Here is a 72,089-nt window from a genome sequence, read left to right as displayed (position 1 = left end):
GGTTCACTAGGTGAGACGCTATGAGTGGACAAACAAAAAAAAAACATACATACGGTATGAACTGATAACCGCCTCCTTTTTGAAGTCGGTTAAAAAAACGAGGATGCTTCAAGGTTTTACGCCGCCCAAGGCTAAAGTTGAAAACCCATAGCTCCATTTCAATGCCATTGCACTATAGAGTCTTGCTTGAATGGAATGATTATTATTAAAGCTACTAAATATTATTTTAGTCTGTGTCCCATGTATTTTAGTGGTTTTTTTTTTAAATTTATTTTTTTGTTTGCAAAATTAATTCCCCCCTTCTAGGAACATGTTTGTCCTACATTAAGTTCTTAATGTATACTAATGATTAAATCTCTATTTACACATAGAACTTATGGTTAAATAACCAAACAGCATACATCACTTAGATACAACAAATACTACATCACCAAAACCTTCAACACTGTATGTTAGTTCTAACATATTTTAATTACAGTAGACATTTGGGAAACTATTACACACTTCATTTGGATTACTTTTTTCCTTGAAAAGTAGAAACTCATTAGTTTAAGAAAATTTTTAAATCTAGCCAATGTAGATAGATAGCATAGTCTATGTCCATGCACGGCTTTTTTGCATCAGCATGGAAGAATTTCAAAGATAATTCATTAAATATCCCAGTCAGAGTTGCTATTTTGTTGTTTTTTACGTGAAAAAGTCGTGGTCTAAGTTACTTCTCCGTAAATCTCATCAAATTTCCGATGACTTTATCTGTTATCCCCAAAATCACTTCAGTTGAAAGTTTAGCTTGATGATGAATAATTAAATCCCACCAAAAAACATTCTGTAAAAAACTAGCCCAAGTCTCGATGGAGCTGCTTGTTTATTTCTAAAAAGTAATGAAATCTAGACAAAGTCATGACAAGTCTAAGGTTCCTTACTGCAATTTCTTTATTATTATAGTTAATGTTGAGAAACTTGGCCGTTTAAACGTTCTTTATACGTTCGTGGGTACAAGTCAATTTTGTTAACCACGTTTTCCAAGCGGCATTAACTATAATAATAAAGAAATCGCAGTAAGGAACCTTAGACTTGTCATGACTTTGTCTAGATTTCATTACTTTTTAGAGATAAACAAGCAGCTCCATCGAGACTTGGCTAGTTTTTTTACAGAATGTTTTTGGTGGGATTTCACTTCTTTTTGTAGAAACATTTAATTTGTGTAATGTTCGAGTAGACAAAAGTTATGCTAGATTAAATTAGAAGATGTGTCCCACTACGCTGGACTTTTGCAATGACAGTCGATTTTTTGATGTACCAATAGTAGAACGGGGCATTACCATATCTCTAATACAGCTAAGGGTTCTTCATTAAATACTTCAGACTTTCAATTTCTCACATCAAATGAAGCGGTCCACCAAGTTGAATATTTTTTGTAAAGGCTGTATATCATCTCTAATAGTTTGGTTGGGCTCTTATGTTTTCTAATCAGGGTCACTCCAGATCTTCGATTAGCCTAGTTTTTATAGTTTTCCCTTTATGTAGTCATCAAACCCTAACTCTGTACCAAATTTCACCTCTCTGAGTTTATGGGAAGTACTAGTTCTATTTTGATGATCATGAGTGAGTGAGTGAGTGAGTGTCATAAATGCGAAACTTTGCTTTCGCTTAACTTTGGAACTAAATGACCTACAGACTTGAAATTTCGGATTTTAAGTATGTGATTATAGTTTACTGGATGACGAAAATTTCTGTGTTCTAGTCTTATCAGAAGGTTCTCAAATAAGGGTCTGAAAATGCGGCGAAATGGTTCCAGTAAAGGATGGTACGGCAGTGTTTGCTTCGCGCTCGACTTGGCGGGGGGCACTGCCGTGCCCCCAGATTAGTGCCTGACAGGCACAATTTTTTTTATTAAGATTTTAAATGCTCTTTGTGATGATCTGATTAGTTAATTTAAATGAATTTAAAACTAATATTAGATTTGAATGGAAAATGCTCATTTTTGTAGAATTGTTAGGCAGAAGACGTTTCTCTCAGTAAGCACTGTAGGTATTTATTAAATCACTCCACTGCTGTTTCATGCTGGAAAGAATTCAAAATCGTATTCTTTTTATTCTCTCGTCAATTTTCCGTACTCATATTGCTCTCTGAGTGCTGAGGAGCTCGAGCACAACTCAAAACATTTGTGGGGTGCTGAGCATTCCCACTGCCAGTAAACAGAAAAAAAGGAGGAAATAAAGTAAATGATCAGTTTTCCAAATAATAATGAGTTTTCCCCTTGCCTCCCCCCCACGCCTAGAGAATTTTGGTTACGTTTTGATACTCTGGCATCGAAGCCAAATATGCTCACGCCGGGGGATGTAGAAATTTCTACACTGTGATGCATCACCAACCTTACATTGTGGTGTTGCAATGCATCACAATGTTTTTTTTTTTTTTTTGAGCAATCACGATTGCTTATTGCTTTCATTTGACTGTTTTGATGTGCTACCATTTTATTTTCCCACCAGCACCCTCTGCAGCATCACCGTCGACCGACTCCTCACGATGCTGCTCCTCTAGCGAAAACCGTCTCCAGGTTGCATCCATGTCCTACACACACACGCACACATACACAACTACACACACGCGCATACATACACAACTACACACATGCACACATACACAAACACATACACACACAAACACATACACACACGCATACATACAGGCACCTACACATACACACAACTACCCACACATTCATGCCTGCACACAGACACACACAAACACATACCCCGCCCCCACGCACACAAACACTCATACACACAATTACCAACACTCATGCCTGCACACAGACATGCCCACATACACATACCCCCTACACACAAACACACATATCCCCCCCCCACACACGCCTACATACACACACTCATGATTGCGAAAAACATAATTTGAATTTGAGATGACAAAATTCAAATTAATTTTTTGTTTTCTTTTTTTATCTTAAACTTGCTTGTTTAAATTTTACAAAATATATTACCACATATAAAAATTGAATATCATGCCAGATACTTATTAATAGATTTCAGAACATGAAAGACATTTGTTTTTTTAAATAATAGCAGTGTTAAAAGTGCAAAATATATTGTAGACATGTTTTGAGATTACAATGAGCCTATTTTTCTATGCGAAAAGCTATAAGCATATTGAAGCAATATATTCACAAGCTCACATCTTCTTGCATTAAAAAGAGGTTCTCTGCACAGTGGTGGATTTACTAGAGGGGCAGTGGGGGTGACCGCCCTCTCCATGGCAGTTATTTTCTGAAATCAATAGCAAGGAATTGAAGAAATTACTAGCAATTGCTACTATTTTTTCTCAAGAAAATTCTACAAATTTGTTTCAAAGTAATTTTAGACAGTTAAATTAATTTTACATTATTTTTAATCGAGGACCACTTTTCGTTACCCACTTTTTAACTTGAACCGAAGCTCGCTCTCTCTCGCTTTTTTGAACTTTAATATTTTTTAAATTTTTATGTATACTGTGTCTTTTGAGCTTTTTCTTCCAGGACTACACTATACTTTGGCACTTCAAGGAGCACCTTCTTTTTAATAGCTCTGCAAGATAATTTTCGTAGGAAAGTTGCTGATATGCTAAGTTTCCCATTTCGTGTGAACAGGCCCGTGTCCAGATTTTTATAGAGGGAGGGGTTTTAATCGTACCGGGGGGGGGGGGGATTCAACCCCACACAACCTTTAGTTTTACGAAAAATTGTCGATCCCAGTATGGCGTTTATGCACCTGTAAGTACTGCGGTACCCCCCCTAACCCCTCCAATGTATTCCTAAATTTTATAAGTTCACCTTAATCAAATCTTTGTTTCTTTTAATTAAATCTGTTTACTATGCAGTTTATTGCAACAAGTATTAAAAATTCTCCACAAATTCTTTTATTATGTAGAGAATGTATATCAGATTTTATGTTTTGAAATAATGCTTAATGCGTAATTACTCGTAAACTTAACAAGAACGAGCTTATTGTAGATGCAAATTACATTAATTAACACAATCACTAATACATCTTCATAGCTGCAACACATGCCAAATTTATCATTACCTCCTTACAATAAGCAATATTAATGCTTTGTATTGGTAGATCATTCAGCGGTTCTACCATCAGTTTCTAAAATATTATTTCAGTTGGTAAAGCTTTAACAATTGTAAATTGTATAACATATGAATGTTATGTAAATTTTTTTTAAGTTAAAAAAGAAGAAAGAAATGAAGCGTTAAGGTTCAATTGAGCTGAATTAGAGAAAAAAATTTATTATTGAGAATTATTGAGTTAAATTACAGAAAAACTTCAGAGAAAGTAAAAAACAACAACAACAACAAAAAAAGTTAATTTAAGTCAATCATTTTCTTTATTTGACATTTTTTGCCCCCCCCCCCATTGGACACGGCTCTGCTTGACAAGACAGCCAATTCTATCAACACAACACCACATATTTGTCCATAATGTAACAAAAAATATGATGATGCTGAGTACGATTGCACTCTGTAATGACCTCCTTGACCTTGTATGAGCTCATTTGTGTTTGGGATATGGGCTGAAAACAAAAAAAAAAAATTATCGGCACTTCCCAAATAACAGGTGTTGGCGAAGCAAATCAGTTTTTTCTATCCCTGTTTTAACAAATGAATTAGTTTGTTATCCCTCGCACATCGGAAGAAAGAAATCTTATCACAGATAGATAGCTTGCTCATTTTAAGTTTTACAAAAAAAGTCAATTATCACAAACTAAGGTAAACACACAAGTAGTGGCCAGTGCTCATTAGTGCTTCAGTAGTGACCACTTCAAGGTCCTATTTGAAAAAATAGGATTCCATGTATCCCAATAGATTCAAACTTGTAGGAGGTGATACCTCCTGCACATTTGATGGTCCCTTTTTGATTGAGCACTGAGAAGCCCAACATCTGGGCAATTACTGGATTGGTCTATTGCCCCCCCCCCCTTCCCTACAAGATATTGGAAGCAATACAAGTCTAAAGTTTTTGCTGAATTAACCAAACTAAACACTGTGTGTTAAACTTTTCTGCTAACTTTCCATTTTTAATAGGCTCGAAAGTTGTATTCACTTTCGAACTCTGACAAATTGACTATTGTTAAACTCATTGATAAATTTAGAAATTGAAGCAACCGCCAATTTAAAGTTTTTTTTTTGTTTTATTTCAAATTATTTTTTATTTAGGAGGGGGGGGGGGGCAGCTGCCCTCCCTTGCCCCTCTCTGGATACGCCTATGGGCTGCACCATCAGTCAGGAAAAACGTCTAAAACATTTTGACATTTGTACAATAACAGCATTTCTTAGCATTTTTCCCAAAACATTCACTCTCCTTCCCAGTTGGTTTTTTAAATACTTCACAGTCATTCTATCAGTTTAAAAAATGCATGAAAAAAGTGTAAGCTTCAGTATTTCTGTACATACAGCCACAAAAAGAATGAAAAAGGAAAAGTTTTTTTCATTGAATGGATTGCCTGCATTTTTTCCCCTGTGTTTCCAACTGCTCTTAAATTGTTTCTGTTAAAACTATTTTTTGTAGCTTCAAAATAATCGCATTTGTCAGATGGAAATTACTGCATTTGTTCATTATTTAGAAAATACAAACATGATATTCTAAATAAAAACGTACTTGGTTTTATTAGTGCAAAGTCAACGAATTTGTTGATGAATCCAATGCAAAACCAATGTTACTCTCAGCAAAAGTTCACAATCTAATCAGGCTGTGGGTTGGTATGCGGGAAATCAGAAGATCCTATTAATTCATAAAGCAATAATCAAGCCATGAAACATGTGATTAAGTAAAGTCACAAAGGTATTTATTTATCTTATGTGATTAAGTGTTTGATAATTTTGAACAAAATGCGGAAAGGCCTTTGTTTATTTCGGTTTACTTAACATCAGATTAAAAATGTAAGCAGCTAGCGACAGTAATTTTCTAAGAATCGACTTTATTCACGGTAGACCGGTAGACGTAAATTTAGTCGACTTAGCCTCCCATAAACTTATTCATATCTGCCTTTCTGTTGCGTAGAGATTCAGGATTTAGACGCATTTACTTGTTTCCCAAATGGGTGAAGGGGATGTGATTGACAGAAACTGATGACGTGCAACTCTGAAGCAATGCTATTGGTTCGCGATAACCACGCCTAACATGAAGAAGCAAAGAACAGCTTTTCGCTCTTAATTAAAAAAAAAAAAATCTTCGCGGTAAAATGAATGGAATATTGGCGGAAACTTACTTTAGTTTTCGTAATGAAGAGGAAATAAAAACATTCATAGTAAAAGAAATAAATGATAATGATTCTGCAGGATTAACTTTATTTTTTTTGCTCTTTATTATTTCGTTGAATAGATAAATTTTCAGTATATGGTGAGCATACTAGGGCGCCAATACGCAAAAATTTTAAGGAGGGGGGGGGGGGACTCAGATCTGTATTTAAAAAAAAAAAAAACGTTTTATTCAACATAAAATACTGCTATGATGCACAAATCAATGGGAAAGAAAGACATAAAATAAACCAATACCGTACGTACAGCAGGTAGTAAGGAAAACAAATGCCCTATTAGTTGTACTGTACAGTTGATTCAGTAATAATGATATTTGTAACTTAAAAAAGTGAAAATGATGATTAATTATGCTACCTGATCAAACCGTTATTCTAATATATTTTTAAATACCGTTGATTCATTGGTTCTTTTATAAAGTTTCCATCTAGGGAATTACCCCTCTTCCTGGTTTCTTTAATTTACAATAAAGAGCAGCTTCTATTTTCATTATTTTTGCATTTTGCTTGGATACTATTACTCGGTGAACTTTTATGGATTTCCTTTTCTTGACTTTTAATTGTACGTACGGAAGATTCACTTATACCGTCATACCAAATTGTTGTGCTACCCTTTGAAGCATTTTCAATCATTTCACTCATCATTGAAGCTTTCAGCTTCATCTTTTCGAGAAGCTTTACCTTTTCTTTAATTGTCAGAAGCGTTCTCTTTTTCTTTCTATCTTTACTAACTTTAAATGAAACAGCACCCTTATGTGTTGTTATATTTCGTTACCTTTCGCATTTAGAAGGAAAAAAAATTAATGGAAAATGAGAAGTAGTTATTTGTATAAACAATAAAAGACTAGTACGGTGTGGGTACTTCTGCTCTCAGTGTTACTAAAGGGATGAAGGTCTATTCACGAAAAAAACTTACACATTGCGGTTCCCTTTCGAAAATTTTCATGTTGCGGGCGAGGAATTTGCATTAGCTCAAAAATTCTTTACTGTTGAAAAGATCGCATTATAACCATTGCACGTAAGTTGGATCGAGTTGTAGCGGGAGTCGACTGTACAGTCATTATCATTAAATACAGTTGCAATATTTTTTTGACTTTCGTTGAATTTCAAATATTGCTCACCACATTACCCGTGCACTTCCTAACTCGCAATTTTTCCTATGTCTCAAATATTGAATAAGTGGTGTAATTGTGTGTTGTTTTATACAGTTGCATATTAATGTGTGGCTGTAAAACTGTGCGCTTAAAACATACTTTATTCTATGCACCGTTTTTTTCTGAAATGCAATTTATAAATGGAGAGAAATGTTTAATATAAAAGTTTAGTTAATTCTTTCTTCAAAATTCAGTGCTTTTACTTGAACGTACAATACAGTGCAGAATATGTAGGAAATGAAACACGAAAATCAGTAGATAAAAACCACTTTTAAATTTAGCTTTCATAAATGTCTTAGGCTAAATATATTTTTTAATTTTTCGTAGAATAACACACCCAACACTTCTGTAACTTCAAATAATATTTCTGCATTTTAGATTCTTAAAAAAAACCTCAACACTTTTAGCGCTTAAAAGGATTCTATACATAATTAAATAAAATATATTAAATAAATTACTGCAATGTCTTCAAAAGACAGTATTTGCAAGTAATAAAAATTTTTGGATCACAATGCAATTCCATCGAGTTGTCGTTGATTGAGGGAACCATTGTGATTTAACTGCTTCTATACTTACCATTGCGCACCGCTACCAATCAAGAACTGGACGAATTTCTTTTCTAGCTGTTTTAAATTTTGACAACTTACTGTTTTAAACTCATAATAAAGACAACTATGATGCATTTTAGTTTTTTCATGCTTTTATTTTAAGACACAATGCAAAACATTTCAATATTTTAAAAACATACATATATTCACATACTCACAAGAAATTGGAAATTGATTAAATAATTATATTTACACAGAAAAACCAAGAAGGCAGTCAACGATATGGTTAAATTCCAAATTGAAACTACATGATATGACAAAGATTTAATGAAAACAAAACATAATTTGTATTGCAAATTTCTTGTTTTAATTTTCACTTGCATTTCTAACAGCAACAACCTTAGTTCTAACATAAAATTAATTATTAAAAATTAAAAAAAAAAAGTACTGTACATTAATTTTCATAATTATTAATTTTAAAAATAAAAACTTCTTTGAACACATAAATAATTTTCACATGCATTTTTAAATATGAAGCACTAGAAAATATCACAAAATAAAGTCATTAAAGTATATTTTGCTAGAATAAATTTTTATACTTCTTAAGTTTGTAGCTCAAGAAAACGCTTATCACATAAAATCATAGGATTATCAATTTTTGTTTGTAACGAATTACCACATCTTCGCAAATAAAAAGCAAAAGAAAATTCAAAATAAATAAATAAATAATAATATTTTTTTATTTTTTATTATTATTCTCCGCAAAGGAAGTGGTAACTCCACTAGTAGTGGACACTTGTAAAGAAAAAATAAATTAACAAAAGAAACACAGGCGCCAAAAGATTAGCCAAAACCCCAATGCAGAATATTTCCTGATGTTCTACAACGTAAAATCATTTAACAAAACTGTTCAGTAAGAAAAATTCATACATTCAGAACACTGTCAAATACAACAATTAAAAGAAACTAACGGTATACAGAAAAATGTGGCCTTTTTCAAAAACAATTACATCTAAAATCAGAGCCGTTTCATACTGGAGTTTGGAGCATGAAAGGAATATTTTATTTATTCCTTTAGTGTACAGTAAACAGTCGTTTTACGCGGGGGTTACGTTCCACGGAAATGCCGCGTAAATCGAAACCGCGTAAATTGAGACCTAATAGTAGTGTTAAAATAGGGGTTTGGTTCCGTAGATAAAAAAAAACTTCATTCTAACGATGACTAATTGTATAATAAGTTTAATGTGTACTTATATCGATTTTTATGTGCAACTTGCCTAAAGAAAACAAACTAATTTCGTGTTCTGTTTATAAAGAAGAGTTGGCTATGATAGTCTTTTGGAAGTCATTAAGAATTTTTCTCTGTAATTCTTTGTAGAGCATTAACGCATCCATGATCACTTGCGTCATTTCCATGATAGAATCTTCCTTTACTAACAAATCGGAATGATCATTTCTATTGTGTAGGAATGGCTCAATCAATGTGAACATTTTTGGTTGTATGTCACTGAAGTCAGTGTCCTTGTTGGTTTCGGCCTCATTTGTCACTCCTAAAAGCTCTTCTTCCAGTGAGTTTTGAACTGTGTAAGTTTTAACTACTCTACTTCTAGAAAGAGCTCTGGAACCAATCGCATAAAACGTGTCCAGGGGCCCCAAGTTCAGTTTTTAGCACGGCAAAATGCAGTTTATTACGTGTAATCTGCAATCTTTTCGAGTTTGGATTTTGAAAGAAAGAAAAATTCTATCTGTTTGTATTGCCGCATCCACGTAAAATCGAAACTCATCCGTGTAAAATAAAATAAACGTGTCAAATCTTAAACCGCGTATAAAGTAAAATAAACCCGCGTAAAACGAGGGTTTACTGTGCTCAGTTTTATTCAGAGAAAGCTCGAAATTAAAATTTCAGAAACATTCTTGAATGAAAATGCAAAGTCCGGTGCTATATATCTACACTCTCGGCACCTTAAAGCGTCGTCTCTGTTCTGAGCGCTTTCACACCGTAGCAAGTATCTCAATGCATTAGAAGCCATTTTTCTTAGTCAGCACCTGGCCAATAGTGCGACAAAAAGATGACTACACAAAGATGTTGAAATGGAAATTTTTTGCCTTATACACCCAGTTATTGATAGATTGATCTTCCAGGGCACTTAAGGGGCATAAAAGCAGGGGAAAGCAATTAAAGATGATCTTTTGCAAGTACCTAACTAAAAATGCAATTTTGCAGAATTTCCTCAAATGGAAGTAAATCCAAAGTTCCAGCAAATGATGCATAAAACTCAATTTTTTACAAAAGTTTTCAGCCTGAACAAGCGTAATTTGAGGAATTTTGGATTTACTTTTACTTCTAAATTAAAAAAATCTGTAGAAATTGTGCAGAAGATATGCAAAATCACACCTTTAGTTAGAAAATATTTGTAGATAATCTGCAGAAATCTGTGGAAATCCTGCAGAAAATTTGGCAGAGTTTCTCCACGACATTTGAACGGAATTGTTCTGCAGTTCAGGTATCAGTCCGTAGTAGTACTCTTTGGGGGCTAAGAATAAGCGGAAAGGCAAGCATTGCAAACTTAAGCACAATTTTACAATTTTTGAATTATTTTATAATTCTTCCTGTTCATTTATCTCTTCTTTAAAACTTTCAACTACAAGTAAAGTGTCATCGACTGGTAACCTGGGCATGAGTTCGCAGATTTGCTCACGGGTTTCGTGTGGGTGGGGGCTGCAAATCATCGAGGGTTCCATCTCAGATGAAGTCACGACGCCGACAGGTACTGTGGGCCCTTGAGGACTAATGTCACCTTCTGGTTCTTTGACCTTACTATGAGTTTTAACATGTCTTCTTAAATTTGACGGACATTTAAATGCCTTTGAACAAACATGGCAAACAAGAGGTTTAACATCACTATGGATCCGCATATGGATTCTGAGATTTCCTTGATCAGAAAATGCCTTGGTACATACTTCGCACGAGGAACGGCTTCTCGCCAGTATGAATCCTGGCATGCCTTATCAGAAGTGAAGCCATTGAGAATGCCTTCAAGCATACTTCGCACGAGTATGGCTTTTCGCCAGTATGGCTCCTTAAATGCACCTTCAGTGACCCGTTTTCCGAAAACGTCTTCGAGCAAAACTTACAACAGAATGGCTTTTCGCCAGTATGGATTCTGACATGCCTGTCCAGGCTTCCTTGCTGATTGAAAAACTTTGGACAGTATTTGCAAGAGTATGGCTTTTCACCGGTATGGATTCTTAAATGCTTTCTCAGCGTCGAGCTCACGGAAAATGTCTTGCGGCAAAATTCGCAAGAAAACGGTTTCTCGCCAGTATGAACTTTGATGTGCGAGATCAAGTTTTTTGCGAGCAGGAATGTTTTAGAGCAGATTCCGCACGTATGGCCTTGTTCGGTAGTGTGGACTCTCCGATGCTTCTCCAGCTTTTCTTGCTGTGCAAACGCCGCGGGGCAAAATTCGCAGCAGTGTGGTTTTTCTTCAGTATGGATGCTCATATGAGCAGTCAGTCGCTCCATCAGCAAAAATGACTTAGTACAAAATTTACACTGAAAAAAGGGCTGGAAAGTACGATCTTGCAAATCATGTGCCATTGCTGAAGTTTGATGAAAAAACCACGTTAGTTTATATAATTCAAGGGATTATATTAATCACAGACCAAGAAAATAGGTCTTGAAATTTATGACTGAAGAATCCAACCGATATGAAGAAGAGTGCGCTACAGTACGTACTTCGAGGTTTAGTTCTTACACTGGAAAAAAGATGGTATTCATACGCGTGCTTCTATTACTTTCAAATCAATGCTTCCTAATTAAAAACATTCCCCTCACAAAATTTACAACCACGCACTTTAACACGAACAAGAATTGCCGAGCAGAACAAATCAACTGGTCTCGAAAATCCAAGATGTGGCAAGATTTTTTATTTCTTCTTTGCTGACTTTTCTTTTCGGTCAAGGCTCTTTGATTATTTGGAAACAGAATGAATACTGGGGTTAATGATCTACATTTAACAAAGAACAGAGGAATGAAATTTTTCAATCCCTGACATCAAAGAATCCTTTTTAACCAAGATCGATGTAATAATTAAGAAGATAATAAAGTTATACATTTTCCCACAATTTTTGTAGCGAAATGATCACGTGTTTATATAGTTTACAAATGCGAAAAAAGAGGAATATGCCTTTGAAATTCAATTAACGTTCGAAATCACTTACATGCTAGTTTTGATGCTGGGGAAAGCACAATGCTTTTAAATTCTGGATAAAAAAACAACTTCAAACTGTTTTGCTTGGACCTATGATAACAAAGTTCAGAAAATAATTTTAAAATATAAGGGTAACAAGAAACCAAGTTTATCAGGAGAGTTTCATTTTCGTTGATTCTGTGTGCTTCCTTTCACAACTGCATCGTTCAGGAAACTTATAATTGAGAAAGTAGTAAGAATCAATCAGTTTCTGGGATTGACGTAGCCTGTGCTTCATTGGTCTTTATAAAAATCAGTGGCTTAAACAGACTGAAATGGTAAAAAAAAGCGCAGCTGTTTGTTTTAATTTAAAATGCACTATGTTTCATGCATTTAAGTTACACGCACTCAAATATGTTAAAAACATCTTTCTTTGAAGAACGTCTGCTTGGCAATGTCGATGCAACACTATGAAATTCCATCACGAAAATAGTTGATAAAATCACACATCATTTAATCCCAGATGATTGCTGGAAAAAAAAGAAAGCAATTAAAAAACCTAATTCATGTAAAATACTTTAAAAATTTAACACATAATCACATCAGACAAAGAAAAATAACAGATTTAAAAATAAAAAAAATACTAAGCACTTTTCAAAATGCACTCAAAAGGACAAAACAACTTTTCAGGGTCAGAAAGACTATTTAAGTATTCCTTTAGTTTTCGAAAATTCCAAGAAAATGACCCCACAAACGAATAAAAGTGTGGCTCAAGTCATGAAGAGAATTTCTTTTCATCATCTAGCTTCAAATTATAACTTTGAGTGTTGAAACATGCATATTTTTCTTATTGGGGAAAGTTTGGTTTAAAATGACTACAACCACACTTTTCTTTGTTTGTGGGGTCATTTTCTTGGAATTTTCGAAAACAAAAGGACTACTTAAATAGTCTTTCTGACCCTAAAAAGTTATTTTGTCCTTTAGGGTGCATTTTGGAAAGTGCATGGTATTTTTTAAAAAAATTCTGTTACTTCATTCTTTTTAGCGTAAATGTATTTCAGAAATAGAATAATTTTACCATCACGAAACTTCACCAAATATAAATGCTTGGTACTAAAAGGGAAAAAAACCTATATACGTGTCTAAAACTTTAAGCAGTTGGCACTACAATTTGATCCTTGTTCCTCTCTAGGATTTATGCTTGCTAATTTCAAGCTCGTTTCAGAGAAGCCTTTATTCAAAATTTTCATTATGGTTGGTTTTTAACATTACTGTTGCAAGGCAACGAAATTTGTAACTGGGTTTTATATTTAAATATTTAATGGGGAAATTACATGAAATTTGCTATTTTCCATCCTAACCGAAATAATAATTTTATTTCAGAATTTTAATTTTTCAGTGTTAAGTTGTACCTTAAGGTTAAGCAAATCATTTAGCGAAATCCAGAAGTCTCTAAGTGATCTAGTTGCTGAAATATAAGCAAAACCAGGCCTCGGATTACTCTGTGACAATCAGGCCAAGTATGATGAAAGTACTTAATAAAGGCCTTGAATTAAAAAAAAAAAAATGGAAAAAGCAATTTATTCAGAACAGAAATAATACATCTAACCTGGAAACCATATGTTAGAGATATGTTAGAGTAGCAATGAAAAAAATACTGAAGTGAATGAGGAGAGCGTACCCTCAAAATCCCTCCCCCCCTTTTCAAAAGACCATTTTGTGCTCGTTTCTAACTGTGTGCAGATCCCCCTGTCATGAATAACTTTATAAATAATTTTTAAATACAAAAAGAATCGACTTAAAAAAACAAAGAGGAACTAAAAAGTAAAAAATAATGGGTCATACCTACATACGATTTTTTACCCAAACCTATAAATTAAATTTATTTTACAATTCCAGTACAAAAATCAACTAAACTAAACACCCAATTATAAAATAAACACAGATTTTAATTACTATACGATGAATTATTTTAAAACCTAACTAATTATATATGATCCCTCCAACTAACACGATTGAAATGTGAATCGAAATCAGTTGATCTGTATACAATTTACACTCGCCTACCATACTGCAAAACGCTATTTGTTTTTCATAAATTAGACCAATGCAAAGTCATTAAGGCTTATGTATCGTAATAGAAAAAAGGAGTAATGTGTGAAATGACAGAATTCCTAGTATATATCCATTTATCACCTTTCATTTAGCAAGCTTATTTAGTAAAAAGGAGAGAGAGAGAGAGAAAAAAAAAAAAACTCTGAAATGTGCAAAAACACACATAATCCTTTCTAAATGCATCCACCATTTTATGAAGCAATTGTTAAGAGTAAAATCCCAGAACTTAATATGACAATTAATCTAATCAGGCAAATAACATAAAATATATTTTTCTAACTCATTTTTTTTTCCACTGAAAGTTGCAAGGGATTAGTGTGGTAGTGTGGACATGTGTCCACAGTAACTTCATCACCACATGTCCACTCTAACCCCATGGAACAATTTTTTCTTTAAAATCTTTTAATTATTAATGAAACCTATACACAGCAGAAATAGTCTAATGTAATAATTCAAAGAAAATCCAAAAATTTTTTTCCCCAACATGAAAACCTTCTTTTTACTTTCTTCTATATCTAATATGTAGAAGAAAGTATTGGATTCGTGCAAATTTTCGAATTTCGAATTTTGACAGATTCGAACGTTTTGAGGTGTGCTGAGTCCATTTCGACCATTTTTGGAAAATGTCTGTCTGTCTGTCTGTGTGTGTGTATGTATGTGTGTGTGTGTATGTGCGTCACGTCTGTGTGTGACCAGTTTTTTGTGGCCGCTCTACAGCAAAAACTACCGCATGAAATCGAACGAAATTTGGTACACATCATAGGCGGATTTAGGACTGAGTTCCTGGGGGGGCAGGATTTTTTTTTTTTTTTTTTTTTGTGCAACATTTTTATTGCCCCCACTCTCATGTTTTTGTCTGTTTCCTGTGATGCATAAATCCATGCTTTACTTTTTTGTGTGTCGTTTTCATTAATGTGTGTTTTCATGCTGTCCTTTTTGAATTGACCTTAAGAGAGGGAGCTGGTATCGAGAGTGATGCAGGGCTCCCTTTTAAGTGGGAAATAGAATATCTCCAATTTCAGGGGGCCGGGGGTTTCTCCCCCGAAGGAAATTTTGTAAAATGGATATAAAATTCTGCATTTTGAAACCTTATAAAGATTAATTGGATAGACATAGAAATTAATAACTAGATTATACAGTTGTACAGCATTGTTCAAACTTTGTAAGAAACAGCCATTTTAAGTTTGAAAGAAAAAGTAAACTATAGATTTCTCATTACAACCTTTTTTTAATTATAAGTAGTGCAGAAAACGAAAAGGAATAGAGGTAGTGTATAATTTTTTTTCCTGGCTAAACAGATTAATAATATGGTGTAGAAGTAATTGGAGCCCACTTTGCTTAGGATTTTCAAAGACTTATCTAATTATTTTCAAGGACTCTAGAATAAATGAAATTATTCAACGCACTTCATTTGTACTTTCCAGTCTGATGTTTTAGTACTTGATTGTAAATTTTTACAGTCCTGTTCTAACTTTGTAAGAAATAGCTATTTTAAATTTAAAAGAAACCATAGATTTCTCATGACAACAACTTTTCTTCAGTTGCAAGTAGGGCAGAAAACGAAAAGAAGTAGAAGTAGTGTGTATTTTTTTCTGTGCTAAACAGATAGACAATATGCAGAAGAAGTAAGATAAAAGCAATCAATACAAAAATTTTTCCAAAAATACTGCATTCGGGATTGAATAAATAGCAAGATATGAAACATGTGAGTCACAAAAATTTATTTCAAATAATATGTTACAAACGTGAGAAACATGATTTTTACATTTTTAATATAGGATGTTGCAAGGAGCTGAATTTGACATATTTTGGCATTCCTCTCCCTCTACCATTTGTTAGAAAATTTAAAACTTAAGGTTTGTAGCCACACGTTTTCAAATATTCAAGGTTTTCAAGCACTTAAAAATGAAATTAGTTTTTTCAAGCAATTTCCATTTTTTAAGTAACGAATCATGATTTTTTTTTGGAAGTTAGGGACCCACTTCAAAGAAAGGGCCCTAAGCAATAGTTTGTTTATCTTATAGGCAAATTCGGCCCTGTTTGTAATTTACTCTTACCTGCAGATTTTTTGTAATTTTCACGAAAATTCGTCAGTTTTTACGGTTAAAGGATTTTTACGATTTTACCAATCTTTGTTAGGTTTTTATAGACTTTTATAAAATTTCAGCAAATTTTTCCAAAACTTTTGATGACTCAATTATTTAGTTTTCAATAATGACAAGGATTTACTCAATTAGACTTAGATGATTATGACTTACCTTACTTTTTAAACAGTATTTATAAAGTAAGTAAAATTGTACACTCCCTCTAATTAAAAAGATTCATTTAATCAGAACACTCAGATAACTGAAATTTATTCAGTTTGCGACAGTATTTGTTTTCTCTTTCTCTCTCTCTCTTTAAAACGAGAGAGAGAGAGAGAGAAAAGGAAAAGTAAAAACTATGTTTCTTAGAATTTCTCAAAAGGCCAATTAATCTACTAAGAACATAAATATTATGCACGAATATACTTTAAATGTGGACACAAATCATAACGAGTAGATCGTTCTGTTAGCGCGAATGAGGGGGAGGGAGATTTTTGCCCTTTGCTTTAAGTTTTAATTTGTTAAAATAATAGTCAATTATTATACGTGTCGCAGCTTAATGTATAGCTCGTTTAGCCTATATTTTCATTCATATACTTGCCCAAATGATTTTCAGTCCAAAATAGTGAATTTCGACACATTTTCAGCACCCCAGTGACAGCTGTACTATTTGTATTTAATGTTCGTTTTTTCCCCCATTTTCTTTCCTTCCATCAGAAAACGACATTCGCTTTTCTCTTCATTTTCATTAAACTATTCAAAAAAGAAAAAGTTATGATTTTTTTGTTTTAAGATTTTGGAAGATGTGTTGTTACTGCATAAAGTCGTCCCAAAACTGGGGGAGCACTGCCCCCTATGCCCCCTCCTTATAAATCCACCCATGCCCTTCTGAACTATTGAAAAAAGAAAGAATAATAAAACTTTTTTTTTTCTTAATTTTTGGAAGATGTGTTCTTACTACATTGATCTACCCAAAACTGGGGGGGCATTGCCCCCCTCTGACCCCCATAAATCCGCCCATGGTACACATATGTGCCCGTATGTGAACTTGTGCCCATTAGTTTTTGGCGCGAATTCCTCCAAGGGGGGTGGAGCAATGGGACGTTTTTCGAGTTACGCGTGCTTGCTATTCCTCAGGAAGTAACTGGCGGAATCAAACAAAATTTGGTCCATATGTTGGTATTAACAGGAACAGGTGCTGATTCAATTTTGGTGTCAATAACTCAAACGGGGGTTGAGCTATAGAACGTTTTTTGTCGTCAATTGTGACTGCTGTATCTCAAGAAATAATGAACGGAATGAAAGAAAAATTTATCGGCAAGTAGCCCTTAGTGGGTATAAGAACTGATTTTATTTTTGTGTCAACAGCTAAAAAGGGGGTAGCGCAATCACCCGTTCTTTTTTTCCATTTTGAGTGCCCTATCTCAAGAAGTAATGCTACGTTCTGGTTGAAATTTGGAATATATGTGAATCCATATGTAAACAGGCTTTGGTTCTATTTTGACGCCGATCGCTCCAAGAGGTGTTGATTTTTTTTTTTTTTTTTTTGCGAATAAAAATATTTTTATTAATGCAACAATAAGAAAGATAAATCGTAATAGATTGTCGTCTGCGTATTTCTCGTGATTTTAATTGTATGGAAATGATAGGAAATATTATCCCAATGATTTAAAATTTTTAACTGTTGCCATCTTATGTTTGTTAACAAATAAAATATTTGTAATTCATTCAAGCAAGGCTTTTAAAATAACTTTCAATTTTCGCTCTTTGCTTTGCTTTTGCAATAATTCAGACATTGGGATAGTCGTCAAGTTTTTGCATGTGTAATTTTGTTTTTGTTGGGAATATTGCTTCCTCGTCAAGCATGGGGAGGGATCAGAAAAAAAAAAAGAAAAATATAGAAGAAAGTTTCGTGATGGCCACAACATACTAGTTTAATTTGCTACTGAACTATCAAGTGAGTTGTCAGGAAAGTAAACATGAAAGTGCATGTTGGTGTTGTCATTATGCATAAATGTTTTATTTATTTATTAGCTAAACAGCTTCACGCACATAAGAGGACTGCGTACTAAGTGCCTTGCCTCCGGACACACACAGGAAATATTTACAGCACAAGAGAAGGAAATAACACTCAAGGCACCGGCGGGAATCAAACCCACGACCTCCGGTTTAGAAGACAAAGATTCTACCACAGAGCCACAGAGACCCTATTATGCATAAATTAACAGATAAATTTTGAAAAATAATTAACAGAATTATTCCAGGTGTCCACATTAGCTTCCTTCTTCTACTTGAAGAAAGAGAATAGAACTAAATGGAAAATGGTTATTTCCCAGGGTTCGAAAATATCATGATATTTTCGAAAATATCGATATTTTGATATATATTGGATATTTTGATATCTATCTGATATTTTCAATTAGCACAAACTCAAGTCTTTAAAATAGTAAATGCATCCTCAAATCACTCTTTATTATCTTGTATTATAATTACAATATGTAGACTTAACATTATGGTTTCTTTTATTATTTATATCTAATATTTTGTTTTGCATTTCTATCAATTTTAATGGAGTTAATTTAGCATTAGCTGTTTTACTCATTTTCCTTTTGTTAAATACTTTTACACAGTTATATGATTCAACGTAAACAAAAATAATATGCATTAGTCAGTGCAGTCATAAAACATTTCTTCTTTACTGAGCAATGTTTAACTTTGAATTAGGCACTTTTAATATGAATTAAAATTGTTACATTGCTAATAATTTTATGGATACAAAATACAAGTAAAAAAGGAATATTGTATTGCTTAGTTACATTATTGATGTATTAATACATCATAAAAATATAGTACCAAACTTTCTGGATGTTTTTAATAATAAATGAACAATATTACTATGATTAATGTACTTTTTATATTGAAAATACCGTAGTTGAAAAAATAAATATCGAAAATATCAAAATATCATGATATTTTCAAACTAAATATGGGATATATATCGTGATATATATCGGCAAACCCTGTTATTTCCATGCCTTAAGAAACATTTAAATTATATATTTTTTATTTCCATGCATGGCAAACAGGCTAATGACAGGGTGAAAGAAAAAGTAAAATCTTAGGCTAGGCAGAAAAGTATGAGCAAATTGAGAAACATAAAAGTTCAGTAAATCAGCTGCTTTCTTTAATACAACAAAAAATCCTATGTAGTATTCAACAAACGTATTTTTATTCAATCGAGTTGATATTGACTCGGAAGTTACACAAGATAACCTTTGAACAAACTTATAAGATATTCTACGTAGGTATCTAAGTAATGAATGTTATGTCAGCTATGAGGGGCAATATTATGGTAGGCAGATGTAGATGTTCTGGACCAGATTTGACAAGTGATTTTTGATGATCGATCAAATAAAACAAAGCTGTTACTGAACTACAAGTAGGTGACTAGTGTTTAGTTTCATAGATAGGAAAAATCCGAACCCCATAACTTTGAGGACTAGAAATAGAAATTTCAGTTATGGTCCTTTCAGAGAAAGTGAAATGGCCAGACAATTTGTTAAGTCATTAACTGCAGTTACCAAAGGTTAACATACCTCCAAAGGAGATGCCCCCCCCCCCCCCCGGGCATTCCCGTTAACAATCTTGGACACTTTTGGTTCATAAGACTTGAAATTGAATTAAATAAATCATATTTCAGTATTAAGATCATTTTTAAGTCAAACATTATATTTCACATATGGAGCTTCAGGACAAAAATATGGCATGGCATATTCACTTAATAAATGTAGACTTAAGTGAAAAAAAAAACATTTAGAATTATCCTGCAATAAAAATATTGCCATTAAAATAATCGTAGATATACTCAGTTATCACACTAAAGAAAAAAATATATTTCAATAACATGTAGCATTGAAATTTTTATTGTTGTTTGCAAGAAATAGTGTCAAAAAGTCAGACTTAACTGTGGAATGGTCCGGCAGCTGCTTCATTAGTTAAAAATAAATTAGTTTCCATCAGTTGTAATATTCACACAGGATAATGCATGTAAGAACCCAATTTCACAAAGTTAAAAAAATATTCCAGCATAAAAAATTTCAAAAGAATCCCCAAATGTATCTCTTCACATGCATCTCTTCATGAGCAAAAAAAAAAAAAAAAAAAAAAAAAAACTGATTTTACTCATGTATATTTCACAGAACTAAATGTATATATTATACAAAGTTTAAAACGTCTAGCTTTATAAAAGGTCACACTCGTAATGAAATTTCAGAATTTTTTTACCACGAAAACTTAATACAATCGGATCCCGATTTAACAAATTTCGCGATGTAGCGAATTTTTCTCGATGTAGCAGAAAAAGACTTCTTTTGAAATCAGCAATTTTTGACGGGCACGGGAAGGGGGGGGGGGGGCTACCGATGAAAAGTGATTATGATGCAGAAAGTGAAGATGAAACTCACATTAAAACTTACTTTTTCTAACGCTTTACATGGCTTGGAAACTAAAATCATGTCTTATGCAGCAGGCTGTAAATGACACAGTATTTTTTTCTCTCCATAGAGTTGAGAGAGAACTATTTCGAGTGAATTATCAAGGAAATTGTCAAACACCTATATTACTCTTGTACCTCAAAATTTCGAATTAACTAGTGTCAAATTAATAAGTCATGGAATGCTGAATAAAAAGTGTACACTCTCTAATTATGGCTATTTTTATGCAGCTGCTTATCAGATAAGACAAGTGAAATTTTTTTCTCACCCTGATATTACGAATAACCCGATTTAACACATAAAAGTTATGGTCCCTATGGTTTTGTTAAATCAAGGTCCGACTGTATGAATCTTCAATTTTTTCTTTTGTATACTTAAAACACATGTTAATTTAACACTAATTAAAAAAATATATAAAACGCATTTAACAAGTTTGTTATAAAGGGCATTAAAGTTGAGAAATGTTGCTCAAAAGGAACACACATAACAATAGGATCTCATTTTAGTCATCAAATTTAGCATCTATTGTTGCAAATCTAGGCATCATAACAATATTTTGGTTGCAAAATGTGACTAAAAGCAGCTTATTTTTAACACTGGAACAAATTATACTTCTAAGAAAAGCAAAATTGAAAACATTCAACAAAAAAAAAAGTTAAATTCACTGGGATATTTCTGAAATTTATGGATTGCAATGGCAAAAAAATTGATATTCTCCAGAGCAGACACCTAGGTAAACAGTCGCTTGCAAGGTCCGATTACCCAAAAGGCTTGGGAAGCTTGAGCTTCCCTTCAAAATTTTTAGGGGTTGCTTGTTTTTGTTTTGAGGCTTTTCCTGTAATCAGGGGATTTAAAATGTTTACTTTTTGGGTTTTTTTCCGCAATCTGCCGCAAAATTTCACTGACTTTTTTGTTTTGTTTTGGTTAAAACCTGGGTGCTGAAGAACTTGCGTCACTTGACATAACTTTTATTTTCGAGGTGGACCGTGCAAAGCCGGGCGATGCAGCTGGTATGACTATAAAGCCTTGCTTAACAATTCCAGTTTCTGCTCTTATCTGCATTTTTTAAAGAGATTGCAAACATTTGAACTTGCAAAAAAAAGTGTTTGAAAGAATTAAATGATTGAAAGTGATTGAACATTTGATAAAAAATATACCTACAAGCTAGATTTCTAAATGTGGGATTTGATTCAACTCCATTACAATCAGGGTTGGCTTTTTGCCGGCAGAAACTGGTTTTTGCCCTGCCAGTGGCAGAAACTGGTTATAACTGGTAAAAACCGGCAGAAACTGGTAGAAACTGGCAAAAACTAGAAAACGTTTTCAATAACTCTAGTAATTACTTAATGACAGGCAATTAAGTAAAATGAAAAATATAACTCCATTTCGTCATTGCAAAAACTTAATATAATAGTTATTTAATAATTAGTGTAAAAATATGTTAAATGACAAGACTGACATTCCCAAAGCAAAGTAAAATTTATCATAGTTGAAATTGCTATGTGTTAGAAATTTTAGCCTTGTAATGTTGTAAGTAACAACTTTTTCAGTTTGTTGTTTATAATTATTTTGTTTGCGTTTAATATAAAGTGTAATATATATATCAAATATTTAAATAAATACAGATTTATTTCATTAAACTCTAAAATACAAGAACTTGTCATTTTACACTTAATATAACTGAATAAAGCTATTCTCAAAGAGCTTAATCAAGCAGTTACTGATAATCATTTACTCGCCTATATGCTCCATCCTAAGTATTTGGGAGTAAATTTATCATGTAATCAAGAAGAAAGTGCCCGCACTTTACTCACAAATATTAACCCTGATTATGTACCTTATACCATTGCTTTACAAAACAAATCGACCCCTTTTCCCAAAACCTATATTTCCAATCACGTTGTAACAAATACTCCAAATACCGCATGGTGGTCCAGTTTGAAAAAATGTGCTATAGATGAAAGTTTTGTGAATCTTGCTTGTTCTTGGAGGATAATGCCAGCTAGTTCTGCTGGGATTGAAAGAATCTTCTCAAATTTCTCTGTTGTGCAAAACAAATTGGGAAATTGGTTAGGTTTAGAAACAGTGTCAAAACTTTTATTTTGTTACAGGCTGCTGCAGTGTAAAAACAATGTAAAATTTGATTTTGAATGGTGATAGTGTTGTAAATAAATTGCATTTGGGTTAATATTTAATTATTTTTCTTATACATTTTCTATTGTGTGTCAGGAATTGCATTTATGTCACTTTTTGAGTTTCTGCCAGTTTCTGCCATAAATGTGGCAGAAAGGGGTTTTTGCCATGCCGGTTTTAACCGGTTTCTACCAGTGGTTTTTACCGCCTCGGCAGAAACCTGCCAACCCTGATTACAATGTACTTTTATGACATTTACTTTCCTTTGTGAAGTGTCAAATATTATTCAAAATGTTGCTACCCAAATTTGCTGAGATTCAAATGCAACATGTGTGATAAGCAAAATTTCAGTCAGTTGGTAAGGTGAAATAAACTTAACTCTGAATTCTAATGGGTCCCTTAGCAATAGTCACTGTTGTATCAATGCACATATAGTCTGTAAAAAATTTCCAAAGAAAAAGTGGGGGGCCCCAAAATGAGGCTGAGCTTCCCCTAACTTCAGAGGTTAATCGGGCCCTGGTCGCTTGGCCTTTATTTTGCAATCAAATACAGTTGAATCCGGTTTATAGGACCACACTGAGATGGGACCACTGTGGTTCTAATAACCGACTAGTCTGATTAAGCAAACAGGACCTGTGCAGCTTACCGAACATGCTATACACAAAACATTTAAATTCCCTTATGATTTTTGTGAGCCCCATGTGCGTGGTCAGCATACAAAGATGACAAATTGCTGTTCAAGAAATTTTTTCAATAAAAACAAATTAAAGTGAAGCGAACCTTTTTATACTTGTTCAACAACTTGTTCAGACCAATATGTTTTAGTTATTCCTTCCAGTTAGTATGGATTCAATTCCAGAGGTAACTAAAAACACGAGAATGAAAAAATAAATGCTAAAAAGTACCAATCGGTCATTAAAAATCTCAATGGAATGTAAATTATGTATTTTGAAACTAAACCCCCCCCCCCTTTAAAAAAAAATTATATATAACTAAATGCGCTTACTTGAAATCTAACTGAAATTTTGATCTCTGCTAGAACAGGGCTGATATACAATGGGAGTATCGTTAACTTTTTTCCAGTAAATATTGCTGGGTTTAATGAAAAGTTACAGGGAACAATTATTAATTTTTATTGTGTACTAACTATTAAGTTGGTTGACTTACTTAAAACTCGCTTCAAGTGGGCAATTTTTAATTTTTATTCAATTTGTTCTCATATTTCTTGGTCCGATTAAACAGATTTTTGGTAAAAATAAGCAAATAATATTAGGCTTGTGTATTGGGACTTGTTTTGGTTCTTTTGGATTTGGTTAGAAAAAGTGGCTGGTCCGATTAACTGGTGGTCCAATTAAGCAGATTCCATTGTATATGATTTTGGGACCTAAATTTTCAAACCAAGGTGCCAAACTGAAAGGGAGACAGACGCGGTTTGGTTTGCCAAAGTAACAAGGTCGTCTTTTTTCAACCACATCTAAGACACATCGTAATATGATTCATAAACCGTTGTTGAATATATATTGTCAGTACATGAACTCATTGCTCTGCCAGTCAGTGGCGGCTCGTGCCTTAATTTAGCGGTAGGGCTCGCTGTATAAAATTTTCACAATCATATTTATACAGATAAAATGGAGAGAAGTGCAGTTAGTAATGCTGGAATTGCAGTTTCTTTATTTCGAACTTCTCTTCTAGCGTCAAAGTTGAAATTGTTTAGAAAAATATCCACTTCAGCATTTTTATTATTTCAAGGTAAACAACCAAAATTTAAAGACACCCACCCCATGCAACTAGTAATATACAACACACAGCATTAATCATACTACATTACACTTTTAATGCCAACACGATCATATGATCACGCAGCAGCATTAACTTTTGTTTTAGCATGCTTCCTTTATGTCAAATTACGAAATTGGTAACTATTTTCTTCTAGAAGCACAAACAGTTTCCTCAATCGCCAGCATATTCTTTATATATCAAAATTAGAGTTACCTTCCATTTTTATTGTGTGAAACTACATCACAATACCTAGGGGTTACATCATATTCATAACAGCAGGGTTGGGTTTTGGACTGTCCAAAACTGGTTTAGGACAGGACAGGTGGTTTTTACCGTCCAAAACTGTCCAAAAGTGTCCGAAACTGTCCAAAACTATGCTAAAGCTAAAGCAGTGTAATCTAATCAATTATTATTTCCTGCACTATTCGTAATGCATAAATATAGATATTAATGAGGTTTAATGAGTATTTGATAATATCTTTCTCAAACGATTTTACTGAAAAAAATTGCCAGTAACTATTACATAAAAACTTCCTTATGTAACAGTTGGTAGAGTTATGAAAGGGAATTTCACAACACTACCAAAACAACTAATTTCAGTTTTATTTATAACTCAAAGGAATGTTATTAAATGTGCAGTATTTAGGTGCAAAAAAAAAAAAAAAAAAAAAAAAAAAAGCTTAATTTTTTTAATGGTTTTTACAAATACGTTTTACAATATGCTTTAACGAAAATTATTTTTTTAAATCATAGATTAAAGAACAAGAAATTGATGATTAAACACTTCTGTTATAAAACTTATGAATTAAAAAAAGAATAGCACATTTTTAATATAATACATTCTGTAACTATAAAAAATTGTAATTTATTGCATTTAAGTCAATTGTTTTAAGTAATTATTGCACTATATTTTGAACACTTTCTTTTGCACACATGCATAAATGTCAAAACATTTGGTTTATAGAAAAAAAAAAAAAAAAAAAAACTCCTGAATACATATTGAAATTTTTAAGGAAGAATTTAATTTCTATGTAACGAGATTAAAATCAGCCACATAAATAAGTACATGTATATTCATACTTGAATGTTCACATTGAATAAATATATTAAATAGTCCAAATAGAAAGAAAAAAAAAAAATGACACATTTTTTTCTGTTTCTGATATTTTCTTACAGAATATAGTTTCTCAAAAAGTAGTGTTGGACACTTTTGGGCACAAAGGTTTTGAACAGAACTTGTTTACCCTGCTTTCATTGGATGCATGCATAAACATAAAGAAATTTGATTACTAATGTTGAATGAAAAAAAAAACTAAATTAACTCATGCATACCAATTGAAATTTTAGTCAAGAATTCAACTTCTATATAACTAGATTAAAATCAGCTGCATAAATAAGTTGAATGTTCTCATTGAATAAATGTTCAATATAAAACATTACTTTGATACATTTTATTCTGTTTTTTTATGTTTTATAACAGAATTCAATTTTTCTAAAAATATAGTTTTGGACACTTTCGGACAGTTTTGGACACAAGGGTTTTGGACAGGATGGTAAAAACCAGGGTTTTTACCATGGTTTTTACCGTAGTGTCCAAAACCTTGCCAACCCTGCTTTTTAAAACATTTAAATAAAATATGTAATTCCTTGGAATATTTGTATGTGCTTATTTATCAGCCAATAATTAATTTTCATAAACTTTAAACAAAAATCAAAAAACTGAAGAATATTTCAATTTTTTAAAAGTAGAAAATTTGAGACCTTGAGTTCAAATTATGGTTTTCACTATCGTGGGTGGCGATTGGAGGAGTTTCTTTTTTCTACTAATGGCTTTTATCGCAACCATAGTTTGAATTCATGACATCAAAAATTCAAATGAATGCAAGGAGCTGGATGTTATGTGCTGGATACTATTTTCGCATAAAAAGGATTGTGTAAAGTTGTGAAGGTCGATAATAAATAATTTGATTCAAAGGCACACGGACTCCTGCATTTTATAAGAATAAAAAAATAAAATCAAAGGCAGACGTCATTCAACGGTCAAGTGAAAACTATAAGCAATTCGTGATTGCTCAAAAACAGTTCGAAATCGAGAAAAGGCGCACCTAGTGTGAGTGACCTAAAGCTAATAACTTTTTGAATAATTAAACTAGAGCATTGAAACTCTCTTTATGAAGTTTGAAACAATCTGAAGTTTTAAAATAAACAATTAAAAAAAATCGAATAGTTTGGTCAGTTTTGAGGTTATGTGGCCCTACGCCTTTAAGGATTTAAAGCGATGTACTGGATCAAATTGAAATAATTTAGGTTCGTTCCGCCTTAGAGTACTACAGAACAGAAAACACATATCGATAAGACCTATTATACGATTAATACTTATTTAGCCAAATATCAGAACAAAAACGAAAATTGAATAGATCTCGCCCAAGTGAAGTTTTTTTGTAAAAGTTTCCGACCAATTCAGAACTTTTCACACTCAAAACCAACTATTCGAAAACAAACTCTTCATTCAGAAATTCCGATCATATTAGTTCCAAACAGAAAAATAAATAAATAGCCCATGCAGTAGGAATCAGGGTGGCACGGACTTGATGTTTTGGTGTCTGGTTGAATCGTCGTGATTGGTTAGGAGCGGAGGTGTGGCAGGGGTAGTCCTGGGGCAAACCAGTCGAAGCCCCAAGAATCATTCTCAGAGCTTGCAAGCACAAACGCTAACAGATGAAAATTTTTTCACACTTTAGAAGTGACTAGCAAAAATACCCGGCGTTGCCTGGGTTAGTAATAATTATGAGAAACAATCGTTTACTTGCATTTGTTTTCTGTTTTAAGTGAAAGAACTTAAAACACATTTTTTTGATGTGATTTAAAATCCAGCTTCTTCCTTACTCATAAAACTAAAGTAGCAGTAAGTAAAAAGAGCAAAATAGTATTTATTTAGAAACGAAATTTACGAAAGCTTATACAAATTTGAAGAATTTCCGAAATATGAAATTAAACTTCACATGTTTAAAAAGATTTATCAGTTAATACTTTTTTTTTTTTTTTACATGGAGTCTTACCTTCTCTGTATGTCTATTGACGAACGAACTGTTTAAAAAAATGTAGCCGCGCGTCCGTCATCCCCTTAAACTCGCTTTAGTTATTTTGGAAAATTTCAATTATTGTGGGTTCTTGGTGCGATTTAAAATGTTACCGAATTTGCGGGAACCGTTTTGGGATACCTTGGATAATGCTCCCCCTCCTTACTTTGTAAAACGGTATGTTACTAATTTTTGTTAAAGAGATATTGTCGCCATATGCTAAAATACTTTTGGTCAGCATAAAATGGCGCTAGACAATTTCATCCGAAATGTTCCCAAAATAAGTAGTAAAATTTGGCGATGGTTTGAATTTGTGCACAAAGTCACATTAATGGAAGTTTTTCTGCTGTTTATTGATTTGCCTAATTTAGTCGCTGAATTATTTTACAGTAAAAAAAGTTTTTAAAGATTCTTTGATTGGCGATATTTTGTTTACATTCTGAAAGCTGACAAACATTATTACATAGTCTTTGGCTTCAAAAACCACGACAGTTGAAAAAAATGCCAAATGCATCCGCTACTGAAATCTTTCTACATAAATTTTGGCGAGGTTTCTGCTGTTAGATTGGATAATGATTAAAAAATCCAATCAGCAAATAATTTTAAAAAACCCATTAATTACACTAAAGCTCCGTTTAAATGGAAAATAATCAACCAAATCTAGTTATTATTAGCCAACCTTGGGGGGAAAAACGTTACTTTAAGATTTGACTTGAGAAAAGCCTCAAACAGTCAGACAAAACACAAAAACATTCAACAATTCTAACTATGAACTGGGAGTTGAGATGATACACTAAATAATGAATTATGGGTTGAGGAAAGCCTTCGAACATGGAACAAAAAAAGCTCATAACTCGTTTTTCATGCAACTTAGAACTTTCTAACAGATGCCATCTTCAGCAGAAAAATAAGCGCTTTCGATGGACACATAATTTTAATATGTGCGTGTATTTTTTCACCGTCATTTTGGGGCATTTATGCGAAAATTTGGACAAATTAGAATAAAAAAGGAACTATCAATCGGATGTTTTTCGAACTAGTCTACAAACCTCCCCAGTACCAAAAAGAACAAACGGTGAAAGTTTCAGCCAAATCTGCCGGGTAGTTTCTGAGATCTTAGGGAACAAATTTACCAAACTCCGTTTTTATATATATAGATATGCAGAGTGTTAGAGACTCAAAATGTTTCATGTCCCCAATCGGTTGTTTGTTTGTTGTTTTTTAAATTTTTTTTAGTGAAATACTAATCGTTATTTTTACATGATCAATTTAGTTGTGTACAATTTTTCTGGGTGGGCCTGGCCCACCCGGCCCATAGTGACGAGCCGCCCCTGCTGCCAGTCCAAAGAGGAATACAAAGAAGGGGAGATCCCCCCTCTCTTGAGAGACCCTGCAATTTTTCGGAGTTGAAGTCCTAAAACACAAGTGCAGGTAATCTTTGATGACATTAAGAGAGAAACAGGATTCAGATCTCCCTCTCAGAGACTTTTTAGAATTAAAGTTTCAGCAAGGCAATTTCATATGATCTTTGGTGATGTAAGGAAGAGAGGTCTGGAGGCTTTTCCCCCAGGCATTTTGCAAAATGTAAGTCTTACAGATGAGATTGTAAACATCTCAGGTAGTCAGGGAGAGAAATGGGTTCAGTGAATTAATTGCCATAATTTTTGAAACTTCCAAAAAGCAATTTTAAACGACCTTCGATGTTGCTTGCTACGGAGTTGTTTTCCAAACATTCTCCGGAACAATTACGAAGTTATAAATTCAATTTAAAAATGCCTCTTTCAACAGAAAAGGGAGGGAATTTAGAATTTAGAAAAAATGATACGACAAATACCCTTTAAGCATGTGTAAAGCAGATATGTAAGAGGCAAGTTAAAAATCAACCGCCTTGTTGAAAAATTTCTGCATCCGCCATACGCCAGTCTGAGAAGACTAAAAATGATTTGGACCAACACAAAATATAACGCATTAATTCGAGAATCAATGACTATTTTCCATCATTAAATCCTTTTAACTATAGAACAATCAAATGTTGTTAATGCAAAATTGCTGGAATTGAAGTTTCACTTTCTCTTGATCATTTGTTCCTATGAGTTAACAATTAAAAATAATTAATCACACAAGATTAAATTCAGTTACAAGAAGTAATTATCCTGATCCTGTGAATTTTGCATTAATAAGATGTGACTGTATAAGTTATAATTATTAACGTACATTTTACTATAGACAGGGGTGCCCACCTATGAGGGGGGAAAGTCATGGCGTGGACTGTGCCATTGAAATTTTTAGGAGGGAGTGTTTTGAGGCATATTTTTCTCATTTAGGAGGGTGCGCCCTTGCCCTTAGGGAGGACACCCGCTGCTATGGAACTCAATCAAACCTTGTGAATGCCAAATCGCTTACTTCAAGTTTCATTTCTCATGAAATTTTTGTTTGGACCACATGAGTTAATAATCACTTCATTTATTGGATAGGATGAAATTCGGTTTACATAAAATAACTATCATGGTCTTGTGAATTTTGCATCAAGGAGGTTTGACTGTTTACATTGGGATAGCTATCAACTACAATAGTTTTAGTTATATTTACAAGGATATCAAACAACCAGATTTTGGTAACTTCATTTCAACTGCAAGATCAGTTTAAGGCTATAATTTCTAAATTGAAGTTATTAGTTAAATCTAATAAATTTTGACGAGCACTAAACTCGCTAATACAATCTTACAATGCAGGAATGGAATTCAAAGGGTAAAAACATTGGAACAATGTGTTTACATTGACATATAACTGTATTTTCTTTCATTTTTTCATTTCTCCCTTTCTTTGAAATACTTACTTTTAGATATATGAATCCAGTAGATTCAGAAAACTGCATAACGTCTTTAACTCTTATTAAATGCAATAACGAAACATGTATACAAGCTGTTGTGCATGTTAATGGCCATAAAGATACATTAAAAGTTAAACCTTACTTGTTTTGATTTGAAATAAATTGTAAGTTCACTGTCTACAAACTTCTTCCCTCTGGGGTGATCAAAGGTCCAACACACAGGATAAATACTATTCTCTAGCAGAATTTCAGAACTTATTCACTTTTGATGAAATATTAATAAAAATGGATACAAAATTTACAAAACACTGAATATTAAACATTGATTAAACACTGAACTGACAATTTGATTAACAGCAACAGCGTTATTCTTTTCATGTCTACGGCTAACAACCCGCTGATCAAGCGTGATAAGGAGGCGAAATTCCAATGGCCTAAAATTCATTCATCGAGCGACATAATCCATAACAGTTGGGATTCGCAGAACTGAGGTTTCTGAAGCAACTGTGCACTCAAAGCGCATGCGCTGCACCTAGTTATTCCGAGACGTCTTCTTAATTTCAGTCATTTTTCCGCGTCGATAATTCATTTCATATAATGCCATCTGGTGACAGATAATCAAGTTATTTACTGGTACCCGCCTCTTTAAAAGGATGAAGGCGCATATGTGTACCGAATTCCGTTCAATTTCATGCAATATTCTAGAGCGTCCGCAAAAAACCGATCACACACATACAGTACAGACTTACACACACGTGGACACAGACAATTTTCCAATAAATTTATGCTTTTTTTCATACATTATTATTTTTCCTTTTTTTACTTAAAAAAAAATCCAACTTTGTATTCTTTATGATATTTACGCGTCTAATATTTGTGCTTTTGTAAAACTATTTTGTTCATTTATATTTCTGTTCTACTTTCCTTTTAGTGCGTTATGATCATTACTTCATTTAATACAAACGAATATAAGGTCTTTCAGAGTTTAGGATCGTGTGATATTTTTCATCGCAGTGTTTTACCGCTAGCTTATGAACAATCGGAAATATAAATGATTTCATTTAATTACAGATATACTAATATACACCTTCTTCGTGTGCCATTTATTCCTGTAGTTGGAAATTATAAAAAGTAAGTGAAATTGGGGGGGGGGGGGGGACATTAGCTTCACAGAGAGAATTATCAATACTATTTTGAAGCTATTGTTTCATTAATTACACTGCTTTCGTGTTCCAAGAATTATGACAACTATTTTTTGTTATATTTTTTACATTTTTGTTCTATTATATAATCTCGAAACTAACTTGCACAGTAGCAAAATTTTGCTATATTTAATCCCCCCCCCCCAAAACCCCGCTGAAAAAAAAAAAGAAAACTTTGGATCAAAAGCTTTTCCTTTTAATTGACCACTCTCATATTCGAATTAATAAGCTTTCACACAATGTTATTTTTAGAAAATTTTGCAATCTCGAAATCACCTAACACAAGATGTTTTACTTGCTATCTTGTCACCAGCTGGCAGAAAAGATGTCATCATTTAGAATTATGGCAGTTTTTGTATACCTAGAAATACGGCGGGGATCATGTTGACCCCAGCTAAAGAAATCGGCGTAGTTTCCTACATAACGTCATATATATTTTTAAATGAAATTAAAATAAACTAATTTACAATAATTACTATTTGTTTTGAGATAGAGAAGTTTTAAATCTATAAAATGAAATATTTTAAAAATATTTTTTTAATGATATTGAAATATCTAGCGTTGTTTCGGTTTCATTGAGAGCATTTTAGAAATCTACAATAAATTAAGTGAATATTTTATCAAATTTTGATGAAAACAGTTTTGAACCCAAATATTTAGGTAGATTAATGGTATTTTATTTATTTATTTTGTTTTTACTAAACTTGAAAATAACAAATAATTGTACTTACAAGGTTTTTCTTCTGTGCAGCATTTTTCGCACGAGGTAATCTTTGTAATCTTCTATGCCCAAAATCGACGTACAGATATCTTACAATGGCACAAAGTTAAGTTTTTTATCCTTACATTCCTTTGTTTGACATTTCTTTCTTTTTTTTTTACTCCACTGAATCTTGCACTTGCATAAATTTACTTACAGCTAGAACAAGTTTGTTTATACTTAGTATGTGTTCCTCTCTGACTTCTCCTTCTCCTAAAATGTAATTGAAAATTCTTTCCTCTGATACTTTTTTTTTTGAATCTGTCCTGAACAAAATTCAACCATTTAGCTGCTCAGTCCAAAATATTGTGGAAGATAGAAAATATACTGGCCAGAGGGGGGTGTGAGGAAATTTCAGGGAGTACTTCCTTCCCATTTGATCTAGAGCGTCCAGTTTTTGTAGCATTTTTACAATTTCTCCTTGCCTAAGCCCTCTTTTACGAAACAATAATATGCTTTTTCAAAAACAAAAAGTCACGTAAATAAAACTATTTTATCAAAAATGAATAAAAAAGCAAATCATCTAGCAGAACCTACAATCATTCGTCTGTGCCTAAAATATATTTTCACTGCAGGTGTGATATTATGCAGACACCCTTTTATATTATTTTTTGTTCGTTGCTTAATTGGCAAAACAAATATAGCTTACAGAACAAAAATATATCGAGATGAAATGCATTAACCTTTCTTTTTTCTCAAAGGGGTCAAAATGACACTCCCGTAATTCTAGGTATGACCTTCCGACTGGGGCTCAAAAAAATTTTTGTTTCTTAAAATCTATATAGCACAATGATTAAGGAAAAAGCAGGAAAGGATTAAGGTGTTCGTATATATATAGAAGAGCAATTAGCAAAAATAAGTTTGTGTTCAAAAGGACCCCTTTTGGAATTCAAGCTGTAATTTAAGTCTTACACTTATTTGGACAGTATATTTGATAATCGAGTTCCTGTGAGCTTCAATCTGATTTCTTTCAATGCAACCCCCGAAGGGGCTCCCAAAAATTGCCTATGCCGACGATATTTCACGTCGACATGGCGGGGTATTGGGAAAAGTTTTCAACTAGCAATAGTCACGCCTCGGTAGAACCTCATTGGCTATGACACTGCCTCTGCGCAAAGCTGACGAAGAATTGAGCTTTGGATATTTATATTTAATTTGTGCTGAAAAAAAACTGGTGGTAAATATAATAAGATCCCCCCCCCCCCCATTAGCGTTTTAGGAATAATCGACTTGCCATTTTTACAAAAACAGAAAACATGATTGTGATCTAGTTTTATGGTTTTCCTACTGATTGGCCATTTAAATTTCTTTTTTAACCGACAAATACAATTGATGCTTTCTTATCAATTTTTCTCAATTATGGAGTTTAGCTAGATTTTGAAACATTTTGTACCGAATTTCTATGCTTTGTAGTTGGAACCTTACTCTAAAAAATTATAGTTTAGCACACATTTCAGCTTTGGTAAACTTTTTTATTCATTCTAAATATGCGAAAAGAACATTATCAAATTTATTTTCTATGACTGTACCTACCCGCTGTGACCAAGAACATAAATTTCTTTCATCCACATTAAAACTTCAAATGTTGTTATTGTTGTTGTCGTGTGCCAACTAGGCTAGCAATTTGGGGTGGGCTGCTTCACTTTACCAACTGCTCCGTACTTATTCTATTCTATTCAAGAGTCACAACTGACTTCAACTGCATTTATGTCGAGGACTGCATACTATGTGCCTTGCCTCTATTATTTTTATATACCGATAGATGGCAGCACCAACACTGGATCGAACAGTTAGTGAGAATTTAGAACTAGCCCAGGAGCTAATAGCTACCTAGTACTAGCACCCCCAGAGGTATCGTTTCACTTGGAGGACATTGAGACCACGAGCATATTTAACGTCGCCCAGTCCCCATTAATGACGACGGTGGGTCTTCGACCAGCGAGGATCGAACCCGAGGCCCTCCGGTCCCGAGTCCAATGCCTTACCGATCAGGCTACCACGGCCCTGCTCCGTACTTAAGGTGTGAAGTCCGACTTCTATGGTACACACATGAAATAAGGACCCGCTTATAAGGTAGCAACCGTATTCACATACAGAAAGCGAAAGTACAGTCGACGCCCGCTACAACGTGATCAGACTTACGCGAAATGGCTATAAAGCGAATTTTTCACGAGTAACGAATTATCGAGCTAACGCGAATTTTTCGCCCACAACATGAATTTTTTTAGAAGGAATTATCAGCTTCGTTATTAGCTACTAAATATTGATTTCGTGAATGTTATTACGTCCTTTTGAGCATCACTGACAGTCAAAGTTCCCACGCCAAATTAGTCAAGTACATCAAATAACCATAATGGCACCTTTGTGTCACCTTCATCTAAAGTTTGAAAATGTGAAGAAAAAGTAAGTTTCTGATAAAGAAAAAATTAAAAAGGTTAAGATTCTCGATATGCTTGAACAATTACAAAACGTCGAAGGTAGCGCGACAATAAGTATGAGTGAATCTTCCATATGTACAATTAAAAGTCAAAACAAAAACATGTCCGAAAAAGTTTAGAACTTAGTTTCAATATTGAAGCTTGCAGAGCAGTCTAGCAAAGTAAAAATTATGAAAATGGAAGCTACGCGGGCTCTTGCATTGTGGATTAATAGAAAGATCAGATAGAGGAGATGTAGCCACTAATTGAAACGTTTTAAATAAAATGTGAAGCGTATTTAAAAATGTATTAGATAAGAAAAACGATCTGATCTTGGAGCATAAATAATCACTAGTATCCTCATTTTTTAACTCGTAAATATTGCTACTGTATCTACTGTACTATACTATTTTGTGCATCATTTTAATTTTACTGCATGCAGTGCGTACCGTGTTGTTTTATTTTATATCTTTTAATCCCATTGATCATTCATTTTGTGCATCTTAAGTATTTCATGTTGAATAAGTTTTTTTATTTTTTAAATACAGTAAAAGTTCCGTTCTTTATGGAAGAAGCTGTAATGGTTAAGGAATGCTTTAGAGCAGTTTGAGGGGTGTTTATAAGTGCCTAAAAGTATTTGGTATGCTTTAAAAAATTTGTATGCATATATTTTTCCACAACGCGAAATTTCAACTTACGCGAGGAATCTTGGAACGCATCCCTCGCGTAAGTCGGGACTCGACTGTACATCCATGCCTGAGTCGGGATCTCTCCATCGCAGACGTCTCTGAAACTCTAGACAAGGCGGCCGGCAAAACTTCAAATCTAAGACTTCTAAAAGAATATTAATAAAAATCAAAAAATAAATACTTTCAACTAACAAGGACACATTAAAAATCATTTTAGAGTGATAGTGATCATATTTACTAATAATAAAGTCGAAAGTCTTTATATGTGGATATATGGATCTCTCTCTGTCAGGATCTCTGTGACGCGCATAGCGCCTAGAACGTTCGGTCGATTTTCATGAAATTTGGCACAAAATTAGTTTATAGCATGGGGATGTGCACCTCGAAGCGATTTTTCGTAAATACGATTTTGTTCATTTTCTATTCCAATTTTAAGAACATTTTGCCGGGCAAATTATCATAACATGGACAAGTTAGTTACCAAATTATCACAACGTGAAACCGTAACATGGGCAAGCAAATAGCCATAGCAAATAGGCGAGAAATTTATCATCCATTATTTGTAAATATACAGGCGAACCAAACGACCTTTTAATTTTCTACTACGGGCTGTGCGGGTGCCGCTAGTCATAAATAAAGCTCGGAAAAATTATAAAGCACCAAGCAAAAACCTCGTTAGTGTCATACCTTGAATAAAAACCGTATGTGTCAGGCAGTTGTGCTTAACCAGTAAAAGTGGTCAACACGTGAAAATTCTTACACGTCCATCTTACTTCCCCTCCACACTGAAAGAGAAAATCCTTAACAAAACTGAAGGTATTGAGTGAGATATGGTTTTTAAAAGTTTCTAAGTTTTGATTAAGGTTTGAAGTTGGACTTACGACTCAGTTTTGGCATTAATGTTTGCGAATCCAAAGTTTTTCATATAAATCCATCTCTTGCGTCTAATACGAGGGCAATTCGGAAAGTAACCTCCAAATCGCTGTAAATAAGACAAATCAGCACAGAGGAAAACCACATTCATTTACATATCAAAGGTACAACTCTCCTCTATTTTTCAACGTAGTCGCCGCCATTATTTAGGCACTTGTCGTACCGTTTTACCAATTTATCAATTCTATCTGCATAAAAAGCGGCCGCCTGCGAGTTAAGCCAATGTGTCACTGCGCTTTTAAGTTCCTCGTCGTCAGCGATATGCTGTCCCCCAAGCCACTTCTTCATTGCAGTGAACAAATGGTAATCAGAAGGAGCCAAGTCTGGGCTGCAGGGAGGATGGGGAAACATATTCCATTTGAACTTGCTCAAAAGCTCTTGCGTTCTTACAGTAGTGTGAGGGCTCATAATGTTTCGGCCGTCTACGGAACACAATTCACGATGGATATCCGCTGCTGACATTTTTTTTTGGCCAAAAGAAATCTTATTACTCCTCGCACCTCACATTTCGCGGGAATTTCTATGGCGGCACTCATTTTGTCACGCTATAACTAGCAAACGCTTGGTCCTACAACACTCTCACTCTCTCACCTGGAAGCTTACTGAATCACAGATTGCTCGTGAATTTGATTGAGGGCGCTCCGAACCGTACTTCCAGCGCCACGCCCAAACGATGGTTACTTTCCGAATTGCCCCCGTACCTCAAATGAATTCTGCAGATTTACTGAACAGTTCCACAATCCATTCAACTGCCCGAGTGTTATATGGAAAATTTAAGAATACATACTTAAGCAAATGTATAGATTCTAAAAATGATTAAATATCTTTGTTTTTCACATCATCACTGAATAAGAGGAAGTACAGATTGTTCTGAAATAGCCCGACTGTTCTCAAAAATTTATAACAGGGAAACGGTTAATGACAAAAAACAAATTCTTGCAGTAAATGCCTATGTGTTGCGCTGCAAATCCCCCCCCCCCCTCCCCAGTTCCAAATTTTAGTTCAAAAATTTTTCAGTAGATGGAGCAAAGCCTAGATAGTAAGTAATAGTAAGTCGTAGTCGAAAAATAATTGAAATTCACCGATTTTTCCTTCGAAAGCGACATATGATTGCAGCCAATGGTAGACATTTTGAAAATATTGTTTGATTATTTTGTTCATTAAAAATATTTTTGGAAAATTATGATGTAATCTTCTATCTTTCTTCAATTTACGTGCTTACTATTTGCCGCGCCATCTAGTGCAAACCTTTTGATCTACAATTTGCTACTCTGGATGAAAAAAATTTACAGCCCGCCACATGAATTTTCAGTAAGAATTATTCTGTTGTCTTTAATCGTTCCCCAGTTATTTACTTTTTTTTAAATAGTCAGTCTATTTCAGGACACCCTGTAAACACGTTTACCAATCAACTAGCTGCAATTGACTCCCGCTACAACACGATGGCTATAACGCGAGTTTTTCAGGAGCAACGAATTTTAGAGCTAAAGCGAATTTCTCGCTCTCAACACGAAAATATTTGCACAGGAGTCGTGATGCTAAGTTTTCGGTTATGATATTGACTACTATACAATAATTCGTGAATGTACTTTCATCCTTTCAGCATCACTGACTGCGTACGTTTGTACATACCTCACTATAAACAGAGCATTATGTTAGTGTGTATGTATCACCACCAGTGGCGTAGCTAGGGTGGGGCGGAGGGGGCGGTCCGCCCCGGGCGGCACCTTTTGAGGGGCGGCAAATTAACCCTTTTGATGTTTAAAAAATAAACGTATTTTTCAGATAAGAAAATTATGTTTTCAATCTGTTACTGCAGGCAAAAAGAATATCTTCGAATTGTAAGACTTGTGTCCATACCAGATTAAAATTACTTTTATACAATACTTTCTGTGTCCTTTAAAAAGCTTTCGAAACTCTTTCTTGATAGCATATCAGTACCATTCCTTGTTTTTTTTTTCTGAGGGGGTGGCAGCGGACAGTCATGGGACCAGTGTTTTTTTAGACCGTAGAAGTTAACTCCAAGAGGTAGAAAACAATGAAGTTTTCCAATTTTCGTTGTAAGAGAGAGTTAACACTATGGATTTTAAAAGAGTTTCTTAAACATCCTAGTGAAACAAAAACTTTTTTTTAACTTCAAGAAAATGGTGACAAGAGTAAGAAAGGGAGGGATTGGAAAAATGGTACACAAAACAGTTTGTTGCTTATCACATGGGTGGCTTTATATGTTGCAGGTTTACTTTGATTTCTCATTCATTACATTACAAGAGTTCTCTAATTCAAAAGAAGTAAAAGAGATTTCTATTTTCTCGCCTTTGAGAGTAGAAAATCTATCCAACAACTTTGGATCACATGTTAGTCTATTCCGTATGGAAGGTAAAAGCGAATTTCATTTTCAACATTTGGTTTGGTCCCTCAACTTGGCCAAGCATAGTCTAAAATAGTTTTTTTAGCGTATTCAATTTCAAATAATTCCGGTTGGGAACCTCTCCCACATCCACTCCGTAGTCTAACAGCGTAAAAGTTCAAATGTTTTTAGGATGGAGAGCTCGGGAATCTTTCATCTCTTTTCCTGATATCACCAAAGATAGCTTAGAAATACGGTTTCAAACCTCAATGTTTAAAATTTTCTGGGTAGAACCCCGAACCCTGTCCTCTAACGTAACAAACACAGCCAAAAAGTACACATATATACTTTAACTCTGAAAACTCGTACCCTCTGTTCTAAAGCATCTATATATAGCCTAAAATTACGTTTTTAAAACTTTGATACTTCAATATCAATTTTCGAAAACAGCGCTTGAACCTTGACTATGTTTTATCTCCTAACGTGATTAAAGATAGCTTAAAATACGTTTTTAGGACTTCAGTTTCGGAATTTTTCCGAGAACGGTACTTTAATTCCCCCTCCCTCCGTCCCTTCCTCATCTAACGTCTCCGAAGATTAAAACTGAGTTCTGGAAACTTCCATTTTGAAAAATTTCCGAGGAAGAAAAACCCAACTCCTCGGACCTTTTCCTAAGGTCCACAAAGACAGCCCAAAATTTTGCTAATAGAAATTAGCTTGGGTGGGATAGCTCGCTAATTTTTCCTCCTCAAAGATTCTTAAAATGAACTTCAGCTTGAAAAAAGGTTTTGGGAGGAGAAACCTGCCTCTGCCCCCTTTTGCCCCTAACATTATCAATATCAAACAAAGCCTAAAGTCGGGCGTCAACTACGGAAATTTCCCATGAGAGCGCCTACTGACTTCACAACATTTTTGGTACCATTAGGTGTTAAAAAACCCTTTAACGTCACCAAAGATAGCCTAGAATTGCGCTTTCGAGACTTTGGTGCTGAACAATTTTCAAAGAAAGAAGCCGAACCTTCCCCATTCCAGTAAATCACTAAAACTACCATTAATTAATTTAAATTTAAAAAATACTTCAGTAAGAAACCTCAGCGCCCCTCCCTCTCCTAACGCTTGCAACTGCCTTGTTAAAATACACATGCAATTGCGCTGTCAAAGATAGCCTAAAATTGCATATTTCAGAGCTGAAAATTTTCGAATTGAGTATCCGACCGTTCCCGATTTTCGTAACCTCTACACAAAGTAGCTTAAGCTCATTTTAAAACTTTGATTTCGGAACATTTTCTTGCGGTGCCCACCGATCCCCCAACGTCGACAAAGAAACATTAAGAGAATTTAGATTTAAAAAAAAAATTGGACGCAACCCAATCCGTCCTCTCCCTTCACCTTACCAAAAACTGCCTATGTTTTCGATTTTTTTACGTAAATTTAGCAATTTTCTCCAAGAGTGGACCCCCCCCCCTCCTTTTTTTTTTCTTTTGTAAGTTTGTAGAAAAATTTTATGTCTTTTTTTTAATTTAAATTTCTAGTTTCAATTTAAACACCCTTGACAGTTTAATGTATAGGCTATTTCCCAACGAAAGGGCGACAAATTGAGGAACCGCCCCGGGCGGCAAACACTGTAGCTACGCTACTGATCACCACTCCTCATTTTTCATTTATTTATTCTAAATATGAAAGGGGATGAAATATTTTGGCACCTAAGCACGCTGTTTCAATTTAAGGAAAGGTAAAGATTCTTGATACGCTTGAACTACTATAAAGTGGGTCGAAGGTAGCACTGCAATTAGGTATGGTGGTGAATCTTTCATACCTATAATTAAAAGTCAAGAAAAGGCAACCCGTAAACGTCCAGGAGGTCCCAGATGGGTGTTACCATAGATGTAAATGTTATAAAAGGGTCATTCCATACGCAATGAGCAAAATTCACAAAAAAGTGGTGGCTGTATGGTAACAGATTTTTATGAAATTTGGTATACAGGTTCCTTTTGTGCCTGTATAAAAATATCTAAAATATTTTTGCTTAATATTTTTTATTTGAATAGTTACATGCGATTGAAAATTAGTCAAATTGAACAGCATTCTCATTAATGCTAAATGTTGCATTTTTGAAGGCTTGTATCTTATTAACTATTTAATGAAAACATAAAAGTTATATGTTGTTGCAATCTATGGAGTAGAGTAATTAATCTGATATCAGTAAAATTTTCAAAGGTATTATAGTTGACTTTTAACCGAGTTTCAAAAACTGAAAATATTTCAGTTTTCTCATAATTAAGCATTTTAATTTTCAATCTCAATCTTTAAGGAATGCATTAGCTTTGCTGAAATTAATACCCAATAATGTGCTTAGTATCATAAAAAAACTACCTTACTTTTGAAGTTGTATTTTAACTCCTTTGTCTTCAAAATCAGTTTTAAACTTAGTGACATTTTGTAAAATGATGATTTTCTCCTTCACATAGACACAAAAATTCAAATGAGGGAAAAATCAGACAACTTTAAAATTTTGCAAGAATATAGAGCTGTGTTTCTACTATTTGCTTGAAGAAACTTGAAATTGGTTTTCAATTTTCCAAACCTAAAATAAAATTCAGAAAAATAGCATTTTCTTTGTGTTTTATGGGTCATCCATACAGATTTGACGAATGCGTGCGCTCGACCATTTTAAAAATTTTTTGTGAAATTCATATCCCTTAAAGCTGCATATGAATGATGTTTAAAACCACTTTTATTTTTTCTCTCAACTGGACCTTTGATTTTTTAGAGGTCATCAAAAGGGATTTTCGTAGTCAAAAAAGGGACTTTTTGCATTTTGGCCAAAATCTATTTGAATTACATTTATGATAGTTAATTTAAAGCTTTTAAAGTGCATAAGTTGATAGTCTTACATGCTGAGTTACGTAGCTGTAAGTTAATAATTAAAATAATGGCAACAGGTTGAAGTTCAAGGTCAAATGTAAAACTTTTACTCATTTCAAAGGGGGATAACTCGCGTAGGGGACGGAAACACAAAATGAAATACGGCAAAAACTAATTACTGGAATCATGCTAAAAAGAATATGTAACTGTTGCAGTGTTTTTGTGTACCCTTTATAGATTATAGCCCCTCAAAAATCGGAAAAATGACAAAAATGACATTTTTAGACCCCTGTAAACCAAAAGGGGTTGAAGTGTATTTCGTCAAATATCTTATTCATGGATAAAACAAATTTCCTCAAACTCATAGCCCAATCTCAAATGCTATTGTGAATTAGACGAGATGGTCCTCTGCCCATATCTTTAAACTTAGTATGTTCTCTAAGAGCTATTTTTTTCCCTATATCACGAATGGAGAGGAAAATTCAACACAATAATTAAGGAAACATTTCAGAAAGTACTTCATAAACATGCTTTTGAGAAAATGAAACACGAAAGAAATGGTTAGTTTTGCTAAACTTACAATAAAAAGAAGTAACTAATGAAATTTTACCTTAGTTCAAGTTACTCTAGCAACAAAAATACGCTGATACCAATGATTAAAATTTAGTAGCATCTAAAAGACACTTCAATGTGTTACGTAAAAAAAAATTGAGTAAATTTAGAGCATTCCCTCATCTTCAATCATTTCAATTTCTTCTCAAATAGAGAAAAAAATGAAATTCTCGGAAATTTTTGATTTTTTAAAGTACGATTTCGTCATCAAGAAATTCATAAACAATTACGAAATTAGAGCAGATAGTCAGTTATAGATAGTTTTTCAATCTGAATCATTTTTACTGTTATTTTTTCATTAAAAGAGCTGGAAGAGTGAATTAAAATCTGAAGTAAATTGGCAAAATTTCAATCTTTGCTAATATTTCAGATTCAAAAAAAAGATCCTAAAAATTTTTACTTTGCTATTTCCCAATAGAGATTTGTTAATAGAATATGGAGATATTTATTTTTCAAGTGTACGTTTATAACTTATGAAGTTATTGAGTCACAAACTGTCCGCCATGAACTCTGAAAATGTAGGCTTAGCGTAAGCATCAACTTCTAATTTCAATAACAAAGCAACAAACCGTTTTTAAACTTCCATACTTTGCATTCTCTCATAGATATGCATGGTTTACCTAAATAAAAATTTTCATTGAAATCTGTGACATGTCAGCCACAGCTGATTTGCTCATTTCGCATGGAATGACCCAAAAGTAAATACGAAGCTGCTGTATTTAAAAATATAATAGAATGACGATCAGGTTGCGCAGGATAAATTATTATCTTCAATTTATAAGTTATAAATGTAACTTATTGCATCCACTATATAGTACTCTTTCAGTGCAGTGCTTTATTATTACTACATACTGTACTTACCGTACTGCTTTATTTTTATGTCTCTCTCTCCAATTGATCATTGATTTTGTGCATCGTAACAGTATTTTATGTTGAATAGTGCAAGTTTTTTAAAAATACGGTAAAATTTCAGCTTTTTATGTAAGAAACGGTAATATACAGTTTGAAAATGGTTAAAAACAGTTTAAAAGGTGTTTAAATGTCTAAAACGATTGGGTATGTTAATCAAAAAATCATGTACACAACACTTTTCCACAACGCGAAATTTCGACTTACGCGAGGACTCTTGGAACGCATCCGTCGCGTAAGTCGAGATCCGACTGTAGCTCGAAGCTTCAAATCTTAATATTGGAAAAAGAAATTCTCTTATCGCTACAGAAGCGTGTATCATTGGTAGTTTTTTGTGCTGTATATCCTTTTGTAATCAAATTCCTTTATATTTCGCCTTTAGTCCACTGCCATGACCAATAACAATTGCTCAAAAAATAAAGGTGTTTAGAAGATTATGAGACATCTGACAGGTAGATTTTGTAGCGTTAAATAAGTGTACAGGTCCATGTTTCACGGAAGTTTATTCTTTTCTTCAAAGTTTAATTATATCGAACAATAAAAGCGTAATTTTTAAAGATATTTTTTAGGAGTGCCTTCCTTCCAGCAGTAGTTTTGTTTAAAAATTATACAGTTCCAGCATTCCGTTAATACATATTAACGAAAGCTAATGTCTGAAACGTCTTAGTTATGTGACAGTGAGATCAAAAGCACATTTTCCTTTCTGATTGACAATATCGATCAAATAATATTGCTATCTTTTATTGTCAGTTTTCAAAACTTCGAATTCTCTTGACAAGTTCTTATTAATTTAATAATACTTAATTTTACAAAAACACTTGAAGCTTTAACTATAATTCAGTAAATGTTTCACACTTCAGCTGTTGAAAGGGTTAAACTAAAATAATGAATCGGTAGGAAGGGTATTTTGGGACGAGAAAAAGATATGGATTTATGTAAAAAACTTTATGCTCGCAATCATCGATGCAAAAATTGAGTAACAAGTTCAACTTCAAACCTAGATTGAAATGCAGAAACTTGTTTAAAACCAAATAGTTATTATGAATGTAAGTTACTTTACTAGTGGAAAAGTCTTGTCACTAACTATACTTCTTGGGAATTGCAGGGTGGAACAGAAAATGCAAACACCTACTTGGAGTGGGTTCTGGGTTTTAAATGCAACAAAATATAATTGCATTTAAAGCAAAGAGCTGTTTTGTGTACATTTACTGTAAAAAAAAATAAATAAATAAAAAAAAGTGGGATCCAAGCGAAGAAATACTTCTATAGACAGAATAAGCTGAAAACGTCAGTTTTTGGTTACCTTCACGTAATATTACGGCTTATGCGCGAACTAAAAACTGTGAAGGAATGTAAATGTTTTCATAGATATATTAAAAGAGTATTAAAAAAGGAGTATTTAAACGGGATTTACATTTTTTTTTTGGAATTTCATAAAAATATTTGAAAATTGGCCCTTTTTTTAAACCTTTTTTTTTTCTTCAAATTTTTCTGCCAATGCAAGATCTGAAGACACAAACATTATTTTTTTAAATCATTTTTTCCATGTTTAGGATAGCAATACACACCTTTTATTTTTTCGCAATTAGAAGTTGCTTATCAAAAATTTCCTTTTTTCGGCTCACTCTACTGGGTACCCATAGTATAGTGCCTAGAAAGAGTAGTGTGCCGACCCGGTGCTTTTTCCCCACGATTCTAGAAGACAAATTTTAGGAAAACCTCTAAAAGGCAGTGCGTTCAGGGAGCGCGTTAGATTTCGCGTTGTTTACATTAGTAGACGCGGGATTTTGTTACAATTTAGTTCCGTGTTTATCTTTTTTACCATATTTCGTGAAAATTTCATAAAACAGCGTTTGAAGCTTTTAATGGAGGCAGCAAAGTTGAACATTAGAAGAAGTAAAACTTCATCTTGTTTCGTACCAGGGTGCAAAAGTGGGAACAGAACATGCAAGGAAAAAGTTTCGCTTTTTAAAGCTCCAGCAGGTGAAGAAAAACTAAAGAAGTGGAACTTTTCAATTCCCAGCTCTTTCGAAAAACATTTTATTGAAACGCATATTCAAAATGCTGAGGAAGTTTTGGTGCCTCGGTAAAAACCTTTTTTGAAAGATGAGGCAATTCAGACAATTTTCTCAAATACTTAACTAAAATATTACCTAAGAAAAGGTCCATCAGGAAATATGTGGTTGAGAAAAATGTTCCCTGTTTGGAAAAAAAAAGAAAAAAGAAAAAAAACCCCTTGATCTTTCCACAGATGAAACTGAAATAACCACGTATAAATCTATTATAAATGAGATTGTTCATATTAATTTGCCTAGCAAATATATGGTTTGTATAAAATTAAAAAAATATCCAAATGGTGTAATTTTTGTATATAATGAAAATTATGTGGAAAATAATATCGACGATAAAAAAGATCATTATTAAAGTAGGAGAACATTTACAAATCAATGTTAGGGGTAGGGAGATTCAGAAGCTACGCTTCCTTTTAAAAGAACATTTTAAAGCTATCATAAGCAATGCTACACAAAGGAGAGGGACGTTCCCCATTTGTTTTTAGTTTTTAGGGATACATTTCTTTCGCTATTTTACATATGAGATAAAAATACATAAATATATATATTTTTTTGACAGTGATAACGTCAGATTCAAAAACTAATATTTCGATAATTATCGGCAACAAAACCGTTTGCTGACAGGTCCTATTATTTAAGGAAAGTTATAAAAGTAAGCAAACTAGCAGTTTGACTTTGATAAGTATTACAGAACATTCAACGAATAATCAAGCCAGCTGTTTTCCAATTGCAGTTATTAGCAAATTAGTATGCAGTTATATATGTGATCGAAGCAAATGGTCCTATTATTATTTTTTTTTTAAATGTAAGGATAGTCCTTGAAAATTAACGAAAAAATAGGTCGGAGTCGGTACGTTTTTAAGCGACTCCGACTCTTTGACTCAGACTGCGAAGCCTGATAATTTTCATTAGCTTCAAGAATTTAGAAGCAGTTTTATTTCGAAATAAGAAACGCGCAGTTATTAAAGGCTTATAGTCTACTATTTTCATTGAAGATAAATTAGCATTAGGTAATTTTGTATTGCTTCGAAAAATAAATGAATACCCGTGTAACAAATAGAACTAATTAGAGAATTTGTCTTTTGCGCTGAAATAAGTTCAATCTAAAAACGGGGTTTTTAAACTGCGAAATTGGCATGCAATCGCTGATTTTTGCTGAGCGCAGCGCCATCTGGATTTTCCCCACATTTCCCCTCACCTTTTATCCCTCGATCGGCACACTACTCTTTCTAGACACTATAGATAAAACCACGGATAAAACTAGAGACCCTTTAAAAGAACAGGCTGACTTATTTGACATTTTGGTTCCGAGACAAAAATGGACCCAACCTCGTTCCTAGTACAGTAAAAAATGCTAAGTGACCACCTTGTAAGTAGACCACCTGTCTAAGTTGACCGCTATTTTCAGGCACAGAATTAGATTTTATCATATAGTTCAACCTCTATAAGTTGACCACCTGCTTAAGTGTACCACTAAAGTAGAGCACCACTAAAGTGGTCACCTCACACAGGTTTCACTGTATTTACAAATACGTTATAATATTCGCTGGTTGCTATGTTGTGAACAAATTGATGCTCAGTTGAGTAAAATGTCACCTAAGGTGAATCTTTCTAGATTCACATTAAATGACATTTAACTCAGCACATTTTACTAGATTAGTTCACAAATTCAACAAAAATGTAGCGGGAAATATTTATTGTAATAAACCTAATTTTTACAACTTATTTGTTTTTGATTTGTATTAATTAAATCGTCTTCATCTGCAGAACTGCAGAATAAAATAATCAAACATTAATCAGACGACACATCTAAAGTTTGGTCACCAGTTCTCCGCAATGAGGCTTTAGTACAAATACTATTTTTTTTTTGCCCTATATGTTTAGAACTAAAATGTCGGATAAATTAGAAAATTGGCTACATGTACTGTCTACTAAGCAAGACCAACTCATTAAGCACTAAGAACAAACTCGCCACATATGCTGCCATCATCCGCCCAGCAATGATTTACAGCATCCCGGTTTGGGGTCATGCTGCAAAAATCAACATGATGGGGCTCCAAGTCATCCAAAACAAAATACTGAGAAAGGTCTTTAATGCCCCTTGGTTTGTCTCCAATGATACGATCCATAATGATTCCCACATTGTGTATCTAACAGATTTCATTATTGACAAGGCAACAAATTTCTTCACTCGACTCACCTACCACCCCAACCCACTGATAAATGACCAAATACAATACACATACAATAAGGGAGACACGGGCTTCCCTTCGGACACAATGTTCATTACTTACCAACTCAAGGGGAAAAAGCGCCCCAGGCGCACTCCCCCTGCCGTCTCCGACGGCTAAATCTCTTCTCTGCCATTCCGGCAGATGGTTCGGCTCCCGACACTCTCCTTGCGGGTAGGACAGGCCTTACCCGCACTGATCTTCCATTGAATTTTCGCTGTACATATTGTAAATAGTCCTTATTTATCCACTCATATTTATCCTTCGTTTTTTCATACTCGTCAATTATTTCACATGTGCTTGTAAATATTGTATATACTCAAGTGGCCCTGAAAAGATTCCTTTTTTTTAAATATATATTTTACTCCTCCCCCTCATACCATCAATGATCTGTTCCATGTTATGACCCTATACCCTCACACCCGGCAAAAGAGCTCACGCTCTCCACCGAAGAAAAATCATGATCCGTATCCGTATCCGGATAAATCAGCTCCCCTTATATCTCTATAGAAGTCGCGCTTCGGTCGATTCCCCGCCCCTTATTCTAATAATAGGGCCCATCTGTGCAGCTGCGGGTCAGACTTAGTTCTGATAATTTTCTTCGGTATTTCATGGTTGTATAGCTTTTGGAAATGTATGTTGGTCATTTAGACCATTAGCGCGCCATCCTAGTCAGGTGTCATTCCCCCCCCCCCCGGCAAGTCCTTTCTTCTGCTTTCGTCTCACGGATCGCTATGGCGGGAAAAAAAAAAACCGACGCGCGAGCACTAGCGTAACAAAAGGAAACGCGACTTCTCTAGGGATATAGGAGCATTAGATAAAACTAATACCCAGAACTCAGACATATCAATTTTGATAATGCTAACTATAGTGTCTAGAAACTAGGCACTATAATGCTAACTTCTAAAATGGGCAAAATTTAAAACAGAGCCATCTGTTGGAAGTAAAGGCAGAATGAATTGCGAAGGAAAGCAAAAAAAAAAAAAAAAAAAAAACAATATAAACATTATGGGATAGAGAGGAAAAGGGCTGCTGAAAGCAACTGTGAAGACGTATTACAAAATACATATGCATGACGGAAATTCTTCCGTATGAAAAAACTTGTACCCGTAGCCAGCTATGGCCCAACAACCCGTCATATTTTTAGGAGATGGCTCAGCTAATTCTAAATAGTTAGTCTTTTCTAACCTTTTCATCCATGAACAACAAATCCCGTCAATGTTCTGTTCCACCTAGAAGACATGTGGAAGGAAAATTGTAATAAAGTGATTACCAGTTTAAAAATTCTTTTACATAGTTATAAATATAAAACAGACGCGCAGCCGATAGGTATTTCATGCCTTCAGCGACTTGCTCAGTTTCTCTTGCCACACGTTCTTCGAACAGACCGAAGAATGTACTAGCCCTTCATTTCCAAACTCACTCCCTATGGAAGTGGATCGTTCCATTACTATTGCAAGTGGGGAAAGGAAGAATATTTCTTCCTGAATTAAAAATAGTGGCGCCATCTACTTGTTTCAAATTGAAACAGCAATAATGCTTTTCAAGTTTTTTATATTTTAAAATAAAATTTTTCTACAAGCTGAGGTACTACTTCACTCCTGGAAAATTTTCCTTATTCGGCAAATATTCTCTAACGAAGATTTGGCGACATCTTTGCAAGATTGATTTCCAATGTCAGAATATCCGTTTTTATAAGATCGATATGTGTATAACCGTATTTTATCATTTGGCACAATTTGGAATTCTGTTCCGCAAATTAAGAATTTCTGCCCTCCCAAATTTAAGTTTGGGGCGCCTTGCCTACGAGTTACATTTCTTTTGTTGTACTTTTGAGTCATTATTATTATTATAAAATCACTTTCTTCTCTACTTAATTAATTTTTTAGCAAAACAAACAAACAAAAAAAAAAAAAAAAAAAAGAAAAGCGCAAAAAATGAACTGTATATTTTGCTTACTGAAAATTATTAAATCTGTACTCGGTTCATTTTTTGAATTTTTTGGCAAGACTTATGAATACTTGATTATAGTACACACTTAGTTTAAGAATTTTATGAAAATTTTGATTTGTATTTGTATTAGCTGTATTTTAAAGGATTGATCAATTGTCTTTGATTAATCATGACACAGAATCTACTAGAATATATAATTAAAGATATTATTGATTGAATTTATCTAAATTTAAGATTCAATTTTTTATTCTTTTTTTTTTATTTTTATGAATAACTTCCCAAAACATTTTCATCACTGAAGTTCATCCAAATTATTTTATACACAATCAAATGTTTAACTAAAAATGCTATCTTAGTTCCTTTTAAAGTAAGCATTCTGCATCATTAATCATCAACTTAATGCAAATATATGTTATATTGCATGAGGTTCTGCCTTAGCCCTGGCTTAGGTGCAGTAATTTACTGTCATAGCCTTAATGTTTCAGTTCACTTTCATCATCCAAAATCCGTTCCGAGTCGTCAACATTATTGTCTGAAGTCAATATTTGATCCGTATCCATTAATTCATTATCCAAAATCCGTTCCGAGTCGTCATCCAAATTAATTGAAGTTGGCCCTGAAAACGGCCTTTTTGTTTTAAAATGGTCACACATGGCAAAATAGCACGCTGTAAACAAAATCGTAACCACAGAATATAAAAGAAACAATTCCCCCGCTCTTCAGCGCTAAGTTTCTGAGCATGCGCATTAGTTTGCTTCGAGAGCAGCGAATATCTCTACCTTCCCCACCTGTAAGGGAAATGGAACGATCCACTCCCGTAAGGAGTGAGTTTGGAAAAGAGGGGCTAGTGAAGAATGTGCAGGAGTCACTAAGATTAGCTATATGATAGAAAGTACTTACTTATTTTCACATGTTTAAAAAGATAAAGGGTCCTGAAATCCCAAAATCTACAACTAATTAGACGAATGTAGACATCTTGTTATTTCTCGTCGATTTTCGTGTCGCCAAATCGTCACGGATGCTGCCATGTGGTGATAGATTAAGTAATTTTCTATTACTACAGGTGTTTGCAAAAATGACGAAGAAAATATTGACTTGAAATTTCGTTTTAACTATTCTTCGAATACGAAAGTGGTTAGTAAAGGGAAAAAGCTGTTGATTGAAATTTATTTTATTTTTATCGAAGGGAGGTTGGATTTAAATTAAAAAAATTTCCTAAAGCTATACGAGATAGTTTCGAGATTTTTTATAACTACGAAATTAAAGTAAAAGCATGTTTTGAAATATGGTTGTTAACATCATTTTTGGAATATGAAAGTAGTGTAATTAATTAAAAGAAACCTTCTTATTCAAATTTCGTTGTTTTCGGCATGGAGGGAGGGGGGGGGGGCATCAACGAAACTGAGAAGTAACTTCGAAATACTGTTCGGAAAATTAATGAAAAGTTTTTCGCCTTTTCCCTTTTTTTCATATGTAGCAACAAAAACTAAATGGCACACGAAGAACGTACGCACATGCGTTAAAGTGAAAACAATTATATTGTAACGGATTCGGTGCGACTTCCACTTTCTTGAAAGGATGACACAGTTCTTGATAAAAACACAGGAAATTTATTTACACTATGTACAGGAAATATCGTCAACAACTGCTAAATTATTCATCAGCAATTAAGCAATTGTCACACAACACCGTAAACTCAACGTTTACACACGTATTTACTTCCAAATACGAAAACAACACAGCGAAATGCCTCGCAATAAACAGAGCAAAAATGCTCTCAGTTCGAAATATCAATCGAAACTCCCCTGTTTATCCATCGCTAACGGCTTATATAGACACCGAAAAGAAATTTCTCAAATATTCCACACGCTTCTGTAAAGTAGTAGACCGTTATCAAATTTTATCAATGAACAAAAAGGAAATAGGGGGTCGTATACTTTAGCTATATGAAAAGGGGTTGTATATTCATTACTGGAAACTATTTACAGGTTACGTTACTACAATAATTACTATTTACAGGATTTGTAACATTGCCCCCTTCCTAAGGACTGCACGTCCCGGGCAGTACAATCCCCAGAAAGGGTGCCAAACTTCTATCACAAGTTTACAAATATACACATTAATTAATAACTAACAGATACAGAAAACACAATAATAACAAGAAATATTACTAAACATTAAAAGCAAAAATTATCTACAACTTTTATGTTATCAACCATGGTTGTTTACGTAATACTCATGAACTATGGCCATAGTATGGGGCTAACCGATCATAATGTACAACCCTAGGTTTTGCATTAGGTGATTTTTGGATCCTCACTACGACGTCATTCAGTCGGTTAAGGACAGTGTAGGGTCCATCCCAATGCGACTGCAATTTGGGTGAAAGACCTTTCCGTCGGATGGGATTCCATAACCAAACCTTGTCGCCTTCGTTGAATTCATGTCCAGTAGACCTTGTGTCGCATCTGGTCTTCATCTTCTCCGCCGCGATGTTGATTCGCTCTCGTGCGAAGTTATGAACGTCTTCCAACCGGGCCTGGAGATCCTGGATGTACTCCTCAGGCGATGAGGAGGACAACCGAAGACGAGATCACAAGGTAGCCGAAGCTCTCGTCCGAAGAGCATCTGTGATGGGGCATATCCGGTAGTCTCGTGGACAGCACTGCGATAGGCCAGCAGGAACAAAGGTAGCTTCTTGTCCCAATCCTGTTGATTTCTGGAGACCATAAGTGAGAGATTATTCAGGATTGTGCGGTTAAATCTCTCCACCATGCCGTCCGATTGTGGGTGTAGTGGTGTTGTCCTAGTTTTCTCAATTCCGAGAATTTGACATAGGCCCTTAAACACAGCAGAGATGAAATTCCTCCCTTGATCGGAATGAATCTGCAAAGGTGTTCCGTATCTCGAGATCCAATGCTGGACTAGAGTCTCTGCTACGGTAGTAGCTTCTTGATCTGGAATGGGATATGCTTCCGGCCGTTTGGTGAAGTAGTCGATGGAAACAAGAATGTTTTTGTTCCCATCAGCAGTTCTTGGTAGAGGACCCAGGATGTCGATCCCAATTCGTTCGAAAGGAGCTCCAACGTTGTACAAATGTAGCTTCCCTCTGCTTCTTTTCTTCGGTCCTTTACGAGCAGAACAGGCGTCACAAGAATGGCACCACTTCTCCACGTCATCCTTCGCCTTGCTCCAGAAGAAGCGCTCCCGAACTTTATTGAGGGTTTTCAAGACACCAAAATGTCCTCCAGTCGCACTACTATGTATTTCTTTAAGAACATCTGAAATCCTTGATCGGGGAAGTAGTAACTGCCACCTAGATGTTTTGCCGTCATCAGATTCCCATTTTCGGTACAGTACGCCGTTCCGTAAATGGAGTGAGTTCCATAAAGCCCAGTATCTTTTTGTTGCAGGAGTGAAGGTGGAAACGTCCTGCCAGCTAGGGCGTCGACTGTCACTTTCCATGAACTCCAAAATTGGTTTTATGTCGGGGTCTTCAAGTTGATCTTTTCGAACTTGGTCATCACTCCATGGATCAGGTTCTGATGAAGTTGGAGTCACTGTCACCTGATAGGCAGTAGGGCTAGTCGTTCCATACTGTTTCTCGATTCGGGAACAATAATTGCAGTTCTCGGGACAGGGTCTCCTTGATAAAGCGTCTGCATTGCCGTGAGACAACCCTTTTCGGTGCTTGATCTCCATGTCATATTCCTGGAGAAGCTGTATCCACCTGGCTATCTGGCCTTCCGGATTTTTGAAATTCAAAAGCCAAGTTAACGAGGCATGATCTGTCCGAAGCAGAAACTTTCGGCCGTAGAGGTAATGATGGAAGTGTTCTACAGCTTTCACTATGGCCAGTAACTCCTTTCTGGTGACGCAGTAATTTCGCTCCGATTTTGATAAGCATTTGCTCCAGTAAGCGATGACATGTTAATTGCCGTCAATTTCTTGGGATAAAACAGCTCCAATGCCCTCGTTGCTCGCATCAGTGTCCAGGATGAAGGATTTTTCAGGCTGAGGATAGGCGAGGATAGGCGTTGATGTTAAAGCCTCCTTCAGTCGTAGAAATGCATCTTCGCATTCTTTGGACCATTCAAACTTTTGCTTGCTCTCCGTCAGCTTATGCAAAGGTCGTGCAATGTTGGAAAAACCCTTCACAAACTTCCTGTAGTACGTGCAGAGCCCCAGGAAACTTCGCAGCTGATGGATGTTTTCGGGACGACTTCAATCCTTGACCGCAGATACCTTCTCTGGATCGGTTTGTACACCCTCAGAAGAGATGATGTGACCAAGGTAGTTCACTTCCCGGCGGAACAAATTACATTTGGACGGGCTTAACTTCAGATTGGCTTCCTTAAGCTTTTGCAGCACCTTCCTAAGATTTGCCAAGTGTTCTTCGAAGCTGCGTCCCACGATGATGATATCATCTAAGTAGACCAGACAGGATTCGAAAGAAAGTCCTCTTAACACTGTCTCCATAAGACGCTCGAACGTAGCTGGTGCATTGCAGAGGTCGAAGGGCATCACTTTAAACTGCCATAAGCCTTGTCCAGTTGTAAATGCTGTCTTTTCTCGGTCATCAGGGTGTATCTCAACCTGCCAGTAGCCGCTCTTCAAGTCCAGGGTCGAAAACCACTTGTGTCCGGAAAGAGTGTCCAAGGTGTCGTCTATCCGTGGAAGAGGGTAACTGTCTTTCTTGGTGATTTCATTCAGCCGTCGGTAATCGACACAAAATCTGGTGGAGCCATCTTTCTTTCGGACTAAGACGATGGGAGAAGCCCAAGGACTGGATGAAGGTTCGATGACATCATTCTCCTTCATCTCTTTCAGGAGGGTCTCAACTTCTTCCTTCTTGGCGAATGGTAGTCGTCTTGGATGCTGCTTAATAGGGGGGTGTTCTCCAGTGTAAATCCTATGCTGCGTTAAATTCGTACGGCCGACATCCTCCGATGCTGATGAAAACAGATGCTTGAAGTCATCCACCAATTGTTCCGCAGCAGTTCTTTGATCTTTCGATAATGCCGCACTCCCAATTAACTTCGATGTCAAGGACTCGGAAGACACAGTCTCGGGGGAATTGATTCTTCTAATGATGCAGTTTACTGGAGTACAAGTTGCTAACACTTCACCTTTCCGGATATTCCTTGGCCTTTCACTCACGTTGGCGACTCTCACAGGAATTACATCCTTAGAAAGGTCCACAAGCGTAGATGCTACCAGCACTCCTTTTGGGTTATTGCTTAAGTTGGGGGATTCAATGAGTCCAAATCGAAAACTATTGCTTTCTTCAATGGAGCCGGGTATTAATGATTCTGACCTTGAGGGAATTGACAAATCTGTTCGGGCAATTATTTGATGAGCGGATTTTACATCACTTTCTGCGGGAAAGACTGCTATGTCTTCTCTCGTCGAGTGCAGCTCGTTAGTCTTGAAGTCGAGGTTGAAGTCATACTTCTTTAAAAAGTCCAATCCGAGAATGAAGGGGTCTGTGATAGCAGCAACGAATGCCGTATGATGGTAAGTGGCATTTTCAAACACAATTTCTAAGTTTACTTTACCTTCAATCTCGATCTTGTCACCTGTCATAGTTTGGAGGGTAACACAGCGCGGCGTCCATAGAATGTTGAGTCCAAATTGACGAGCCACATCTGTTCTAATGATTGTAACATTGGCTCCAGTGTCAATAATCAGTTCGCAGGGAAACCCGTTCACGTATGCGTAAACAAACAGTCCATTACTGCCGCCACTCGTCGATGAAATCTGGAAAACTTTAAGATGGGGCTCATTCCAATTTGGTGACCTCCGCCCCGCGAGATTGCCATGGCTTAGTTTTCCTGGACCTGGGAGGGAGAGGTGCTCTTCCCTCTGGTTTCTTGGCGAGCTTCACAGTTTCTTCGTAAGAGACCCTCGCCGCCACATTTCCAGCACTTAAGTGATTGTCCATTTTGGTACTTGGGAGCCGAAGTCCTTTTGAGGATTCCTGCAATTTCTTTTATTTGCTTTTCCAGTTCAGCAAAGCGTGACGAAACCGGATCAGACTCATCAGTTTTCACGCCGCGGACTGAATGGCGATCTTTGCGGGTTGCTTGCTGGGCGGCCTCCAACTTCATCGCATACACAACAGCAGAACTCAGGTCTTTGACATCCGCCATCCGTAGAGCTTTCTGGATTTCCGGATCTCGAACCCCGTCGATGTAGTAGTTGAGTGCCAGGTTGTCTCGAACATCCGCAGGACAGTCGCAAAAAGCAAGATGAGACAGTCTCTCGACGTCCGCCGCTAGCTCTTGCAGGGTTTCCCCGGTTTTCTGGAAACGGGACTTCAACTGGAGTCGGCTGAAATCTTTCTGGCTCTTCTCACCGAAGCGAAGCTCCAACGCAGATGTGAGGGCGGCGAAATCCAGGCGCTGGCTCTCCGGAAGGGTCTGGAGAATGTCCGCTGCGTCACCTCTCAGGGATGCTGCAAGATGGCAGGCCTTGGTAGCAGAGTCCCATCCGTTCGCTTCCGCCACTATCATGAACTGAGTTTTGTAAACCTGCCACGAAGTTTTCCCATCAAATGTGGCAAGTTTAATGGACGGTCGAGCAACCGATGTGGGAGCGCCAAACTGTACAGAGCTGCTTTCCGCGGTCGCCAATCTCCTTTCCAGGTTTTTAAAGATGTCTTCTTTAAGTTGATGAAATTTTCTATCTTCTTCTTCCAGTTTATTTTCTACAGCATTGCATCGGCCTTCAACGGAACTCAATTTTTCTTCAAATTTCTCTTCGATTTTATTTTCCACTGCGATGAATCGGCCTTCAACTGCCTCAAACTTTCCTTCAATAGCATCAACTCGATGCTCTATCTCATTAAATTTATTTTCCATCACAGTCTTTACCGAAGTAAGATCGTTTTTAATTTCCTCTTGGTTAGAAACTAGGTCATTTTTCAGCACCGTTAAATCACTTTTCAATTGGTTTTGATTAGCCGCCATATCACTCTTCACAGAGGTGATTGCGTCAAGAAGTTGTTTTAATTGTTCATCCATTGCGCGAGTAATCACCATAAAAATAAAGTCCTAATTCAAAAAAAGTCTTTATGAAAAAATGTCCAAAGTCACACTTACTCCAAGAAAGTCCAGAAGAAGCCCCACGTTGGGCGCCAAATTGTAACGGATTCGGTGCGACTTCCACTTTCTTGAAAGGATGACACAGTTCTTGATAAAAACACAGGAAATTTATTTACACTATGTACAGGAAATATCGTCAACAACTGCTAAATTATTCATCAGCAATTAAGCAATTGTCACACAACACCGTAAACTCAACGTTTACACACGTATTTACTTCCAAATACGAAAACAACACAGCGAAATGCCTCGCAATAAACAGAGCAAAAATGCTCTCCCAGTTCGAAATATCAATCGAAACTCCCCTGTTTATCCATCGCTAACGGCTTATATAGACACCGAAAAGAAATTTCTCAAATATTCCACACGCTTCTGTAAAGTAGTAGACCGTTATCAAATTTTATCAATGAACAAAAAGGAAATAGGGGGTCGTATACTTTAGCCATATGAAAAGGGGTTGTATATTCATTACGGGAAACTATTTACAGGTTACGTTACTACAATAATTACTATTTACAGGATTTGTAACAATATATTTCGGATTGTTCAGAAGCTACAGAGTGAAAACAATGACACTCTGCGGTGCAAACATTGCAAAATGATCAACAAAAATCCATAACACAAAAGGAATTTATTTTCATGTTAATTTATAATTTTCTACCTGCTTTTCTGCTGTATTTTAAAAAATAATAACACACTAAGAAGAAAATATAACATAAATGAAACATAAATGAGCAAATAAGTTCCGCTATAAAGCACAACCTTTAGATAAGGTAAATTTGACGCCTTCAATTCCAAGTATGTTTTTCGACAGAATGGGGTCTTTTCCAATATTTTAAAAGTATTTTTTTCTGAAAGAACATGCTTAAAAACATAGGATCTAACCATTTTTTAAATAATATGTTTAAGTTTAATATTAAAAAAAAAAAAAAATACTTAAATTGGTGATCTTTCATTGTTTACATTTCTTGCCGATGACATCAAAAATGATGAATTGCCATTCTGTGTTGCCATTCTCAGAGCAAAATATTTAATTCGCATCTTTACTCACGTGTATTGGCAACGATATGGTTGATAGCAAGCGTTGAGCGCAATTTTTATTCGCTTCTAGATCATCATAACGTGGAAAGACGGTACAAAGATGCGCCAAAAAGCATCATTTGTGACGTCATCTAGACCACGCCTTATTTGAAAAATCGGACATTTAAAAAAAATAATTAAAAATAACTGTTGAGAAAATGAAAGAATTTTCTGGGTCCATGTTATTATTATTTTTTTGCTTATTCTATCAATTTCAGTGACTAAAAGTACTACTTTTGACTGAAGGAAACAATCCCATTACGACAGAACCCTACGCGTTTTTTTTTTTTTTTTTTTTTTTTTTTGAGCAATCACGATTGCTTATTGCTTTCATTTGACTGTTTTGATGTGCTATCATTTTATTCCCCCCCCCCCCGCCATTGCCACCCTCTGCAGCATCACCGTCGACCGGATCCTCACGATGCTGCTCCTCTAGCGAAAACCGTCTCCATATACTACACACGCGCGCATACATACACAACTACACACACGCGCATACCATACACAGCTACACACAAACACATACACCTACACACACATACACAAACGCATACGTACAGACACCTATACATACACACACACAAACACATACACACAACTACTCACACATTCATGCCTGTACACAGACACAAACACATTAGCCTACACACACATACACATACCCCGCCCCCACGCACACAAACACTCATACACACAACTACCAACACTCATGCCTACACACAGACACAAACACACATGCCTACACACACATACACATACCCCCTACACACAAGCACACATACCCACCCCCTTCTACACACACAAACACACACGCCTACATATACACACACACTCGTGATTGCGAAAAACATAATTTGAATTCAAGATGGAAACTGATGGTAAAGTAAACCTTTTTTTTACTACTTTCATTGGAAATACATAGGAATTTCGTATTCATATAATAAAGTTTGAATTTAGACATCCTTATTGTTATATAGACAAAATTATACGGACAACGAGATCTGTGTGTTTAAAAAAAAAAATTTGCTTACGTTTTGTTTTGTATACTGCACTGCATAGCGATTTAACTGTTTAGTAAGCGATTTTGGACGTCACATTCTATTATTACAACATGACGTTACGTACTAAACTTAAAAAGTTTGAGATGGTTGCTTGAAAAATTTCACGGCTTACTGTACGTCAATTAGCAACAAATCTGAATCGCTATAGAGATCGGTCATACACGATAATAGTCTCGACCGACTCTTTAAAAAGTTCATTAGAGACCGAAGGTTGAGCGTGCTAAGAAAGCGCTTTTTGGGGGTAAAATTTGGCACAATGCTGTCTCTTCTGATGGGAAAAAGTTTAATTAGGATGAACTACATGGTTTTTGCTACTTCTGGTACGATCTCTGTGAAGGAAAAAATATATCTCAAAGGATATTGAAAGGATATTAAATGAAGTGACCCTCGAACATTTTTGCGTGCGCAGAAAGCAAATAAAAAAGATTCATAGAATATTGATTTTCATTATTATTCAATTAATTAATTGAATAATAATTATTAATTGAGTGAAAATTATTTCAATATTCAAATTCATAGAATATTGATTTTAAAAAACTTCTTTGATGTATGAAAGGTGAGGATCTATAGCCATTAATGCGGGAAAAAATACTCGGGAAAAGAATACTAGCGGTTCTCTGCCGCCGCAGTGAATCGCATGAAAAATGCAGGTCATCCTTTTTTAGGAAATAGATTTTTTTTTTTTCCCCCGGTAGTGGTAGCTCCCCCCCCCCCATACCTCCACAAAAATTTTTAGGGGTGCGTGAGCACTGCACCAAGATCACTGGTAACAGGTATTTAAAGTTCACCGTTAAAGTTCATTGCCGATCAACATTTTCTAACTACCAATATTTTTAACGATTAAATGTTTCAAGTCCCGCGAGTTCGTTAATTATGCGCATATTGCTTAACACAAGAATGTGTATTATGAAATTTCGTTTTGAAAATTACGGACGAAACGGTTTTACTGACATCATCGATACGCGCATGGATGAATCGTCACGGGTGCTGCTATCTGGTGACAGGTTAACAAATAAATTTCTAATTTATTATAGGTGATTGAAAAATTAACGAAGAAACTATTGACTAAAATTAAGTTTTCTATTTTTCGAATACAAAAGTGGTCATTTAACCCTCCGCTAGGCGCGCTTCAAAAAGTTTCATCCATTGGCGCTCTGCATCTCTGAGGTACATCACTTCCTACTTGATATGATTTTAACACTTTTATTGGAAAGATTTGATCTCAAAGCGCAATTTATACTTTATACATTGACATAAGGTGAACTATTTGAAACTGAAACTAGCATAATTACCTGCCTATCAAAAGTAATGGATTGTTACTGAAGTAATACAGAAATTATTAGCATCAATCTTCCAGTATCGCCCAAACATTCGATGTTACTAGTATTTCAACTGTGAATTAACGGACGAATGAACATAACGAATTTAATTACGAACGCAACTGTTTTATTTATGCATCTGACCGTATCTGACAGATTCGCGCCTAATATAGAGGGTTACTAAAAAAGCTTTTGATTCAATTCTTTTTTTTTGTTTTTCATCCGATCCATCTGAGGGAGGTTGGATTTGCATTGACAAAAATATTGCTAATGCTGAATAAGTTTCGAGATTTTTTAGAAGTTATTACAAAATTAATGTAAAAAATAAAAATAATTTAAAATATAGTAGTAAGGATCATTTGTGGAGTAAGCATGGTGCGATTAATGAACTAAACCTCCTTTTCCAAATTTCGTTGTTTGGCCTGGAGGGAAGGGAAAGGGGCGGGGGGGGGGGGGGGGGGGAAGCGAAATTGACAAGTGACTTCGTACTTTCGGAAAATGAATGAAAGCTTTTTTTGTCATTTCACTTATTTTTAAATGTAGCAATAATAAAAATAAGTAACACACGAAGGAGATATGCACATGTATTAAAATGAAAACAATTTATGTTTTGGATTGTTCACAAGCTAAAGAGAAAACAATTTCACTGCGATGAAAAATTTCAAACGTTGCAAAATGAGCAAAAAAAGAAAAAAAAACATGCTGATTTACAATTTTCTCACTGCTGTAATCGAAAAAGTAATAACACTCTAAGAAGAAAATATGGCCGACCCGAAATATAAATGAGCTAATGAGTTTTACTTAAAAGCATTAACTTTTACCTAGGTAACTATTATAAAGAAAATCATTTGAATTTTGACGTCTTCAATTCAAATTATGTTAGCGATAGGACCCTACTCGTTGGGTCTCTTGTTTCTATAAATGGAATGGAAAGGAAATGGTAATATATTATTTTGCACCCGTCAAAACTTGCTGACGGTTCGGCAAATTTGGTGTTAACACTGCATCGTTCTCGAAATCCTACTCGATGCACAGATATAATTTAAAACCATTTTATGTTGGGGGCTTTTGGGACCATTGAAAATGTTAGATTTCGTTATCTAGTTTTTTCTTTTTTTGTTTCAAACTTTTCCTATTTAAACTCTGTATCTTGTTTTGACTATTTTTACAATTGAAAGACTGCATGGAGGATAAAAGTTAGCAAAAATTCGAAAATAGAGGTCTTGAAGGTTAAACGGGGACACGCTGCCGTTAAAAAATTCTATAATTCTTCTAAGCTAAAAAGAGCGAGTATCCTGCCAATAGGTACATTTGTCACCTTCTTATTACCCTTATAACGTGAGCCAATCACAACGGCTCACATTGCAGGAGCAGTAGTCACAGAGGCTGAAGACTCGCGCTCTCTTCGTTCATGTACAAATCTATGAAAGCAGTCAACACTGACGGCACGGAAACATTGAATAGCTTTTTATTTACCGCCGAAATAATTACACTTGAGCGAAGTTTCTTCAGACTACAAATAGAGTTAAGTCCTTGTGGTAAGTGTGCCCAATTTCAATTTCACACCTTTGCTTTTTGAAAGTTGCCTTATTCAAACGCTGCAAGATTACAATACATTTCTATTCCCAATATATGAGGCAGTCTGCGAACAAATAGACACCCTACGAAAACCTTAAAAATGTTTTTTAATTGTTTTTTTTTCAAAATTATCTTCAAAAGCAAGTGATGTCAACATAAGAGGGTGATGTATATGATGTAGGACAATTTCGGTAACTGACAATAGCGGTCAACTAATAAGGGTGTTTAATGTTACAAGTTTTGCAGTATAATTCAATTCGGCAGCAAGTCGTTTATAATAAAACTACAGTATAACCTCGATTTAACGATTGTTAAAGGACTGGAAAAGGTTATCGTTTAATCAAGGATATCGTTAAATCAAGCAGCATAGATGTTCTATGCAGTCAAATACAGACCAGTGAAATGTATCATCAGGGCCCGACTATCTAACAGTGAGACCCAAGGCCCATAACGCTTCGTAGACCCCCTTCTGAATTTTATTACCTTAAGTCAGTGTAAAATAAAACGTTAAAGTAATGTTTAACATTTATTTAAAAGAGGATTTTTCATGGTTTCGCAGAAATGCGTGATTTTTTTATGCTATGCATAAGTTTTTAAAAAATTTGGGGCTCGGGCCCAGTTATCCTGTGCATCATTAAATTGAGGAAATCAATAATAAAGCTTGTCACAGCATTGAAATGTACTGAGTTCTCCACTCTTTCTGCACTGTATTTAAAAACACAAGCATGTGGTTTGTTTTCCTTGTCAGCCTATTTCACATCCCAGGGCATTCATGGGCGGATTTATGGGGGGGGGGCAGAGGGGGGGGCAATGCCCCCCCCAGTTTTAGAACTTCATGTAGTAACAACAAATCTTCCAAAAATTAATTTTTTTTTCTTTTTCGAATATATCAGAAGGGAATGGGTGGATTTATAAGGGGGGGCATAGGGGGCAATGCCCCCCAGTTTTGGGAAGACTTTATATAGTAACAACATATCTTACAAAATCTTAAAAAAAAAAAATCATGACTTTTTCTTTTTTGAATAGTTTAATGAAAATGAAGAGAAAAGCAAATGTCCTTTTCTGATGGGAAAAAAGAAAAGGAAAAAAAAAAACAAACATTAAATACAAATAAAACAGCTGTCACTGGGGTGCTAAAAACGTGTCTAAATTCACTATTTTGGACTGAAAACCACTTGGGCAAGTATATGAATGAAATAATAGGCTAAATGAGCTTTACATTAAGCTGCGACACTTATAATAATTGACTATTATTTTGACAAATTAGAACCTAAAGCAAGAGGGGGAAACCTCCCCCCCCGCCCCCATTCGCGCTAACAGAACGATCTACTCGTTATGATTTGTGTCCACATTTCAAGTATATTTGTGCATAATATTTATGTGCTTAGTAGATTAATTGGCCCTTTTAGAAATTCTAAAAAGCATAGGTTTTTTTCCAACTCTCTCTCTTTTTTAAGACAGAGAGAATAAATTCTATCGCAAACTGAATAAATTTCAGTTATCTGAGTGTTCTGATTAAATGAATCTTTTTACTTGGAGGGAGAGTACAATTTTACTTACTTCATAAATACTGTTTAAAAAGTAAGGTTAGTCATAATCATCTAAGTCTAAGTGAGTCAGTCTTTGCCATTATTGAAATCTAAATAATTGAGTTATCAAAAGTTTTGGAAAATTTTGCTGAAATTTTATAAAAGTCTATAAAAACCTAACAGAGATTGGTAAAATCGTAAAAATCCTTTAACCGTAAAAACTGACCAATTTTCGTAAAAATTACAAAAAAAAATCAAGCAAAAATTTGCAGGTAAGAGTGAATTACAAACAGGGCCAAATTTGCCTATAAGATAAACAAGCTATTGCTTAGGGCCCCTGCTTTGAAGTGGGTCCCTAACTCCCCAAAAAAATTCATGATTCGGTCCTTAAAAAATAGAAATTGCTTGAAAAAACTAATTTCATTTTTAAGTGCTTGAAAACCTTGAATATTTCAAAACGTGTGATTACAAACCTTAAATTTTAAAATGTCTAACAAATGGTAGAGGGGGAGGAATGCCAAAATATGTCAAATTCAGCTCCTTGCCACATCCTGTATTAAAAATGTAAAAATCATGGTTCTCACGTTTGTAACATTATTTGAAATAAATTTTTGTGACTCATATGTTTCATATCTTGCTAGTTATTCAATCCCGAATGCAGTAGTTTGGAAATTCTTTTGTATGGATTGCTTTTATTTTACTTCTTCTGCATATTGTCTATCTGTTTAGCACGGAAAAAAATACACAATACACTACTTCTATTTCTTTTCTTTTTCTGCCCCACTTGCAACTGAAGAAAAGTTGCTGTCATGAGAAATCTATGGTTACTTTTCTCTTTTAAATTTAAAATAGCTATTTCTCAAAGTTAGAACAGGACTATAAAAATTTACAATCAAATACTAAAATATCAGAGACTGGAAAGTACAAATGAAGTGCGTTAAATATTATTATTTATTTTATTTATTCTAGAGTCCTTGAAAATAATTAGATAAGACTTTGAAAATCCTAAGCAAAATGGGCTCCAATTACTTCTACTGCATATTGTTAATCTTTTTAGCCAGGAAAAAAAAATGATACACTACCTCTATTCCTTTTCGTTTTCTGCACTCTACTTATAATTAAAAAAAGGTTGTTATAATGAGAAATCTATAGTTTATTTTTTCTTTCAAACTTAAAATGGCTGTTTCTTACAAAGTTTGAACTAAACTGTACAACTGTATAATCTAGTTATCAATTTCTATGTCTATCCAATTAACCTCTATAAGGCTTCAAAATGCAGAATTTTATATCCATTTCACAAAATTTCCTGCGGCGGAGAAACCCCCGGCCCCCTAAAATTAAAGACAGCATGAAAACACACATTAATCAAAAAGACACACAAAAAAGTAAAGCATGGACTTATGCATCACAGGAAAAAGACAAAAACATGGGAGTGGGGGGGGGGGCAATAAAAATGTTCCTAAAAAAAATATCCTGCCCCCCCCCCCAGGAACTCAGTCCTAGTCCTAAATCCGCCTATGAGGGCATTAAAACAAAAATTTCATCATGTCAACTGTTTTACTGCTAAATTTGTTCGTACCAGAACAATGCTGCTGGTACACTGTAAAAAAAATCCGGAAACGTTTCTGAGTATATCGTGCAGCTGCGGTTCATGAAATTTTCAAAAACATTTCTGAGTATTTCGGAATTCTCTTTCTGTAATGTCCAGAAACGTGTCTGAGTATTTCGGAATCCTCTTTCTGTAATTTCCAGAAATGTTTCTGAGTATTTTGGAATACTCTTTCTGTAATTTTCAGAAACGTTTCTGAGTATTTTCGAATACTCTTTCTGTAATTTTCAGAAACGTTTCTGAGTATTTCGGAATCCTCTCTCCGTAATTTCCAGAAATGTTTCTGAGTATTCTGTGCAGCTGTGGTTCATGAAAGTTTCGAAAACGTTTCCGAGTATTTCGGAATTCTCCAAACAATTTTCAAAAATGTTTCCGAGAATTTCGGAATGCTTTTTCCGTGATTTTTTCTAAAATATCATTTTTTACTGTACTATTGCATTTTATATCAGTTTCAATTCTTTCTAAGAGCAATGAAACAAACAATTTTAGAATCAATCGTGGATTTTTTTTTTTTTCTGAATTTCTAATGACAAATAGCATGGTTAACAGCATAACATATGCGCAGTTATAAATTTTTAAAAATTTAAGAATAATATAGTAGTTTCATTCTTAATCACAAAATCGTCAGCAGAGGGGAGGGGGATACTTTCTCAAAAGAGGGATTATTTGTTAAACAATCTTAAACTTCAGTTTTTCTCTCAATATTCTCAAGACAAAATTATCAACATATTGTATTTTTAATGCAGAACTTTAAAACATATCTCGTATCAAACTAGATAGCTTTTATTTTCGAATAAAATTTGACAGGATTTACCTACCCTTCGCGTTCCGAAATTCGTTCACCTCAAGTCAATTTCTCTGACGAACAAAGTGTACCGAAAAGTACCAACAGAGAAATTGGTGAATTTAAATATGACACCAAGCCCTCCTGCTGGAACCATTCGGGTTGATTCTTCTGTTCTTGCCCTTTTCCAGTTCATCACAAATATAAATATTTAATCAAAATAGGCTACTGATTTTATTTTTACAGTGTGCGCAAAATGCATTATATATTTTATTTATTAAAACATTGAACTCTATTACATGATTATTCCATTTCATATATATGAGAATCCCCCCCCCCCACCATAAGAGTGATGGTGCACCCATAAAATTCTATAAAGGCACCCCCTTAAAAAATGCAACCCCTTGAAAATGTCAATGATGGCACAGTCTGCGTGGTGAACGCCCCTCGTCTTCTCCCCATATGAACATTGTATATTAATAACATAGTATTTAAAAAATGATCACTTTTAAAACAATGACATGAAATAATATTAATTTTTATTTCGGCATAAATGCAGCTGTTCCATTTTTGCCACTGACTCATTCCTCCTGACTGTCCTACATTAAACTAGTATATCCACGAAGGAAATGTTATTTTCGGAACTAATGTCAAGGAATTTTTTATTGTCAACCACATTTAACAAAATGAATAAGCACGTGAATTAATTGCATAACTATGTTGCTTACTAATAGATAACTGGGTCATTTTCTAATGGTATAAATATTTTTTAAATGAATGAATAAATTACAATAAAAAAAGATAAATAATACTGGCACATTTTTTGTGAAGCATATTACAATACTAGAAAACATTTGCATTACCATATTTTTAATGAATTAAACAATTGATTTTTTTTTCTTTTTGAACCAAAATGTATGTACATCCAAGTATTTCGAAATAACTTTTCTGTGATTGCTTCTCAAATATAAATCTTATTTCTTTTGCGCAATTAATCAGTTTCAGTTGGTTACAACAAATAATACACCGCGCACATAGCTATGTAGGATAACTTTAAATTAATTCGGTAAACCAAAAAACAGTTACAATTGGAGCCTCATCAAATGCAAATCAACAAAAATATAAATGTATATAACAACATGTTTCAAAATATTCATTAATACTTACAAGTGAACATGAGCGGAAGAAAATCTAAGTACCTCCATTACAACTGAGTAAGTAATCCAAAGGGTTCGTTTCATTAAGTATAAACACGGGTGTTGAAACTATTCACGCTTGAGCTCACAATATATATCTAATTATAGTCGCACTGGAAAGAAAATGGTTGTTAACTAACTTAATAGCTGCGTACATCATCTAAAAAAGTCAAGGGCAGTCCAAAATGCAAAGGCGTAAAATTAATTTCGACACATTTTACTACTCTCCAGACATGAAATAACAAGCAATCCAATGCTAAAGAGTTGCTGACTGCAGCAACCATAGATAAGAAAAAAATAAGTTCTCGTTATTTCTGACTCATTGGCGTCCGTGTTGGAAGGATGAAATATGTTTCGAAGCGTTGCGTCATCACTTCCGCGTCTGGATTTCTTGAAATAACAAGAAGCTTTCTGAATAATGAGGAATTCGCTATTGGATGAAGGATTCCTACTATTTCGGAAACGTTTCCGATATATCCAGAAACGTTTCCGAAATTTGTTACAGTGTATGGAGGTAGAGGGGGGATTAAAGTTAAATTGTCACGCTTTGCTTCAATGATAGGGAGATTCATAAGATGAGGGAATGGACCCTACATAATTTTACTGTGTAAAATTTCTAACATTTTAAAATTCAAAAAATAAAAACTGAACCATTCAATTTTTTACGGGAGTGGTTTTAAGGGGTATTTTTCTTCTATTTCAGGGGTGTTCCAAAACATGTGTAACAAATGGGCAACGGATTTGCTGAGGGGGGCGAGGAGTACAAGGAAGAAAAAATTTCTAGGGCTCTGCCCTAAGAAAATATTTGTTTCTCCTGAGGAGGTATATTTTTGAAATAGATGAATACTACTTCAGATTATGGTGAAATATTTAGGTCCAACCTAAACCTGGTGGCTTGTACTTGTAGTTTACCGGGACTGATTTTGTTTGAATGTGGAGATAATGCCAAACTTCGCAAGGTGGCTCATATCCAGACCGTAATAGTACAGCAAGTTTTTCCACAGCTTATTGACATTCAAGACTGATTTGTGGCGCAAGGAGCAGGGGCCCTACAACGTAAGTAACGTTTCATTCTGGTGACGACGTTTTCTCCCTCACGAAAAGCGAGAGCAACCGAGAAAATAGTCGGTTCCTCCCATTTGCTCTTACCACCATTGTATCAAGTGAGTATTTTGTCTCTTTTTCCAATGTTCCGAGAACTACTCGTGACGCGGGAGAGGAATCTCTTCAGTCGGACTGGAGTTCTTTTTTTCTACGGCAAAAGAGGCTTGGAACTCCGTTTCCCACGGCATTTGCAGTTTCCCGTACTTATTGAGTTTTTTCGTCCACAGCAACGGGGATCCGCAACTTCTAATTCCACGGCGTTTCGGGATCCGAGGAGTTATCTCATGGCGAAACAAATTAGCAGATACATTTCTTGATATGTCATAACCAACTTTTTTTTTTTCTTTTGTGTTTACGCATTTTATTAATTTTATTTTTGGCTTATTTTTTTCTTTTAAAAATATTCTTTCGAAAGAATACTTTAAAATGCAAAGTGCCTTTTTGTTATGTTTCGTAAAATTAGAAATGCAGCACGGTTGCTTTAGTTTGAAACTAGTGACTGTTAATCTTCGTTTACACCAAAGAATTCTCTTTTGGCATGAACTTTCATGCGCCACATATTTAGGTGGAATCTGTTTAATAATTAAAAAAAAATAAATAAGAAATTGTTATATTTTTGAAAAAATAAACGATGGACTCGCTCTTGATTATCTTTGAAAAGCAAAACAAAGGGCTTTTAAGAACCATTTGACAGAATTGTTTTGGTTCATAATAACCCCAGTAGAAACTGTGAAAACATTATACCTATTAACACAAAAACAAATCTATTGTTCAATGGCATTAACTCTTACGGACCAAGATTGTGGACACCTTACCCAATTTTTTAAAAGCCATTAATAATCGAAATTTGTTTAAGAAAAGGCTAAAAAATTTTACACTCAATTCTACTACAGTCAATTTAGGATAAAGTAGCATATTTGTAATAGTATACCTGGGTTCCGTTATAAAATTAGACGTACTTTATTGCATTGCTTGTGTTGTGTTTATGTGTTCTTTGTATGATTATGCATTTATTTTCTTTTAATTCTATCTTATGTTATAAACTGGCTCTAAATTAAGTTCTTTTCTGAGTGGTGGGAGCTATTCAGGCTACTGTTATAGCCTTTACTCCCATCTACTCAATCAGGGATTTTCAAATAGACAGAGTGAAATACATTAAAAAAAAAACTTTTTTTATTTAAAGCAAATTTGAAGAATAATGGATAAATAATAAAGCTGGGGAATTCAAAAACGATCATTTTGTATTGACTACAATGCCCTTTCTCATTACTTCTAATGAAAAAACAGTGGTCCAGCAAATCAATTTTGCTAGAATAGTGTATAACTTATAACTTAACATGAAAAGTGCTGTGGGTTTTAAACTTTATTTCTTTTAATTAATTACATGGAAAGTGTTTCGCGTTAATTTTGTACTGAGGTTACAACAAAACAATGTGTAAACATACTGTGAAAAAAAAAAAAAAAACTAAATGCAATTTGATTCGAAAAATAAAGCTTGATATTTTATGAAATGTAAAATTAAAAGATATTTGGTTGGTGAAAAATTTCTAAGGAGCTAGAGGTTCTATTAACATGACCAAATATCATACCCTACTATCTATTAAGACCAAATTACATGTACAAAAATAAAGGGGGGGGGACTGTTAAAATATTTTCAGTTATTAGAAAACGTCTATCTATAGAGCAACGTTGCTTAACGTCGCAAAATTGAATCCAGAAACATCCATGTCAAAACTATCAAAACATGTAATTTAAAGGCAGAAACACCAATATGTAAACCAAGAAATGAGTCATTTCTCGCGATTGAAATTGTTAAAAAGTTTATCTATTTGCCCTCATTATCATTAATGTTCATTTGAAAACATTCATATTCGGGGAATGAGCCCAAGAAAAATATGTTCGTACCACTTTATAACGAAAAGCATGTTCATAATATTTTGAAACCGAAGATATTTCATTTAAATTACTAACCGATTTAAACAATGCGTCAGTGTTTAATGAAAACCATGTTCCTATAATAGGATTACTATTATAAAAAGTAAGTTGGCTGCATTATTTCCTAAACTCCTCCTCTTGCAAGATTACGAGCATTAGAAATCCCCACAATTGCAAAATTTCCATCACTACGCAAGTGTTAACAGCCACCACTTCTCTGACCACCGCCATCTTGACTAGGAAGCACTTCTCACCTCCCGAGAAAGCCATCTCACCACCTGCCACCCGGGTGAAAACGAGAATGGTCCTTCTCGGCAGCTAAAGTCGGCAGCAAGACGTTTAGGATAGCTTCATGGTAGGGAGAAATGGTGCGTCACGGAAAGTGACGTCACGCACGACGACAAACTCGTTTTCTGACCGGTTTCTCGTTAACGACTCCATTCTAGATACAATCATTGTAAGGCCCCAGAATAGAGATGAGTTCGGGCTCATTTTTGAGAGCCTGGGCCCGTCCGAGTCCGAAAATTTGTAACCGAGCCCACCGGAGCCAGAGTGACATTGTCTCGAACAGAAATCCGACCCCGCCCGAGCCCAAAGGAAACTTTCTTGTATCAAAAACTGAGCCTTCTACAGTCTGACATGATCTCTCTGTTAATGAAAAATGTTACGTCAAATGTTCTTCATTCACAGAAGTTTCTAAATTTTCTTAAAATGCTCCACTTCAGATGCATAACTGTATGATATATTGCAATAGTAATCGCAAAAAAAAAAAAAACTATAAATAAGCGTTAATTAATTAATTAATTTTTTTTGAAGGGGGAGGGGGGTAAATTTGCAATTGATTGAACTGATTTAAATGTTCCTTTCATTTTCTCAATGTGGGGAAATTGTTTATTTGCTTTGAATTTGTATGGAGATTGGCGATTGAATATCTGTGCTTGAGCCTGAGCCCGAAACCTATTTTTGGTTCTAGAGCCCGAGCCCGCTTCGGGCCCGGGCTCGGGCCTGGGCTGAGCCCGTCTCATCTCTAGAGCAGAAACCACACCCAGAGCACCGGTGAAAAACCTACGACCTCCTGCTTAGAAGACAAAGCTTCTACCACAGACCCATTGAGGCCCCACAGGGTTTTATGAGCACAAGCAGGACCCCCCCCCCTCAACTGAATCAATATTGACAATTGTAAACATAGGTGACTTGTACAGGGGGCAACTAACGATTCACTTTCAAAACTACAGGGGCTTTGCCCTTCCACTTTTTGAAGCAGAAAATTAATGATCCATGGAAAAATAATACAGTGAAGCACCGTTTATACGTATCTCATTTATACGTTTTTATCATTTAAGACGTTTTTTAAATTAGTCCCTGCAGAGTCACATGCACACTGACGTATACTTGTTATATGTTTTTTCATAAATATGCTTATTTTCATACACTCCCTTCAAAAACATATAATGTTTCACTGTATATTGATTGGTACTCACGGTATTCTCAGGGTGTACGCGCTCCTGGAAAGTCTATGGATTTCGGCTATGATCAAAAATGGTCATGGAAAGTAATGATTTTCAGCAAAAAAGGCTCAAAAATCATGAAACTGACAACTGGTCATGGATTTTGGGTTCATTACATATTACTTTAATTCTACAGGTTAGGGGCAAAATGTACGCATCTTGGCAGTTTCTTACTCTTGTATCAGGGCCGGATTAATACTCCGTCAGTCCGTGCCCCGGCACGGAGTAAAGATTTTTGAGGGGCGCAAAATTGCCAAATCAAAATATAAAAAATATTTGCAACTGAGCTGCTGAAAAAAAAAAAAACTAATTTCTCTGGAAAAAATACTGGCACCATCTACAAATGAAGAGGGCGCATCGCGATATCCCTTTATCTACTCTATAACCGTAGTCTGCACAAGTTCGAAGTAAAAGGTGTTAGTTCTTTTATACTAATTACAGAGATTTTAAAATCATTTTGTCATAAGTAGGATCAACACCAGCAGGGGCGCCTCGAACTTAAATTTTTAAGAGGTGAGAACTTTTCTGCCGAACGGAGCTCTAAACTTTGCAGAATGATAAATTAT

The 72,089-nt window shown here is 34.8% G+C and overlaps 1 long non-coding RNA gene and 1 other non-coding gene across 2 annotated transcripts in view; one reads left to right on the top strand and one right to left on the bottom strand.

Moving 5' to 3' along the window:
* Positions 1-33,665: 33,665 nt before the first annotated feature.
* Positions 33,666-33,806, bottom strand: LOC129228794 (U4 spliceosomal RNA). Its single transcript, XR_008580978.1, has one exon. It is a non-coding gene; the product is annotated as a U4 spliceosomal RNA (small nuclear RNA).
* Positions 33,807-61,695: 27,889 nt separating this feature from the next.
* Positions 61,696-72,089, top strand: part of LOC129227706 (uncharacterized) — a 14,428-nt gene continuing 4,034 nt past the window's right edge. Inside the window, exon 1 of the long non-coding RNA XR_008580869.1 lies at positions 61,696-61,818. This is a non-coding gene — a long non-coding RNA (uncharacterized LOC129227706). The remainder of the gene's footprint in view (positions 61,819-72,089) is intronic.

The sequence above is a fragment of the Uloborus diversus genome, chromosome 8, assembly GCF_026930045.1.
Source record: "Uloborus diversus isolate 005 chromosome 8, Udiv.v.3.1, whole genome shotgun sequence".
NCBI classification, from domain to species: domain Eukaryota; kingdom Metazoa; phylum Arthropoda; class Arachnida; order Araneae; family Uloboridae; genus Uloborus; species Uloborus diversus.
Note: the sequence above shows the minus strand (reverse complement) of the source record. Positions and strands in the feature narration are given on the sequence as shown.